General features: G+C 47.3%; 4 protein-coding genes and 1 non-coding gene across 8 annotated transcripts; 2 read left to right on the top strand and 3 right to left on the bottom strand.

The window, feature by feature from the left end:
- Nucleotides 1–450: 450 nt before the first annotated feature.
- CCR10 (C-C motif chemokine receptor 10) lies at nt 451–2,546 on the bottom strand. The gene is made up of 2 exons (XM_006199217.4): nt 2,508–2,546; nt 451–1,679 (listed from the first exon to the last, which is right to left on the bottom strand). The coding sequence occupies exons 1-2, from the start codon at nt 2,529–2,531 to the stop codon at nt 612–614; spliced, it is 1,092 nt and encodes a 363-aa protein (XP_006199279.2). The 5' UTR covers nt 2,532–2,546; the 3' UTR covers nt 451–611.
- On the top strand, nt 1,722–17,187 carry CNTNAP1 (contactin associated protein 1). Of its 2 annotated transcripts, none has more exons than XM_072939297.1 (24): nt 1,722–1,782; nt 4,296–4,397; nt 4,492–4,685; nt 5,113–5,260; nt 5,349–5,552; nt 6,181–6,365; nt 6,894–7,037; nt 7,673–7,934; nt 8,440–8,589; nt 8,844–9,015; nt 9,480–9,586; nt 9,726–9,845; nt 10,212–10,415; nt 10,612–10,768; nt 10,857–10,984; nt 11,290–11,475; nt 11,980–12,201; nt 12,452–12,691; nt 13,577–13,930; nt 14,091–14,218; nt 14,664–14,757; nt 14,934–15,179; nt 15,279–15,326; nt 15,793–17,186. In XM_072939297.1, exons 3-24 carry the CDS (start codon nt 4,551–4,553, stop codon nt 16,077–16,079), a joined length of 3,921 nt encoding a protein of 1,306 aa, XP_072795398.1. In that variant the 5' UTR covers nt 1,722–1,782; nt 4,296–4,397; nt 4,492–4,550; the 3' UTR covers nt 16,080–17,186. The 2 variants fall into 2 exon arrangements, with proteins under 2 accessions (XP_072795398.1, XP_006199278.2); XM_006199216.4 differs by lacking the exon at nt 1,722–1,782 and adding an exon at nt 3,112–3,449 and having other exon boundaries at nt 15,793–17,187.
- A 250-nt stretch (nt 17,188–17,437) lies between these two features.
- On the bottom strand, nt 17,438–45,791 carry EZH1 (enhancer of zeste 1 polycomb repressive complex 2 subunit). Of its 3 annotated transcripts, none has more exons than XM_031685519.2 (21): nt 45,723–45,791; nt 37,900–37,990; nt 37,206–37,333; nt 36,953–37,081; nt 35,472–35,591; nt 34,014–34,134; nt 32,250–32,426; nt 31,014–31,116; nt 30,392–30,555; nt 29,918–30,009; nt 27,017–27,197; nt 26,562–26,758; nt 25,039–25,130; nt 23,996–24,036; nt 23,432–23,557; nt 22,226–22,404; nt 21,623–21,718; nt 21,162–21,243; nt 20,596–20,676; nt 20,097–20,181; nt 17,438–19,813 (listed from the first exon to the last, which is right to left on the bottom strand). In XM_031685519.2, exons 3-21 carry the CDS (start codon nt 37,320–37,322, stop codon nt 19,753–19,755), a joined length of 2,244 nt encoding a protein of 747 aa, XP_031541379.1. In that variant the 5' UTR covers nt 37,323–37,333; nt 37,900–37,990; nt 45,723–45,791; the 3' UTR covers nt 17,438–19,752. The 3 variants fall into 3 exon arrangements, with proteins under 3 accessions (XP_031541379.1, XP_072795400.1, XP_072795399.1); XM_072939299.1 differs by lacking the exon at nt 45,723–45,791 and adding an exon at nt 45,234–45,338; XM_072939298.1 differs by lacking the exon at nt 45,723–45,791 and having other exon boundaries at nt 37,900–37,991.
- Nucleotides 43,172–43,280, bottom strand: LOC116283760 (U6 spliceosomal RNA). Its single transcript, XR_004193471.1, has one exon. It is a non-coding gene; the product is annotated as a U6 spliceosomal RNA (small nuclear RNA).
- Nucleotides 45,792–56,624: 10,833 nt separating the features above from the next.
- Nucleotides 56,625–58,519, top strand: RAMP2 (receptor activity modifying protein 2). Its single transcript, XM_072939296.1, has 4 exons — nt 56,625–56,857; nt 57,297–57,362; nt 57,828–57,939; nt 58,080–58,519. The coding sequence occupies exons 1-4, from the start codon at nt 56,758–56,760 to the stop codon at nt 58,333–58,335; spliced, it is 534 nt and encodes a 177-aa protein (XP_072795397.1). The 5' UTR covers nt 56,625–56,757; the 3' UTR covers nt 58,336–58,519.
- The last annotated feature ends 2,429 nt before the right edge of the window (nt 58,520–60,948 follow it).

Genomic DNA, 60,948 nt, shown 5'->3' with positions numbered 1-60,948 from the left:
TTGGCCCTTTCCCTACCCTCAACTAGGCAATAGGCACATACAGTCCCCAACAGCCTTAGCCTGAACATTCCACAATCTGGGAACTCGGTACTCGCTAAGGCAGCCATTACTGGATAGCGCTCTGGTTGTTAGAAAGCTCTTCCTTGAACTATTTCAGGAGGAACCCTCGCCCCTCCTGGTCTGGCAGGTTTCCCACCTCACCTCTGTTGGCAGATACCGGGTGAAGGTGGAGGGGGTGTCAGTGCCTAGAGCTTTAGCAAGCTCAGCAACCCCCCGGCCACCCAAGCCCCGCCCCGCCCCGCCCCGCCCCGCCCCGCCCCAGGCTCTCAGCGCCTTCCACTCAAAGCCAAGCACCGCGGAGTGGGAAAGGGAGGGGGCCTGGGGGGACCCACTAGCTCTGCCCTGCTACAAATCACTTCCAAGCCGGTGACTCAAAAATAGTAACAGTTGTTGGGTTGCATCTCATTTCCTTGTTGTCAATTTAATGTTCAGAAGTACAGAAGCAATACCTTTAGGTCTCTACCTCTTTCTCAATGTCCCCCACCCACTCCCCTTTCCCACTACCCACCCTGGAGTCATTTCCTCAGCCCGCCTCTTCTTGATTCGAAGCCCTAGTGGTCCCAGAAGGAGACGCTGTTGGTCTCAGTGGGAGCAGAGCAGGAAGAAAGGCGGGGCCGGCGGGGGCACCGGCTGTGGGAGTGAGGCCCTGGACTGCAGCCCCCACCCCGGAGCAGCCTCCGCAGATCCTGGCGGAAGCGCAGGCCCAGAAAGGCGTAGAGCACGGGGTTGAGGCCGCAGCGGGCGAGGGCCAAGCCCCCGGTCACCAGGAGTGCTAGATCCTTGCGCTTGCTGGCGGGACAGCTCCTCTCGCGGGCCGCCAGTAGGTCGGCAGTATCCAACAGCAGGGCGAGACTGTAGGGCAGCTGCAGCACCACGAAGGCCGCCACCAAGGCCACCACGACGCGCAACGCGCGCCGGCGCTCTGGCCCCCTGGTGGCCAGCAGCGTGCGGCCCAGGAGCGCGTAGCAGGCGGCCATAACGCCCAGCGGCAGCGCGAAGCCCAGCACCACCTGCGCCACGGCGCTCGCCCCCTTCACTGTCTGCGTGAGACCCTCGGGGAAGACGAGACGGCAGCGCCGCTGGCCTTCCCGCTGCCCATCCTGGCTGAAAAGGAGAGCAGGCAGCGCCAGGAGCAGCGACAACAGCCACACGATGACTGAAACCAAGTGTGCACGGCCTGGCGCCGAGGGCCTGGGTCCAGCTGGGAGGGCTCGCGCGATGGCTAAGTAGCGGTCGGCGCTGATACAGGCCAGGAAGAGGAAGCCGGCATGGAAGGAGGCCGAGTAGAGGCCCGAGATGGCGCGGCAGGTGACACTACCCAGACTCCAGCCCTGCAGAGCCCCGGCTGCGGCGAAGGGCAGGGTCAGGGCCAGCAGAAGATCGGCCAGAGCCAACTGGAGCAGGTGGGCCGAGGTGGGCGAGCGGGCAGCGCGTCGGGCCGCCAGATGGGTGGCCAGGACCAGGCCATTGCCAGCGAGACCCAGCGCAGCCACCGTCAGGGAGACACTGGGTTGGAAGGCTCGACTGAAGGCCTGGACATCAGCCTTGTAGCAGAGCTCTGGCAACGGCTCAGCCGAGTATGCCTCCTCATCATCCCCCGAGTAGGGGCCCCAGGAGACCTGGGGAGGCCAAAATGAGAGGAGAGACCTTATGAGACACACCTCCCCTACGCACTTGCCCTCCCACACATGCTTACCAAGCTGGGAGCTCCTGTGTGACCAGGTACAATGGTACAGTCCCTGGGAAGACATAAACTCTTCTCCAGACTTCCTAGCACACCCTCAACAGGCCTTGCCTTCCCTTGCACTCCTCCTGCCCCTGCATCCAGCTTCCTGGGTGACCTTGAGCAAGTCACTTGCTCCTTCTGGATCTCAGCTGCCTAATGCGTAATGTCGAGATTAGAAATCCTGATCAGCCCACCTGGCAGAGTTGTTTGAAATAAGGAAGATAATGAATGTGAAGCATCTGGGCTCTCGATAGGCTAACCGCTTATGTTATTAATGAATCTTAGAGCTTCAGTTCCTTTGCAGCGCCCTCTCCTGGAAGAACACACACATGCAGGCTTTACCTCAGATTTGGTCCCTGGACTCCATGCTTGGTCTGGACTATGTCTCCTTTCCATTCTCCCCTCCTCACCCCAATCTCTAAACCTCCAATACAGGTGCACTGAACTACGCATGACAAGGGGGTCGCAAGGGTTGGGGCTCAGGTTTTCTGGGTTTGGTTGGGACTTCTAGGTCCAGCTTACCCTCCCCTTAGCCCCAGTCCCATCCAACCCCAGCCTCACATCACCAGCCCTATCTATCTGGAGGGTCCCTGTTCCCAGAGGGCTCCAGGCATCCTAGATAGGTCATAGCATGGCAGAGGCCTGGTACCAGGTGGAGAATCCCATCCCGACACCATACCCTCCCTCTCTGTCACCCTTTCCCCAGGGCCCCCACTCCCACCTGCTCTGCGGGCTCGGTCCCCATCTCTGGCTACTCGGGTTTCTGAGGTAAAGTCACTGGGGAGAGAAGTTAAACTAGTAGGACAGGAAGGAAGGGGCGGGGAGAAGGGCCAAGAGGGTGGTGGGGATTAGGGTCTATGGGCTCTCTTTACCTGACTTTCCCATTCTACCCCCTAAAAATAATTTTTTTCCTCTTTACCCTGCCAGTAGAAAAAGAATGGATTTTGGATTATTATCAGTTGCTAGCTACCTGTGTGATCTTGAGAAGGTTTTTTAACCTCCCTGAGCCTCAGGTTTTTCATCTGCAAAGTAGAGTAAGGCAACAAAGCAGAATTGACAGGATTATGAGGGTGCCTATCATGGGTGCCTGGAGCATGATTTGTCCTTAGAAAATGTTAGGTTCTTTTACTTACTTGTCCCCCCACCTCCAGGCACCCTCCCCTTCGATCTCCCTTTTCCAGGATATTTCAGGACCTCCCTTCCCCCATCCCTGCGGCCACAGCCCCTGGCAGCCTCGGGTTATTCAGGGTATTTCCCGGTGGCTGGAGGCTCTCTACCCCCGCCCTTTCGCAGCGGGGCTGAGGCGCGCGCTTGCGCGGGGTCCGGGAAAGCGGCGCGTGCCGGGAGAGAGAGGCAGGGGAAGGGGGGAGGTGAGAGGAGAGAGGGTGGAAAGGAGAGGAGAGAACAGCAGAGAATCAGAAACGACACACACAGAGAGAAGGGTTGGGAGAAAGAGGAAAGAGGGAGGGGTGGGTAAGGAGGAAAGACAGCGATCCGCAGCGAACCCCAGGAGGAAAGCTGGGAGCCCAAGCTGGAATTGGAGCCCTAGCCCAAGCCGGGCACTGGGAGGCGGCCGCCGGGACCAGTCAGCCCTGCGTGATGCGTCTCCGGCTCTTCTGCATCTTGCTCGCCGTGGTCTCAGGAGCCCAGAGCTGGGGCTACTGTGAGTGCAGGGCTCACAGGCAGACAGGGTTGGTCCCGGGAGTCCGAGGCCTGCAGGGCGGGTCCCGCACCGCATTGCGGCTGGGTGGTCGCAGGTCCCTTTCTGGCCGGCGCGCGCTCGCTCGCTCGCTTTCATCCTTTCCTCCCTCTCCCCCGCGCTCCGCATTGCAGCTCCGGGCTAGGACTGGGCTCGGAGCTGAGGATAGGGTAGGCCCAGGCGAGGATTTGGGACTGGGATCCTAGCGGGAGCTAGTGTCTAGATCTAAGGGTTGAGAATAAGAATGGTACTGGTGACCGGCGCTAGGGTTAAGGCTTTGCCAGGGGCTGGGGCTGGGCTTGGAGCTAGACCAGGAACTAGGGGCTGGGGCTGGGGCTGAGCTGGATTAGGGGGCTGGGATCTACATATGATTTGGTGAGCCTGTATGATACTAAGGATGGACGTGGAACTGGCGATCGTGCTAGGACAGGCTGAGGCTGGTGCAGGTTTGGGGATGCTGATGAATGGGACTGAGGCTAAAGCTGGGGCTGTATTGGTATTTTCGGGTGACTCGGGTTCTGAAAGACTCTGAGGTCTGGGATTGTGTTTTGGGAGGTATTGAACCTGAGCTGGTACTAGGGCAGGAATAAGGCTAGGCAAGGTCCGGCCTAGGGGTTCCCCCAGAGGGAGAAGGCAGCTTCCCCTAAGTGTGCGGCTGTTGCTGCAGCCCAGGTTGAATAGATGGTTAAGTTAGGGCTGGGTCTGCCGCTGGAGGATACAGAAGAAAGAGATCCAGTTGCTCACTGTGCTGGGCCTTTGGAAAGACTGGGAGGGGCCTCTCTGATCAACATGTCGGTTCCCCCAACCCAGACGGCTGCGACGAGGAGCTGGTCGGGCCCCTGTACGCACGCTCCCTGGGCGCCTCCTCCTACTATGGGCTCTTCACTGCGCCGCGCTTCGCCCGGCTGCACGGTGAGCATGGCGGCGCCCCATGGTGGGGTGGAGGACTCTGGAATGTTGAAAGTAAAGCGGGAGTCAGTGATGAAAGCCCTTACCCCTTCTATAGGCATAAGCGGATGGTCTCCTAGGATTGGAGACCCGAACCCCTGGCTCCAGATCGACCTAATGAAGAAGCACCGGATCCGGGCTGTGGCCACACAGGGCTCCTTTAACTCATGGGACTGGGTCACACGTTACATGCTGCTCTACGGTGACCGAGTGGACAGCTGGACACCCTTCTACCAGCGAGGGCACAACGCGGTACTTTAGGCTCTCTGAGCACACACCTCAAGCTCTGTGACCTGGGCTGGGCTGGGCACCAGCATGAAGGAAGGGGAGGGGGGGTGGTGAGGGCACAGATGAGGAGCAGTGATTTCCACTCCAGGGTGTCTGTCCAGAGGGACTGTCAGCTCACCATGGGTGCAAGATGCTCCCAGTGAGGAGTTTAACATACTTCAGGGTAAAATCTGGGAGAGCTTCTTAAAGGTTGAGTTTTGAAGAAATCATAGAATGGTGGAGAGGACCCTTTAGGCTAAAGAAACTGTGTAAAGCCATGAAGGGAGGGGAGATAAGGAGTGTTTGCCTTCCGGATGTTGAGATTGGCTGGATGCGACGACTGTGGGCTGGAAGGCTGTGGAGAAACAATCAGAGGATGGGGACCTGGTCACTCCTCTCCCTTTGCCCCCAGACCTTCTTCGGTAACGTGAACGAGTCAGCGGTGGTTCGCCACGACCTGCACTACCACTTCACGGCGCGCTACATCCGCATCGTGCCCTTGGCTTGGAACCCGCGCGGCAAGATCGGCCTGAGGCTTGGTCTCTATGGCTGCCCTTACAGTAAGGGTGCGAGGTTGTGGGTTGGTGGGGGAACCCGGGAGACAAGCAGTCTCCCCAGTCCCCGACCCACCTGCTGTCCTTCCCACAGAGTCCGATGTGCTCTATTTCGACGGCGATGATGCCATCTCTTATCGCTTCCCGCGAGGGGTCAGCCGGAGTCTGTGGGACGTGTTCGCCTTCAGCTTCAAGACAGAAGAGAAAGACGGGCTCCTGTTGCACGCCGAAGGCGCCCAGGGCGACTACGTGACACTCGAGTTGCAGGGGGCGCACTTGCTGCTGCATATGAGCCTGGGTGAGCTCAGCGTCGCGGGCGCGACCCCCGAGGCTCTCCTGCCACCGCCCTTCGCTGCACCCCCTCCGCGAAGCCGCGCCCACACCCTATCCTCCCCTTCACTGTTTGGACCACCTTGCCCTTTTCGTGTAAAATTTGGTGCTAACAAAACACACGACAAAAGTCAGGAGAAGTGGATTCTAGCCTCAGCTCTACCACCTACCAGCGGTGTGACCTTGGACAAGCATTTCCCAGCCTGTTTCCTTATTGTAACACACACACACACACACACACACACACACACACACACACACACACACAGAGTTATTATTTTGTATCTCATTCCCTTTTCATAAGATCCACATGATGAGGTAGAAGCAGCTATTTTACCGCAAGTTTTACTGAAAGGAAAACAGAGGCTCAGAGAGGTTAAATGACTTAGTCTAAGTCCATACTCACCAATGGCCATCGCTCCAACCCAGGCTGAAGGCAGTCCAGTCTCTATATGCCCACCCTCCCTGGCTGCCCTGGATCCTGGACAGTCCCTCCTCTGCGCTACCAGCTGCTGTTCCATCTGGGGGCTGGCTGAGGGGTCGGGCTCGCTGAGGTTCTCCAGTTTCCAAGTCTGACCCCACCTCCCCACCCTCAGGCAGCAGCCCCATCCAGCCAAGGCCTGGTCACACGACCGTGAGTGCTGGTGGTGTCCTCAATGATCAGCACTGGCATTATGTGCGTGTGGACCGATTTGGCAGAGAAGCAAATCTCACCCTGGATGGCTATGTACAGCGCTTTGTGCTCAATGGAGACTTCGAGAGACTGAACCTGGACACGGAGGTGAGCAGAGCCGTTTGGTTAAGTGGGGTGCTGGGTGAGTTGGTGGGAGACGGCACTTCTCTCTACTAGAGGTAAGACCTTGCTTTCCAGTTCCCGAATATCCTAGCAGCTCCTGGCAAACCCGCTGCTCACAGAGAGGCCTGAGTTTTTGTTGCTGTTGTTCCTGTTAGCATGTAGATTCCCAGCTCCTCCCCAGAACTCCTGAGATGAGGTCTGGGAATCTGGCTTTGTGGGATCAGGAAAGATGCAAAAATTGTCCCCTTCTGTCTCTGACCAGCAGATAAAGAATCCGAGATAGGTTAATTGACATACCCAAGGGCATGTAGCCAATTTGTGGTGGAGTCAGGGCTAGAACCCAAGCCACAGGAGGCCCAGTGAGCTTCCAGATTCAATACTGATACTGGGGCAATGTTTGTCCCAAGTCTTTTATAAAGCTCAGCCTGGAGTGTGGGAAGGTCTATGACAGGGGAGCGCAAGAAAGGCGGCCCTGCCGCACCCAAGGAACCTCACTCCTCACCTTGCCTACAGATGTTCATCGGGGGTCTGGTGGGCGCCGCGCAGAAGAACCTTGCCTATCGGCATAATTTCCGTGGCTGCATAGAAAACATAATCTTCAACCGAGTCAACATCGCGGACCTGGCTGTGCGGCGCCATTCACGAATCACCTTCGAGGCCAGTGGGCAGGCGGATTTGGGGGGCTGTGGCATCAAAGCTGCTTGGAGCAAACAGAGGGAGTGGGAAGAGATCTTGAGACAGATAAAAGCCGAGGACTCCTCTTTCCCCAACCAGATGCTCAACTGGAGGTCATTATGGACTTACAGGAGGTGCAAAGTCCACCCCAAAACCCCCCATTTAAAAGCTGTGGTCCAGTCTATCCACCTCCTCAATTACAACTGAGGAAAATAAGGTGCAGTGACCCGGAGTGACTTGCCCAGGGGTCAGGCAGCTGCGCAGGGGCTAAGGAGGGACTTGAACCTAGAGCTGTTTAGGTGTGTGTGCTACCCCTCCCCCGCCCCAATTTAGGAGCATAATCATGCACTGCAGCTGGGAAGCCGGCGGGAAATTGCCTCTCGACGCTGGAAGGAAGGAAGGGAAGGAGCGGTTGCCCTGGAGACGGTGTAGATCAGCGACAGCCAGCGAGAAGGGAGTCCCGAGGGCCAACTTGGTTGGACACACCCTTCACAGATGGACATGTTTCTGGGGGCGGGGTGGGGGGAATGGTCAGGGTTCCTGCACCCAGGGAGCCTCACTCACAGAAGCAGGGTGGGGCGGATCAGGTGCTGATGGGTCCTCACTTTCCTCCCTAGGGTAAGGTGGCATTCCGTTGCCTGGACCCGGTTCCTCACCCCATCAATTTCGGAGGTCCTCACAACTTCGTGCAAGTGCCTGGCTTCCCGCGCCGCGGCCGCCTTGCAGTCTCTTTTCGCTTCCGCACCTGGGATCTCACTGGGCTGCTACTTTTCTCCCGCCTGGGGGACGGGCTGGGCCACGTGGAGCTGATGCTCAGTGAAGGGCAGGTCAACGTGTCCATAGTGCAGACTGGCCGGAAGAAGCTTCAGTTCGCTGCTGGTGAGGGGTGGAGGGTAGGCGGAGGCACAAGGAGGCCAGAGAAAGGCAGAGGAGAACCAGGGAGGTTGTAAGCCTGGACTGAGGCCTCAGCCTACTGGAGACGGGTGAGGGAGTGAAGCGAGCAGGGCAGGAGATCTTAGGGCCCTGGGAAAAGATGGGAGTGGATGGAGGCAGCTGGGAGTGTGGCGGTGAGGAGGCAGATCTTCGGGGCTAAGGGCACTAGGAGAAGCAGAAAGGCTGAGAGTACTGGTATACTTCAGTTCCAGGAGGTCTCTGGAGGTGTTTATTATTCATTTATGATTTTATGGACTCTGTCGACTTCTGAGGTTCCCGATAGTGAAGAGAGACATTCAGACATGTCACCACTCAGTGTGATAGGTGTAAAAATGGGGTCACATAGGCTGCTGTTGGGACACGGAGTGGGGCTTCTGCTTCCCCACTCAAGACACTCTTCTCCTAGAGTGTAGTGCTTCCCCCACCCACACCATCCTCCTGTCCCATGCAGGGTACCGCCTGAATGATGGCTTTTGGCATGAGGTGAATTTTGTGGCACAAGAAAACCATGCAGTCATTAGCATTGATGATGTAGAGGGGGCAGAGGTCAGGGTCTCATACCCACTGCTGATCCGTACAGGAACCTCATACTTCTTTGGAGGTAAGTGGGGGCCAACCTGGCTAGACCCCTGTCTCTGGGTGGGAAGGCCCCATCTAAGTCCACCCGGACAGGGCTACATGGAGAGTTTTGTAGTGGCAAATCCCTCTTTTCCCTCTGGGGCCTTGGGGACTAGAAGGTCACTGTCACTATCTACTGGCCCCCTTCCTTCATGTGTGGCTCTCCCTTGGCATCTCCCTGGGGGAGGATCTCTGGAGTCTCCCTTGGGGAGGGCCTCACAGGGGTGGTTGCTCCAGGTTGTCCCAAGCCAGCCAGTCGATCGGGCTGCCACTCCAACCAGACGGCGTTCCATGGCTGCATGGAGCTGCTCAAGGTGGATGGTCAACTGGTCAACCTGACTCTGGTGGAGGGCCGGCGGCTTGGATACTATGCTGAGGTCCTCTTTGACACATGTGGCATCACTGATAGGTATCCAAAAGCCCTTCTCCCTAAAAAAGGTGACCCTTCCAAAGCCCTCTTCCATGGTCTCCCAATGGGAGTAGCCTTTCTCAATGATCTCCCATCTCCTGGTCCCAGCTCCTAAGCCTCCCACCTAGGGATGATTTCTCCTTTACTTCTCACCTCTTATTTCTTCCCTTAAAGTGACACATGCTCAAAATGAAAATGAAGCACCTGGTTTTGGTCCTAGAGGGTTTTTTTGGGGGGTGGAATAAGGCATTATTTATTCTTTTGTAGAAGGGGAAACAATTGTACTTGAGCCCTGAGATCTGCCTAATGCCCCAGCGTTTAGACTTATAGCTGGCTAGTTGGGTGGGTTATGTTTCACCAGGCTCTGGTGCTTTCAGAAGCTGGAAGTGAAGCTTGTAGGGATCAGTCACTACTCCCAAGCTCTCAGTAAGACTCCTTCCCTTGGTGTTGACCCCCTTTCCTAGGTGCAGCCCTAACATGTGTGAACATGATGGACGCTGCTACCAGTCTTGGGATGACTTCATCTGCTATTGTGAACTGACAGGCTACAAGGGGGAGACCTGCCACCAACGTAAGCCACCTGGGGTGTAGGGCAGGGACAGGGGAGGTCAGGAGGTTTCTGGGGATCATGAGGCTTCTAGAGATGGTAGGGCTGGCCCTCCTAGCCCTCTGACCCCATAATTATCCTTTTCCCACTCACTACCTGCCAGCTTTGTATAAGGAATCCTGTGAGGCCTATCGGCTCAGTGGCAAAATTTCTGGAAACTTCACCATTGATCCTGATGGCAGTGGCCCCCTGAAGCCATTTGTAGTGTACTGTGATATCCGAGGTAAGTGACTCTAGTGGGTGGTGAGGGGACAGCTGACAAGGCAATGCAGGGGTGTGGGGGTGGGGAAGGATGGGAGGGTGGACAGGGGCAAGTACGATTAAACAGTGGTGGGGGTAAAGGAGGGCCAAAGGGAAAGGGGACACTCAGGAATTTGTAATCTAGCCTTGCAGATAGATTTCAGCTTCCTGATCCATTCCAGCTGTCTCATCTACAGCCTACAATGTTAGGGGCCCAGAACTGGGCTGGAATGGAGCTGCTGGCCATGTTTATTGGCTCTGAGTTGCAGCAGTGGGGCCGGAAGCAGGCAGGGAGATGGGTTGAGAATGCCCCTTTCTGGCCACAGCTCTGCCCTGCTCACTCCCCCAGAGAACCGGGCATGGACAGTGGTGCGGCATGACAGGCTGTGGACAACTCGGGTGACAGGTTCCAGCATGGAGCGGCCATACCTCGGGGCCGTCCAGTATTGGAATGCATCCTGGGAGGAAGTCAGTGCCCTGGCCAATGCTTCCCAGCACTGTGAACAGTGGATTGAGTTTTCCTGCTACAATTCCCGGCTGCTAAACACTGCAGGTTAGGGCTGGGGGAATGGAGAGCAAGGTGGGGGGAGCAGAGGAGAGACCAGTTGGGCCTGGGAAAAGACCAGAGGGTTCTGGGGAGCGCTGGGCTAGAGGATTCAAGTAAGGATCTGGACTGGTTGGAAGGGTAAGAGGACCCCAGAGGCTAATGGATGGACAGGGTCTGGAAACTGCCTGCGCCTCTTCCCCAGGAGGCTACCCCTACAGCTTTTGGATTGGCCGAAACGAGGAGCAACACTTCTACTGGGGAGGCTCGCAGCCCGGGATTCAGCGCTGTGCCTGTGGTCTGGACAGGAGCTGTGTGGACCCCGCTCTGCACTGTAACTGTGATGCTGACCAGCCCCAGTGGTAAGTGGTGGGGCCAAGGGACAGGGCTTTCAGGATGCCAGGGGCAGCTGAGTGGCAGGGGCTGAGCCACCACATCCTGCCCCCACAGGAGAACCGACAAGGGACTGCTGACCTTTGTGGACCATTTGCCTGTCACTCAAGTGGTGGTGGGGGACACAAACCGTTCCAGTTCTGAGGCCCAGTTCTTCCTGAGGCCTCTGCGCTGCTATGGCGATCGTGAGTGGCAGGTCCCTTGTCTGCCCTCCCAGGGTTGGCTCTCCAGTTTCTAAAATCTAGGCCACCTGACCCACTGGAGGTTCCTGGACACAGTGCCAGACACCCCAGCTCCTGCTGTGACATACCCACATCTATGTTGTTCCTCTGCTCCTTACTGTCTTTTGTCACACTCCTTAGTCTCCCCTTGGCTACCCACAGCTGTACCCATTTGTCCTATCTCTGCCCACCCGCCCCCCAACCTGAGGCTCCTTACTCCTCCCCCCTCCCACCTCACTGACAAGGTCTTCCTCCATCTGGTTTTGTAGGAAATTCCTGGAACACCATCTCCTTCCACACTGGGGCTGCGCTACGCTTTCCCCCAATCCAGGCCAACCACAGCCTTGATGTTTCCTTCTACTTCAGGACCTCGGCTCCCTCAGGAGTCTTCCTAGAGAATATAGGGGGCTCTTACTACCAGTGGCGCCGCCCTTATGTTCGAGTGGAACTCAACAGTGAGCAGGCAAACCCTGGGGGAACATGGGGGAGATGAAGATCCCTGGGGAGAGGTGGGGTGGGTGGAGGCAGGGGTAAGTAACAAGGGCAGATGTGTCTTTGAGAGGCAGCAAATGGCTTTAGGTGGCCCTGGCTTCTAGTCCCAGCTCTGTCTTGACAGCTGGCTTTGTGACCCTGGGCAACCACTTGGCCTTTCTGGGCCTTAGGCCCCTGACTTGTGAGTAAGGAAGCTGGACTTTTGAGGGGGGTGGTTTCCTGCCTGACGAGCTCTGCTTCTAACCTGAGAAGTGGGGCTGGGAAGCTGGCTCCCAACCCCACTTCTGGGAACTGAGGAGAGACCAGATGACATTTTAAGCAGTTTATGGGTTTTGTCCCAGGGTGTAGACAAATTGGAGGGACATTCAAGAAGCTCAAAGGAGTGAAGAAGAAGAGGGATTGTATTGGGTGAACCTGTGAGGGATCTCGAAGGTCTGAGTTCTCTCCCCTTCCCCCACATTGTTCAGCATCCCGGGATGTGGTCTTCGCCTTCGATGTAGGCAATGGGGATGAGAACTTGACAGTGCACTCAGATGACTTCGAGTTCAATGACGATGAGTGGCACCTCGTCCGGGCAGAGATCAACGTGAAGCAGGCCCGGCTCCGTGTGGATCACCGACCCTGGGTGCTGCGACCTATGCCCCTGCAGACCTACCTCTGGTTGGAGTATGACCAGCCCCTCTATGTTGGTGAGCAGCAACACAGAGGCAGGTCTGAAGCATACTTACCCCACCTTCAAAGCCACTCTCCATGTTTCCAGGAACCCCGTGTCTTAGGTTCCAATCCCCTCGGACTCAGAGTGAGCCAAAGGCCCACTTTTCCTCTCTAGTCTCTGGTCTCCAGTCCATTCTTCTAGCCCCCTCAGCTCCCTTCCCAGCCCCAAAACTTATCCTGATCTCTGGCTCTGCACCCATTTCTTGACCTGCCCACCTTCCCCAGGATCTGCGGAGCTTAAGAGGCGGCCCTTTGTGGGTTGCTTGAGGGCTATGCGTCTGAATGGAGTGACTCTGAACCTGGAGGGCCGTGCCAATGCCTCTGAGGGTACCTCACCCAACTGCACGGGCCACTGCGCCCACCCCCGGTTCCCCTGTTTCCATGGAGGCCGCTGTGTGGAGCGCTACAGCTACTATACCTGTGACTGTGACCTCACGGCTTTTGATGGGCCATACTGCAACCACGGTTAGTGCTGCTGGTTATAGGAGGACAAGGAGCCATAGGGTGTAATGGGGTGTAGGGAGGGCAGGGAAGGAAGGAGGGCATAGAGTCAGCATCAGGGAAAGGTAGAGTTGCCCCTGGGTTCTTAATCTTTGAGCTGGGGCCACCAGGCAGTTAAGATGCTGGGTGACTCCAAAGGAATAAGGTGGAGCAAGGAAGGGATGGTACAGCTAGCTGGTACTAAAAGAACTCAAAAGTAATAAACAAATAACTTCCCTATCTTCCCACTAGTACCAAGGGAACACAGGTTACCCCCCTTGCAAGCATATCTGCCTCAGGCTGTATGATGCCTTCCCAAGCCATTTCCTATTTGACAATCGCTGCACTCCTAAAACATGTCTACAACCTGGTTCTTGGTTAAGGCGAGTCTTGACATTCACCTTAGCGAGATTCAGCACACAGACCCAGACTGCATCCTCTCTGAGGCTGGTCTAGGAGGATGTGTGAGCAGGTAGGTTACTGGTGGGAGAAGTCTGATGAGGTAGGGAGATACAGGGACTTAGGTACCAACAGAAGACCTTTGGTCTTGCTTTGGCAGTGTGAGCAGTGCCAGGTGTACCAGATGATTCTCAATTTACTGTGTTTCCTTAGGCAAGTCACTACCCGTTTCTGAGCCTCAGTTTCCTCACCTGCAAAAATGCAGGGGTTGGATTAGATGATCTTTTATACTTCTCATGGTTTGTAAGATTCCCTTCTGTGACATAGAGGCTCCAGGGGACCTTAAAGTGAATAGATATTGGCTGTGGTGGTGGCAGAACCTGGGGACAAGGGCCAGAGGGTGTGTGTGGATGACACAGACAGTGTCTGAATTTGGGAAGGGGGCCTTGACCTCACTACCTCTGCCTTCAGATATTGGTGGTTTCTTTGAGCCCGGCACCTGGATGCGCTATAACCTACAGTCGGCGCTGCGCTCCGCAGCCCGGGAGTTCTCCCACATGCTGAGCCGGCCGGTGCCCGGCTATGAGCCCGGCTACATCCCCGGCTACGACACGCCGGGCTACGTGCCTGGCTACCATGGCCCTGGGTACCGTCTGCCTGACTACCCGCGGCCTGGCCGACCGGTGCCGGGCTACCGTGGGCCTGTCTACAACGTCACTGGAGAGGAGGTTTCCTTCAGCTTCAGCACCCACTCCGCCCCCGCCGTCCTGCTCTACGTCAGCTCCTTTGTGCGTGACTACATGGCTGTGCTCATTAAGGAAGACGGTAAGCTCCCCACAGGCTCTCGCCCTCAACTCCAGCTACCTCTGGGCACCCTCCATTCTCAAAACAACTGATCCACCAACACAAGGACCCAAGCGCTCTTAGGAGACGGGAACTGTCAGAGCTGAGAGGAGATCCCCTCTTTCTCCTCTCCACCCCACAGGGACCCTGCAGCTGCGCTATCAGCTGGGCACCAGTCCCTACGTGTACCAGCTGACCACCCGCCCGGTCACTGACGGCCAGCCCCACAGCGTCAACATCACCCGGGTCTACCGCCACCTCTTCATCCAGGTGCGTGCAGAGATGGGCGGGTGGGTTCAGATCACAAGCTCACCAGCTAGGTTGTGGCAGCAGTAAATGTCAGATGTTTAGCATTTGTAGAGCACATTCCAATTTACAGAGGCTTTTCACGTGTATTACCTCATGGGCCCTCACAACTGCTCTGTGAGGTAGCGCAGGTAGGCAGCTCTTTTATATTCGCTTGACCACTCAGTGAATGGACTCAGAAAGTAAGTAGTTTCTCCAAAGTCAAACCACCATAAGCTGCAGAAACAGGGCTCAAAACCCGGTTGTTGGGTTTTTAATACCAAATCCTACATCTGGGCCCAGGGGCTGCCCACCTAGGACTGAGCGAGGTAGGACTCACCACCAGTTTGGAGGGGAGAGTTCCAGCATGGTCTGGGCTATGTCTGCCTCTGGTTCGCCCTCCCTCACCTCCTTTCCCATCCCGCTTCAGGTGGACTACTTCCCCTTGACAGAACAGAAGTTCTCACTGTTGGTGGACAGCCAGCTGGACTCACCCAAGGCCTTGTATCTGGGGCGCGTTATGGGTAAGCTGTGGGTGAGAATGCATTTTGGAGAAAGAGCTGTAGGTGAAGTCACTAGAGCCTAGAGGAGAGTGAAGGACGGGGAGTGTCAATGAGGGCGGTGATGAGAGGACTGGTAAGAGGGGGCAGGGCTGTTGGTGGTCCAAGCCTCTTTCTCTCTGGGCCTGCCTCTCCCTCAGAGACGGGAGTAATTGACCCAGAGATCCAGCGCTACAACACACCAGGTTTCTCGGGCTGCCTGTCTGGTGTTCGATTCAACAACGTGGCTCCTCTCAAAACCCACTTCCGAACGCCTCGACCCATGACTGCAGAGCTAGCTGAGGCCCTTCGCGTTCAGGGAGAACTGTCTGAGTCTAATTGTGGAGCCATGCCACGTCTTGTCTCAGAGGTGCCACCTGAGCTGGACCCCTGGTATCTGCCCCCAGGTACATCCCCAGGACACAGAAGAGGGAGGGAAGAGAGAGAAGGGAAATAAGTCTTATCCTGGAGGGGCCCCCTCCTAACTGGTGCGCTCTCCTTTGCAGACTTCCCATACTACCATGATGATGGATGGGTTGCCATACTTCTGGGCTGTGAGTAGCATTCACTACCCTGACCTCCTCATTCTGCCCTCTGACTGTCAGCATTCCCTCCCAGCCCCGTATCCTCAGGGCTGAGGGAAGGTGAAGGTACTAGGTGTATGGTGGTGCCAAGAAGGATGCAACAGGCTTTGCTGAAGGTAGTTTATAATTAGGTTGGAGAATTTTAAATGTTTGAAGATGCTGTAGACTTTTAATTGAAATATTACAATGGGGCTACAGCTAAGGGATGAGGAAATGGGGTACAGTAACATCCAGAGAGATGAGAAATTGGGGTAAGTACCAGGGATGGGGAAAGAGAATATTAGAAATAGAAGGCGGCAAGAGATAAGCCAGGAATTCAGACCTACCAGGTACTTAGGAATAACTTGATGTGGCCATACAGCTGATGCTGTATGTTTTCTGTACGTAGGCGAAACCCCAAAGATCTGCCCTGAATTGCTCCTTTTTTCCCTTTCAGTTTTGGTGGCCTTCCTGCTGCTGGGGCTGGTGGGGATGTTGGTGCTCTTCTATCTGCAGAATCATCGCTACAAGGGTTCCTACCACACCAATGAGCCCAAGGCCACTCACGATTACCACCCTAGCAGCAAACCTCCCCTACCTACTTCAGGCCTGGCCCCGGCCCCGGCCCCGACACCAGCTTCCACCCAAGTTCCAGCCCCAGCCCCAGCCCCAGCCCCAGCCCCAGCCCCTGGGCCCCGGGACCAAAATCTACCCCAGATCCTAGAGGAGTCCAGATCTGAATGAATCAGAAGGGCTTCAGGGACCAAGTCCATCTCCTCCGAATTCCCCAGTTCCTGCCTCTACCCTACCCTGTCAGGGACATTTGGCTCCTCTTAGCTGGCTCTGCTCATCCAGAGGATGCCCCCTCCTGCCTAGTTTGGTGGGCAGAGCTACAGATGGGACCAAAGGGAGTGGTTGAGCCTCACTGCCTAAACCAATGCCCTGCCCATCCCCATTTCCTCAGGCTCCTGATTGTTTGCTTGCCCCAAAGGAGAGGCCTCATGGGGTTGAGACAGGCCCTTCCTGCCATCCCTGTCCCAGCTGCTGCCAGGGATTAACAACAGAGTGCAGGGGAGATTAACTGCCTCCCTTCAAATATTCAATCTCAGCAGGGACAGATGTGTGGGATTGCAGGGATACACAGGGTATGGGGGGAGGAGGCTGCTAAATCATATCCCCCAGCCTCCCCCCTGCCCTACAGAACGTCTTCCATCTGCTTCCACTCAGTTGGGGGTTAGGGAGGGCTTCATTGCTTCCCTCACCCCCCTTTTTTGTTTTTCACAGAGACCGAAAGGCCTCAGTTTAGCACCTTAGTACCTCCGCTGCTTTACACGCTTTAGCCAAAGCCATAAAAAACCTGCGATGTAGAGAGAATAATGCAGACACACTGACTAGCCAGCGCTCTACCCTTCCCCTCTCTTCCAAGATATGCAATAGCCTTGGTGCCTATCCAAAGGCTTGGCCCCCTCTCCAATGCATGAGGAGCCCTCTTTCCTCCGCTCAGAGATGCTGCTTCATTTGCCCAGGAGGTCATATTCTTTATATATATTTTTTGTTGCAAAGTCTCTCTCCAGAGAAACTCTATATATTACTCTAATTTTTTAATTATCAGTTTATATATAAAAGAAAAAAACAATCGACTGTCCTGTCCTGTGCTGTGCCCACGGTCTGTAGCGTGCTTCTCCCATGTTGGAAGTCTCATGAGGTCTGCTGGTCACTCACCCAGGCTGATCCAGCCTCCACTCTGAAGCTGTGCTCTCAGACTTGGAGCTGTTCTAATAAAGCAGAGTGGCAGAGCCCCAGTCTGTGTGTGATAGTTGGCGCCGTGGTTATGGGAAAAGCGGGATGATTTTAAGGGAACTAATCTGATGGCTCAGGAATCTCTATGGGGAGCATTCAGAACCCTTCCATCACCTACTAGGAGCCTGACTGGTTCTTGCCAACCCTGTACTCACAGATCTCCCCCAACCCCAGATCTCAGTGGACAAGTGGGGATCAGAATGCTAAAGCTTCAGCCCAAGCTGCCCCTGTACCACCATCCCTGAATCTTCCCAGGGATCCACCCCTGGACCCCAAAGAATGCAGTGCACAACTTGCCAAAATGGATTCTACCACTTTATTCAGATAAGAGGTCACAAGCCACAGGACTTTAAAGTGCGTGAAATTCACTGGCAATAAAGCCGCACATATACCAGCCTCCCCCGGTTCCTACCACCTTGCTCCATCCATCATTACATGTCTGGGGGGGAGGAGTTGAGACCCGTCATTTAAAGGTGGGGGATAGCAGGGAAAAGGATGGGAATGCTGGCGGAACAGGAGTATTAGTGGTCTGACACTGGGGGGAAGGGGATCAACCACAGTGATTCTGCACACTGGGGGGGGGCTCCTTTGAGTCTAGCCTCTCAAAGGCTGCATGTAATTTTTTCCCCCACCTATTCCTTATAGCCAGCCTCTGGCATTTCATACAGCCCTAACTCTCCTTCATTTGTCTATAGTTTTTCCCTATAATTTATGAGTAATTCAGAGCCCACAGTTCAGCTAGAAGGTGTCCCCAGTACACAATGCATACAAACCACAGCAGATGCAGATTTCAGAATCATGGTGGGGGCTGGCCCAATCAGGTGGGAAGAGGCTTCTCGTCAGGAACTGGCTGGGCGTGTGCTCAGTGCTGAGTGCATGTGTGCCCACAAGTGTGGTGAGTGAGAGAGAGTGTGTGTGTGTGTGTGTGTGTGTGCGCGTGCATGTCCCACAAAAATCCCTACGTGACAGCTTGGCCAGAGGGAAGCCTACTCCTTGCTTTACGGGACAGCCAGTGGGGCTGTAGGAAGGGAGTGGTCAGCATAGACCGGGGAAGAGAGGCTCTGATTTCCCCGAGAGTAGGGAGAAGCCTGCTCCCTATTCTGACACTCCCTAGGCCAGTCTGCACCTGCCCACGTCTTTATATCCAGCGCAATGCTCCATATTCCCTGCCAGCTTAGCACCAGCCACAGGCACAGGGGAAGCTCTTAGAGCTGGCGTCATTCTCATTAGGTTCTCCTGTTTCGAGGCAGCCTCCCCTGCCTCCCCCAGGACATGAGACAGAACTAGAGAAGAATCTTCCACCCTCTCTCCCTTCTCCCTCAGGAACATGATTTAGGCAGGGACCCCAGAGATCTTAGCTCAAACGCCACCCCAATCTACAGACCTTCTAAAGGAAATAAAGTGCTTTGCTCTGTGTGTATCCCAGAGAGAATGGCACCACAAACTGGCACAGGTGGTCGGCCTGCCTCAAGGACCCTCTGCCAGTCAGTGCTGCACGCACGATGCCATCTTAAACACGTGCAATCTGGGAGCCCCTCGCCCACCTCCAAACACATACTGTCCACTCACCCTTTCCAACAGCAGGTGCTACAGACAGGAAAGTAATCAACCAACAGCATTCCCCCTCTCTAGTCCAGGCCTGCGCCCCTCTACCCAGAAGAGAAGCCACAGTGGCCCTGTGAGCCTAGCCTCAAGGGGAATGAAAGGCCTGAAAACAACTGCGTGTGCAGGGGACCAGAGCATCACAGCCAGGCCACAAAAGCCCCTCAACTCCTTCAGCAGCAGCATGATGTGTGCCTGCAGTCACTAAGCCAGAACTTCGGAAAGAGCTGACAGGGTACCGGCAGCTGCTCCTGGGAATCTGAAAATGTATCCATCCATCTCCAGGGTATACAGCTGGGCCCCAAGCTTAGCAGGTTATCTATTGTTGTCAGGCTGGTTCTCACTCTCTGTCCGTGGAAGAATGACTTAGTTTTCCTTCTCCCAGTGTTGCATATCTATACTTAGAACCCACACTCTTTCAGTGTGAAGCCTGTCAGGAGGAAAGAGGTAGTAAGGTGACCCATCTCCCGGCTGAACTCAGCCTGTGTTGCCTGCCAGGCTCGCCTTTAACCCCGACCACGCTAAGCTCCAGGTACCAAACTTCACTGAGCCTGTTCTCTCCAGGTATTAGGACCACAGAGACGCTGGCAACCCAACTACAGAAGGACCCTTAATTTGGAAAGCTAGAATCACAGGCTAATGCAATTCACCAGCCTGAATTGCCCGCTTGTGCAAGTTGATTCCTGAGGCCCACAGCCTGGGTAGCTGATAAGAAAATCAAGCATAAGTCATCTGCCCCCAGCCTGTGTTCTCTTCCTCCGAGGCCTGAGATGCAGTCTCCTGCTTGTGCAACTCTCTCTCCTGGGAGCCCAAGCCCTAGCTGCCTTTGTCTCCCCTCTCATGGAGATAGTTTTGTCCCCACTGGACACAGCTGAGGCCTCAGTACAGAGGGAGCGGGTGGGTGGGTTTCTCGGTGTAGGAGACACATAGTGCAGAAAACTTGAGCAGCGGTGGTGTGTGCATGAAAGCAGAGACAGTGCCGCTACCATAAGCGCTGGTGTGGGGCCCGGGAGGGCTAAAGGACATCAGTCTCCCTCTCGATCCCCACGTACTTGAGGGCATCAGCTTGGCTGTACCTGTCCCAGAGCAGGAGGAGGAACCAGGTTACTATCAAGGCTTTGTGATTAAAAAGATGGAGTCCCCTCCCGTTTCACTTCCCCCTCCCACTCCCTAACAGCGGTTTATGATGCCCCTACTTCCGAGGCAAGGCACCAGAGAGCAGAACAAAGAAAAAGCCCTGACCACCGTGAGATCATCTCTGTCACCCACATCACTCCCCTTAAGCCCCCAAATCAATTCCAACAGCCACCCCTACTACCTCTAGGGCCACCTCCCTAGGACCACTCCTGGCTGCCTCACCTGTAATCAAAGAAGAGCTCTTCGCCAGCCTGAATTGCCCTCTTGGCAAAGATCCCAATCCGATGATCTCCATTCACCATGACCACTGCAAATAGGATAAACCCAAGGCTAGATTCCTAGTCATCTCCAAGTCATCAATCAGTAAAGTCTGGGCTGATTTTCTCCAAATTCCCAGTGAAAACAAATGAAGTGGAATTAGAAAGTAGTCACTGAAGGTAGCTGTCTCTATGCTTTTAGATCTGTTATTCTGGCCAGTAACATGGGGAAAGAATTATCTTTAAAAGACTCATGTTTGTGGGGAAATATTTATAAGTATTCAGTGGAAAAAGCAGATTATAAAACTGAACGAGAGAGAGTCAAAATGATACCGGGTATTAATCATGATTATCTTTGGACAAAAAAAAAAATCAGCTATGAAAACAAACTGAATCATGGATAGAAATCACAGTAAGTGGAGCAACCATCCTTCACCCCACCTCCCAGGTTGCTGGGAACTCACCTTTGGCATAACAGTTGGGGTTCACTGAATGGTTTGCAAACCGAATTTTGTTTCCTTTCCGGGTAGCATCCACTACAAAATCTGTATAAAGTAAACCAAGGAAGGCCGTGAACTCACCAAGCAACTCTGTAGCTTCTTGACGTGAATTTAAAATCAATTAAACAGTAACAGAACAAATAAAATCCAGGAGGAATTCTGAAGCCCAGCAAACCAACAGGAGCTGAGGGAGCCAGCAGCCTAGGCACACAGCCTCCTGCGGAAGCACTCCCGTTGGGTCCCCCACCCCCAGTCTTGCTGGAATCACAGATCTCCTTTCCCCATCTGCTAGGCAGGGATACTTCTGAGGTATAAGTGCTCAGTGCTCTGACTGCAAACACAACCTGGAAATGAAGGTTCTCCCAAAGCAAGAAAACTGTGGCTAATGGTGTCTGTGAGTTCAGCCTCACCACTGTGCTCAGCTTCTGCTGGAAGACTCAGAGCTGATCTGAGCCTGCACTGTGGCCACGGGAATCTGGTAAGAAGACCTGCTCGAGACCACCCTGGGATGAGAGGAGGCGACTCCGTACCATTGTTGAGATTGAAGAGGAAGCTGGACATGTATTTGTCATAGACCTTCCCTCGTCGATCAGCCTCATCCTGAGAGATGAGCTGCAGAGACAGACAAGGAACACATAAGGGATCGGCTGTCTGCTCAGGGCATGCTCCCCTGCCCCTTACTGAGTATCACGATGAGAACTGTAAGTGGGAGACCCTGGGTTATTTCATCCCAATCCCCACCCAGGCTGACCAGCATTAAGGCTGACCAGAGTCCCCACCTGCCCCCCTTGCATTAAGAGTTGCCAAAAAGTTGAAGAAGAGTGGTTTGTTTCAGGACTGCAAACAGTTCTGTGGGATCCCCCGAGAGGCCACATGAGAACCCAGCTGAGTTATTTAGAGATTAATTCACAGAAGTCTGGCCCACAGAAAATCAGGGTTTCTAAAGAGTATCTCCCCAGATAAGAGTGTGGGCCAAACCGATAGCACTCACCTCACCACAGTATTCAGAAATGAATTCGTTCTTCTGCACAGACTCCTTAATGAAGGTGCCCCATCCGGCCACATCTGAGGGGGCTAACAGCAGGTGCTGGGGAAGAGGGAGTCAAACCTCAGACTACAGGGTGTGTGTGAGCCGGGGGGATGTGTGCTGGATGTGCACGTGTGCTGTGGGGAGCAGGGTGGAAAGAACTAGCAACTGTTAAGAGGATCTGAAAACAGAAAAAGGCCTAAGCCATTGTGTTCTGGTGGGAGGAAAAACAAAAAAGGGAGGTGGTGGAAGATGTGACACCTCTTCCTCTAGACCTCGGGGCCTCCTGGACCTGAGTGCGTGGAACTGATGCTGTGTGTTGAGTGAAAACAGACAACGTCAACGACATGTCCATCCTCTCTGCTCCTCTCTGGCCAGTTCATGGGGTCACTCTTCTAATCCCTCACTGGGATCAAAACATGATTAACTCGGGAGACGTGTGTCTGTTAGGATCTACTACCACTTTGATGTACAAACCCCCTAAGAAACCAGTAGAAAGAGGCCGGTTGGACACTTCAGTCTTTCCCACTCCACTATCTGGCCCAGAGTCCTGGGAAAAGCCCTCACCTTCTTGAGGCCACGCTGGATGCTGCAGTTCTTACAGGAAACCACCTTGCAGTCCCAGTGCTCTGAGGCCCCACAGGTGAGACACAGGTCAGGGTCACACTCTCGCACCGCCAGGTAGCATGGACACTGCTTGGTGTTGCACTGCGTCTTACAGCGACAGCCAGGAAAGCGATTCTGACCTGTGTGAGAGGACAGGGGTTAGGAAGAGGAGCAGGCTAAAGCTAGGGCTCAGGTTTGACTCAAGGGACAGTGGGGAAGTCAATGCTATGGGTTCAAGGATATTTGGCAAAATAGGAGAAAAGCTCCCTTCTCAAAAATCGCATACTCAAGTGCTTTTCAGAGAAAATGGAGTGTCTCCCAATGTTCATACCCGTGAGTCAAAAAAGCAGGTTTGACTCTGGAGATGTGTTTCCTAGAGATTCCCTAACAATGCTCTCCCCCTGCTTTGGTAGAATTTGGAAGGGAAGTGGATGGTGCCCCAGAGGAAAAGAAATCAATGCTTTTCACTGGTAAATCCTCCCTATCAAAACAAGAATCATTTTGAGAACAGAAGGCATCCGTTCTATGCCACCCTCCTCCACCCACTGTCCTCCCCAGCACAACACCCACCCCTCCTCTGTGGTTAAGATTGATATCTGCTATGGGTTAGGAGGTATTTCTAGCACAACTGCCTGGGTAACAAGTTCTGCAAGCTCTGGGGCTGCCATCAAACTGCTCAGTCTTGAGCGGGGGTGGGGGAAGGGGGACAGGAAGTGAGGGAGAAGCACTCTGAGCCTCTGTTCCATCTTCTGCTGACATCCAGCCTGACCTGATATTAAAACTCCAGATATCAAACAAACAAAAAACCTCCAGATATGAGACTAAAATAGACATGCACAGAACTGCAACCTGTACACGTTGTAAAACAACATCCTGAAAAGGGAGGCTGTGTTTGTGCCTTAAGGGAAAAGATTCCCATGTTTCTTAATGCTGCCCTGGAAGGTGAAGGTGGGAAAGCATCTGATTTCTGTATAATTGATGCTTTTAGAATCATTTACCTAAGGATTTTCAAAAAACATATTTTCTAGGTCTTAAGTATCTTATTTCCTGTGTAGAATACTTAAAACACAGCAAAGGCAACATCAGAAGGCCCATAAGCAGCAAAGGGCATGGGACGGGGTGGGGGAAGGGAAATCTGGGGTGCTGAGGCAAACAGAGGACTCTTACAGTCTGGGTTGCACTGGCAGAACTTCTCACAGAAATTCTGAGTCATGATGCAGGGGCAGGTGCTGTCACAGGGGCGGTCCGGGTGGTCGCAGGGTTGGTAGTTGTACACTTGGGTGGAAGAGTTATCTAGGAGAGTAAAGAATAGACCAGGACGCTGCTGCGCCCATGCTCCCGAGCTGCCCTCCCTCGCACTCAGAGGAGGCTTGTTCTGACCATAACCTTGGACACACATTTAGCATCTGAAGGGAGATGCAATCACAGGTGATGGTAGTTAATAAGCTACAAAGGGGTGATTTGCTTTGGAAATGGCCAGATTATTTTAAACACTAAATGAAGAGTAGAACCCAGCAGGTGGCACATGACGAAAGTCAGAGACCACAAGGCCTGTAACTCTACCTCTTAAGAGGTCTTCCTGGGTGCAGTGAGAAGCTGAGCTGTTCCCAGCTCTGCAGGGGAACCTGCACGTGCGGAAGCTGTGCAGGGTCAACAAGCGCCGCCACAGCGGGAGCAGCAGGAGGGGTGGCCACAGGAGCCGCCTGAGCCGAGCGCCCTGGTGGACCTTACCTTTCTTCAGCTGGATTTTCCTGCAGTGTGCAGCCCACAACCTGAAAGAGAGACAGCATGGCTCTGGGTTGTGGCCCTGGGGAACTCTGTAGATTTGGGTAAATGACAACATGACCTGCTCTAAGGGACTGTGGTCTGATGTCTGGGGATCCTCTCCCCAAAGCCCTTCACAGGAGGCCTTCACACTGGTCCAGGGAAGCTGGAGTCCACCCTACGTGCAGCTGGCCTATTCCTCAAGATTTAGACACAAACAACACCCCCTCAGTAAACAAACGTATGTATTTGGGTAGAGGAATTAGGTTTATTTATGTATTTATTTTATTTTTAATGGAGGTACTGGGGATTAAACCTAGGACCTCGTACATGCTAAGCACATACTCTACCACTGAGCTATACCCTCCCCTCCGAACATATGTAGAAGAACAAAAAACACATACAAAATGAAACCCAGCCCTCTATGTCTATTAAAGTTTCAAGATGGGGAGGTGGGAAGGCTTTTTAGGAATCTGCTCTGAGTGAAGGAATTGAAAGGGAGAAGCCACAGGGATTTCCTTCTATATCTAGAACTGGTGTCAGTTTCTGAGGGAACAAAGCCAGGCAGAGTGTCAGATTAAAAAAAAAACACCAAACCAACCTTCCAACCCTAAGCAAAGGCTACCTAGAAGACTGTCATTATGCAACTTAGAAAAACAGGTGCCAAAAAAAAAAAAAAAAAAAAAAACCAAACTCTGGTCAGAGTTGAGAAGTGGGTATAGTGGTAACTAACGACCCAACAGACGAAATGGCCTCAGGGTGGAGCCATAAGGCAGCTCACGTCCTACCGGCCAGCAGCTTACAAATGGAAAACCGGTTATTTCATGGTCCACAGCATAAAGGGACAAGGGAAGGGCAGAGACCCACAGGCTGAGAAGGCTGAGAAGGCTGGCCCCCTGTTGGGCAGTGCTAATGGATGGGAAGGGGCTGGAGAGGGAGGCAGCAGGGAAGTACAAGGTGAGGTCGGGGCACAGGTGATGGTGGAAGAAAGCTCTCTGTCCAGCCCTTGCCTGTGCTTTCTCTTCTTCTTCTGCGAGGGGTTCATGAGCTCGTCTGTTGGCAGCTTCAGGATAAGTGATTCTTTGACTGCAAACTGGAAGACCTGGAAGAGAAGTCCAACAGGACCTGTTACTTCTTCTTGAGCTGAGTGGTCAGATACGTGAGCCTGTCAGGTGCTGGGCTTGGGAGGGTTCTGGAGAGTGTGAGGGTAGACAACGGGACAGAGTGGCCCTGGAACATGGGGTCACTGGCTCTGAAGTTGATTCTTAAGTGTGTATCACGATTCAAGAAGGAGAAATACTAGCACAGGTACAGCTTTCCTGGTCAGTAGCTTCCATCTACTGCTTTGCCTACCAAGCCCTGAGTAGGGCAATTCCAACCAGCTGTGTCTGCCTCATCCTAGGAGCGGGAACACTATGTAGCTTGTGTAACAGAGTCTAAGGCAGGACATGAGGTACCACCTGGCTGAGCACTAGCTCCCTCTGTTGGCATAAAAGTGTCACAGCCTTGACTATTTCAGCAGGACAACGTTTCTGGAAAGTTGGTTCCTTTTCAACACGCTGCTTCCCTTAGAGCACTTGCTTTTTAGCTTTTTCTTTTCCATTTTGGTTAAAGGCCTTCTTGAGATTCCATGAAAACTATAAATCTTCTCAGAAAACACACACATTGTTCTACACACAGTCCTGCAGATTTTGAGGTCAAGAACCTGTGCCTCAGGGAAACAGGTATGAGCTCCAAAATGAAAGCAAAGGGCACTCAGCTCATGGTTCTATTGCTTGTTCTAAGCAGAAGCACAAAGGAGAGATCACCGAGGCTCTTCCAGAAGGTAGGGAGCTAAGTGAGCAGGGCTTAAGCTTGGTGTTCCTTCCTTTTCGGACAAATTGGCCCTAACACCCGACTCCCTGTGCCCGCACTTCAGTCTGTCTTCTCACTGCAGGCTTTTCCTGCCTTCAGAGCATCAGTAGCTGCTATCAAATTGTGATGTTAGTGACGATGTGAGTGAGAAAGGCAAGGTCTAGGTCCAGCTATTGGGGGGTAGTAGTTAGAAAATGTAGCAACAGAACATTTGGAGAATAAAGCAAATGAGGAGACCAATGTGGGGTGCGGAACTACAGCTACAGAAGCAGGAGCAGGAGTGCGAGGTAAGAAGATTCCCCAGAGAGACCTGGTGTCTCTTCTAGGAAAGGAGTCCACATTTAGAGAGAGACACAGGACACATACACACACACACACACAAGCACACACCACACAAGCTAAAAGCGGATAGAAACATTCTGAAGAGTTAGACAGTGGCTGGAGACAGAAATAGGAATTCAGCAAGGAGAGCAGGTCCCCGAGCACTGCCAGGCCCGGCACTGGCGGGAGGCCCCATGTCTGGGGAGCCCTCTTCCTGGCCCAGAAGCACAGGGTCCTGTGGGACTGAGCCTATGACAGCTTCTATCCAGACAGGCAGCTTTACAAGACGGCAGAAGGGCTGAGAGATCAGTGGGTGATGGGAGGGCCCAGGCTTGCTCCTGCTCCCTTCAGACAGTACCTGCTTGCACGTCTTAGTTCCCAGAAGCCTGGCTATTGAACAGAAGTTGTTGAAGTAGGTGCCATGAAAGACTCGAAAAAGAGATTCTTCAGCCCCAGTCCACTCCACAGGCTCCGAGGGTGCTTCCACTACACATAGTTGAGGTGGGGCCGGACTGGCCTTCTGTTTTGTGGGGGTCTGACAGCGTGAGTTAGCCTCTAAGAGAGGAAGAAACAAGAGAAACAGAAGAAGATGGAGTGAGGCTGTCATCGGCAGTTTGCTGCAAACTCAGCTCTTCATTCTACTTTAAAAGGCAGAATAGTTAGGAACAAAAATATTCCCTGTCTCTTCTGCTTATAGGCAGAACCTGCAGAAAGAATGAACAATTTAAAAAATGTAATAATGCTGTGTTAGGGAGTGATCTTGGGTTGACCAGAGTCCTGTTGGAACAGAAAGATCATTTTCTGTTCTCTTACCTGAAGAACTAGAGGCCCAATCATTGCCAGTGTCCCTGTCACTGTCCCCTTCTTTAGTCTCAGCCACAGCAGAGGCTGAAGTGTTGGAGCAGGAAGCACTGACCACGTGGTGCCTTCGCCGGCGACGACCTGAGCACTTGGAGCGGGGGTTGTGGAGCATGGCGTACTCCTTGGCTCCTTCCTGCAAGGGACGTGCTACAGTTAGGAAATACGAACAAGCCCGGAGCCACCACACTGACCCTATCATCACAAACCATCTTCAACATCTGTGCTTACTAGACAGTTTTTCTTCTTTTTTTTTCTCTGTACCATATAGGTATGACCACATAACAGCTTCTCAAAAAACATTCTAAAACTTACAAACTTATACCTCATCACAGAAGAGCTGTCTTATAAAATAACCTTTGTAAAGATACAACTGATGCATCTATGCATCAACTTTCCAGTGAGCTGTATCTTAAATTCATTTGCATGCTAGCTGTCTAGAATGTTAAGAACACATTCTCCTGTGGATACGGAAGTGAGGTTCAGAGAAGGGAAGGGACCTGTTGAGAGTATGCAGCCAAGTATTCCAGAATGAGTACAAGAATTGGGGCTCCTTGTCCCCAGTCCTCACTGTTCTTTCCATTCTACTACACTGTCTCTGTTATAATAATAAAATGTATAATCTCTAAATCTATATAATATTACTATTTAATTTTGGAACTTCCCTTCAAATCAGTATATTAAACTTGGAAGAATACTGTTTCATTACTTTATAGCTATGCCTTTTTCCTTTTTTTTAATTTTATTTTTTTATTGAAGTATAGTTGATTTATAATGTTAGCCTTTTTTAAAAAATAAAGACCAAATAATTATCATTCAGCTTGACCATCTATCTTCTCACCAGACTTGGTTCCCAAAGATTTCTGTTTCTGAAAACTAAATCTACAAGTAAAGGATAAAGGTTTACCATTATTAAGGATATTCAGAATAATGTACTGTAGTCCCTAAAAGAAATTTCAAAAGAGAAACTCTGAAATTAATTGAATCTGATATTATGTGAAAATGCCACAATGTGACATACACAGTATCACTTATAATGTATTCTTACCCAAAAGGTTTAACACAAATATAATTATGATTAACATAAATATAATTAATTCCCAGAGTTAATTCTAGCTTATGGGAAATGGAGGATAGAGGAACAAGTTAAATGACACCAGAAGAAAACAACAGATAAACCCAGAATATGGGACATCCTAAAAGACAACCAGCCTGGACTTTCCAAAAGGAAAAAAAAAGTGGTATGAGTATTTGTGATTAAAAGAGACTGAAAGGACATAATAATGAAATATGGTACATGACTGAATGATCCCGGTTTGAAAAAAAAATTATTCTTGGTGCAGTTGAAAAAAATTTAAATATGGAATGGATACACGTTATGAAATTCTTGTTAATTTTCACAGGTGTAATTATATGGTTATATAAGAGAACATCTTTATTTTTAGATTCATGCTGAAATATTTAGCAAACAAGTATCACAATGTTTGCAACTTATTTTCAAATGGTTCATCAAAAGATAAACATACACAAATACAAGGATAAAGCAAATATGGAAAAAACTGTTATTAAATCCAGGAAGAAGGCATCTTTCAACTTCTTTGTATGACTGAAAATGTTCTTAATAAAAAGTTGGGTAGGGGGTGGAAATAGTCCAGCATTATATTTGAATATCTACTGATTTTTTTACCAAAAAGCAGTAGAAGGAAAACTATGCATATGCATTTCTGTCAATGCACACACACACACACACATATTTTGGGCATTGGGAGCATCTCTAACATGTACAGGGTTCCAGGATAACTACCATGAGAAGGACAATGACCTTTTGAGTTACAGAAATGCTGGCATGTTGATGTAACATGGTGACATTTTAAAAAGCATGGAATGCATTAAAAAGCATAGACGTGGAGTTAGACGAGAGCTTGAATTTCATCACTGCCACACCACTGACATGGTAACAAACTTTAGGCAAAATATGTCACTTTTGCAACCTATAGTTACTCCACCTCAGGATGTTGTTGTAAGCATGAAAATAAGATAGTATGTTAAGGTTCAGCACAGCACTTGGCATATAGGAAGGAGTCAATACATATGACGAAAAAACCAGATAAAGTCTATTTACTCTTATGTTATTACCATATGGCACACTTCCCAGATTTTTACCCAATGGCACTCTCTACCATCTTTCCTTCTATTATCCAGTAAAGACAGTCCCAAAAGGCACTTGGTTGTATAACCTCATTGTAATAGGTTAGCAGAAATTTTATCAAGGTGTTTATTCTTTACCTAAGCTCATCCTACTGTGTAGAAAGCAAAACTGTGTCTTTGGCAAGTCAGCTTGAACCTATTCCCTGCTGGCTCTCAGTGTACTGTCTCCCCACACGAATGCAAGAGAATTTATGCTACTGCATAAGGTCTGCCCATCAGAGAAGGGTCCATCTGTTGATTACCAGACAATAAGACATCAGTACCTTCAGGTGTTTTTCCTCCTATATTTATATGCATTTAAAGAAAACAGTCCCTCTCACACTCTTTCTCTCTCTCTCTCTCTCTCACTCACACACACACACACACACACACCCTCCAATTCAAATAATACAGTTTCAGACATTTAGAGCAGGAAAGCCTTCAATGCTCTTCAAACCTCACTCCATAAGACTAACTTCACAGTCCTGCTGCTGCAGTATCTGGGAGCTCCTCAAGAGCAGAAGTCATGTCTTCTCCGTACTGTATGACCCCCCAGGGTGCTATGTGCTGGCTCATTTGGTTTGTGTTCCTAGACACAGAAAGCCCAAGGACCACTTCTTGCTCAGTTTTCAACAAAGTTTATCAATGGCAGAACAGCTTAAAACATACCAGCAAAAGGAAGCAGTCTGTGCCACATGGTTCTGGCTCAATCTTGATTTCTTTGTTCTTGCGTTTATACACATTAGGGGTGGCATGAAAAGCTGAAAAACATAAAACTGTCCTGTTTTCAAGAATTCATGCACTTGATGGGATGGGGAGGAACAATACTGAATTAGGAGCTATTGTAGGAGAATTAAGATATAAACATCTATCATCATGGTGACAAAATTTAATCATTTCTGACATCAACACAGTTCTTCCAAAGCTAGTGGGTTCTCAGGGACAGTATGCTGCTGGTTATTCTGTTCTGACCATGCGAAGCACATTGTACTATTACTGAACAAGAGGAAATAGAACTGGCCTTTTTGTAAAACCATCATCAGATCAGAAGCTGGGAACTCTACATGACAAACTAAAATAAAGAGAAGGAAATGGTGCTAGAGGATGGAAAACAGGAGGGCATTTCAGAGTAGACCCACTCACGGTGAAGGAAGCAGTCGTATTTAAAGCAGCGCCGGCAGAACAGTGTGTGGAAGGAGTGCAGAGACTGCTCCCGCTGCACAGACTTGGCGTTGGGGCCATCGATGTTGGGTGTACACTGAGGGGGAAGTGCATTGGGGTCTGACATCTCTGTTAGTTCTCGATACCTAGTTAAGAAAAGAGAGATAACAGTTCCTTCCAAGGGAACGTCTCCACTGAGAAAATGCAGATTGAGTCCTGACAGTCATCCAGACACAGTCCAAGGAGGGATGTCGTTTTTTATGAGTCCTGCTGATTTTGGAATGGTGTACAACCAAGTGGGTTCACCACTGTACTTATGCTGGGCATGCGTCTGAAAGTAAGGGGAGGGAAAGATTTGATAAATATGGTGCTGGAGTAACTCTCCAGAAAAATGGCAAAATTTTTAAACTTCTCTGCCCAGACTTACTCAAAAGCCAGCAAATGATGATCCTTACTATGGGCATAGGCATTCAGAGGTAATCAGAAGTGTGGGCAAATCACAATGCACTTACCATAAGCAAGATTATTTATTAACCCCAAACAACCTTGTATGGAAGTCCTGCCCAAGTGCTCTACATGGCCTGAGGGGGACAGCTTTCCCTACCTCTCCTTCATGTCATCTGGGACACCGTTCTCAGGGAACATTGAGGCAATCGCGCTGAAGATCATGTCATTTGGGAACTGCTTCTTGGAACTCTTTTTGCTGCCTGAATTGGAAATGACAAAAAGCTCCTGAGAGCCATAATCAGAGTGTGCAAACAAAGCTATTTGATCATTTTTCCTTTTGGTACAGAATTTTGATTAGAGCTGCTTTGTTAACTTAACCATTGACAGTTTAGGAATACATGAAGGTCAGTGCTACCTGGACTTACGTAATAGGCTACCACTAAATAAGGAAATCAGAATCATCTACAAGTTAACAACAAAATCCACAGTCCAAGACAGAATCTGGAGGTGAAAACAGACGTTTTCATGGAGAGACGTGACTACAGAAGAACCCTATCATAATGTTGATGCTGAAGAACAAGACTGATACCGTAACTCAATTATAACAAGAGAGACACTATGTCTCTGGACATATAATTAAATAACACAGAGTAAAATTAAATATGAAATTAGTTAAATAATTAAATACTTAACAACATGGGAAAATGCTCATGATGTAAGATTAAATAAAAAGGGATATAAAATTATATATGTGTATACATATGTGGCATGATACCAATTTCACATAATGTATATATATGTGGATTTACACATGCACTTTTCTAAAAATTGAGATATAATTGATATATAACACTGTATCTATTTTAGGTGTACATATATTTATAGTCTATACATTTTTAAGTCCAGAAGAAAATATTAATGCTGGTTATTCCTAGGTAGCAGGATAACAGGGTAATTTTATTTTCTTCTTTACAACTACATGTTTTCCAAACACACTGTTTCTATAATTAGAAATGAAGAATGATTATTCTGTAAGTTCTCTGACTTTCCTCTTCAGCTAGGTCACAACTATCTTAAACCATTAGTCAATGATCATGTTTTAAGAGGACAATGAGAAGTACTAGCAGCCTTTAATAAATAAACCTCGGGGGAGGGCATAGCTCAAAGTGATAGAGCGTATGTTTAGTATGCACAAGATCCTGGGTTCAATCCCCAGTACGGTCTCTAATAAATAAATAAATAAATAAATAAATAAATAAATAAATAAATAAATAAATAAATAAATAAGCCTAATTACCTCCCTCCCCTGCCCCCACAAAAAAAGACCCCTCTGTTTTTGCTTTCTTCCCTCTCCGTCACTTTCAAGGTGGGATAAGGACGTCATGCTACTCACCTTCAATAGCATGTCGTTTTCTTTTTCTTGTTACTGGCAGATCTTCTTTGCTGTCATCTTGCTTTCCATCTGAGGTGTCATTGTGCCCTTCCTCCTCCTCATCCGAGTATTGATTCAAAGCATCTACCAACTCCAGGAAAACGGCATCACTAATTAGGACAGATCCAGGGATCATCTCTGAAATATAAGAATTAGATGGATGAGCAATGGTCATTTCAAACTATTAATCCCTCTAGGAAGGTTTTCCCATATTCACTCCTGAGGCTCAGATAGATAACGTATGTACATTTTTATATGGACAACCAGGGAATTACAATAATCTGACTGGATCTTACAACTGTTAACAGTTCAGCTGGCTAGAATAGGAAATCCAGGTATGGGCTTCAGTCTTATAGGAGTCCTCACTTCCTCAGTTATAGATCAGTTCGTAGTTACGATCCAAAATCTTGCAAAATGTGCGAACAATTAAAATGGGACAGAGAAAGAATGATAAAATGAAAATGTACGTGGTTTTTGTGGCTGATGATTTATTTGAATCAAAAGACACTTCTAAAATCATACTATATGAGGTTATACTACAACTTAGGATACAGCCTCTGAACACTAGGGGGCGCTGTGTATAAATAATGCATTTCAACAGCATCACTACAACACTCAACTGCCTAAAGAGCAGGTGAGGCTACTGGTTTGCAAATTCACAGATAATCTCTTCCTATCTTCCCACTTTTTACACCCTGACAACCTTTTCTAAAGATACAACTAAATACAAATGACTTGCTTTTAAAATCATGTACAAGCCCCTGTGTCAGTGTCCTTTGAAGTAAAAGGCTTTTGCTTTAGTCTCCCAGGCCCTCCCTGAGTCACAAAAAGGCTGGCTCAAGAGTTAATGATTAGGAAATGTGAAGACGTGGAAACAAAAAATAGCTGTTGGGCACAATTGGTAACAATTTAGACCATAAATCTGCCACATTAGCAGAACCACCAAACTCCCAGTTCCCTGAAAGATATAGATAAAGGCCTGAGACACATTCCTGAGCTGTTTTTACAAGAAGCAGACCCCAACCAGATGAAAACTGCTGACTGCAAGCACGTAGACCCTAGACTGGTTGAAGCCAGAAGTCTGATAATGCTTGAAACTTCACCTTGATGCCAATCAATCCAAGAACTGGACACAAGCTGATCATGTACCCTATGGCCCCCTCCCTCACACTGCCTTTAAAATCCCTTCCCTGAAAGCCAATGGAAGTTTGGCTCCTTTGAGCATGAGCTGCCTGTTCTCCTTGCTTGGTGCCCTACAATTAACACTGTACTTTCCTTCACCACAACCCAGTATTAGTAGATTGGCTTTATTGCGTGTTGACCTGGTAATACTTTTAGGAAAGTCAGAATATAATAACCAACTTCTGAGAGATCCAGGGGGGTATCTGGATCTAAGAGACGTTATGTTATTGTCAGTCTCAGAGAAAAGGAAAGAAAACAAAATGGCCTTGGGTGGATTTATGAAAAACGCCTAAGATCAAACTTACTTGTTTGCTGAACTTTCTCTCCAGCCACTGATTACTACATAATCCTTTATGTCCCAACTCCTTTTAAAATTTAACTGGCATGTTTTTAATATAAACGTTTTACTCCCAGCCACGTGATGACACTGAAATATTCCTCAGTGTGTACATCATGAGGCAGCAGATAAAAGTAGATGATGGTTCACCAAAGAAGAGGCACCATTCGAACAAAATTTTCTCTTAAGAGGCCCAGTGCCACTACCTTCTTCGCCATGGACTTTGCCATCGTAGTTATTGATCAGCTCTTCAATGAAAGTCTCATCTTCTTCTTTCACCTCATCTCCCATGTAGGGGATATTGCACAGAACTGTCTCATCTTCTACCTGAAATCAAACCAGATGTGATTCATGTCATGAATCAACTGTCCATCTCCTCTTTCCTTTTTAACAGAACCTTTGCTGAGCCTTTTTTGCTGCTTGAATCTCCTGAAAAAGCCTTTGGTTACAGCGTTAACTGCATTTTAAAGACTGGCCATTTTGTTTTGCCAACAAAACTTCAAATGGAAGGGAACAAATGCTACTCTTAGGGGGAAAAAAAAGTTGGTTTTACCACTTGAGAACATTAACTACCAAATGTTAAGCTGGATACTAACAATGATATTTCCACCAACACCTAGAATCTGAAAGCACATTTATTTTTCATAGTGATTTCACATATTACCTCATTTTATCCTCTAAACATCATTGTGAAATAGGTACAAATATCACATAAGCAACAGTCTAAAAAGTCTTCAATTCTAATTCTTCTCATAAGTAGAGAGACAGACGAAAAAGGCTACAATATAACTGGAATATTTAGAACAGAAACCGGCAACCATAAAATATTTGTATATTTTATTACACAGACTAAGACTAACCTTCCATAATAATAATAAAAAATTATGATTGTAATTCATGCCACTCACACTCAGTGGGAACCTAAAGTCAATTGCAGTATGAGCTATGTATATTTTCTAGCAATAAACAATACCAAAGGATTTTGTTGTTGTTGTTAAGCAGAGAACAGTCACTCTCAGATTTCCAACTATCAAGTAAAATTATTCTGAAGTTTTATTCGAAGAGACGATTTCCTTCTGTAAACTTATATCCTATTCCAGGCAGTAGAACTGTTATCTGTCACCAGGCATGATAAGCAATGGCAGTATTTAGAGAGGACTGATTATCAGAACCACAAATAATCCTAGCAGGAGTCAGCATAAAGGCCCAGATGAAAGGATTGTAGATCCATCTGTGCCTCTGTTATCTCTCTTGCTTTCATAGCATCTTGCCTTTAGGGGATTAAGAAAGGATTGCTCCATCAGCAGGGAGTTGTCAACCTGCTTAAGCCTGAAGTGTCTGATTTAGACTGCATTTAACTGCACATGATGTTATAAAATTGGGCCAAGGTAGTAAGGAAAAATTGGAGTCTTGCCCAGTTTCCTTCATTCAAAAAAGAACGAACATCAATTCAGAAGTACACTTCAGAGAGCACAAAACCTAACAAGTTAGAACAACCTGCAATTTGTGTTTTTCAGAGTAAATAAATTACAAAAACACTGTGCGCTGCATGTTGAAGCTTTGCTAAGTATATTCTGATAATCTTTACCCTAAGAGGAGTGCCAGCTTATCAACAAAAAAAATCACATAGTTTAAGCAATCACCATGGTGCTTTGAATACCTACCATGAAGTTCTGCTGGAGAGGAGACCAGGAATACATGATGGGAACCAATGCAACTGTGTTCAGAGACCTCATTAACATATGCTGGCTCGCAAATCCCGGGAAAATGCTCTCTATGGTGCACTGAAATATAAGCAATGACATGAAGAGGGAAAGGCAAGCCCACAACCCAGAAGAGAATTGGAGTTTCCTTCCAAAATGATCCCAGTAGCCTTCTAATTCTCACAAATTAATTAACTGAGGGTTTTGTAACAATCAGCTCCTAAAAGCAACCACTTGACTGTAAACCTGTGGAAAGCAGGAACTGTCTCCTATTCACCTTTGTATCCTCTAGAGTCCAGCACAGTGCCCCCACACCCAACTGATGTTTAGTTCAATCTAAAACTGTTGGTCTCCTTGGGCTGTACACAACAGCAAAGGGCCTCTGAAAGTCCTAGGAAAAGAGGAGGAAGACAAGGAAGTTTTCCTGAAGACCTAAACTTTGAGACAGAGGACATGAACTTAGCTGCATAGGTGATGGGGACATTACAGAGGGAAGTAAAGTAGTATAGAAATTACAGTCACATTCCGCTTTAGGAAAGGAAACTGCTCTCAATACACTATCTGCTTTTTATATTTTTAAAATATTATCTCTATGAGAAACTAGAATGATTTTTAAGTTTACAATAAGGGATATCCTATTGATCAATATACTCCTGTCCATCTTCCATGACATTACTTTTCCAATTTCAAAGTAGTTGAGGTGCCAAATGACACATAAAAAGGTTGCTCTGAAGCTTGTACACGGAGCCCAGGAGACAGTAAATGACTTATTTGTCTATGAAAACTCATGATTATACTCATTAACTGAGGAGAATAATAGGTGAAAAGGTTATTCTTTCATTTTTAAATTTACAGATTTACCATCCTAGTTATTCAAAGTCAACTGTAATAGCTCTAACCATTATCCTTATTTTCTAATAAGTCACAAATACAGGAAAAAATCCTTAAGTCCAAGAAAGAGAGGAAGGTTGAGCTTAGATACTGGAAGTACCTTGTCAAAAAAAAATCAAAAGTTTAATAAATAACATACATGAAAAACAAACATTTTTAAAAAATTACCTTATACCTAACAAAATAACTTATTTGGTGAAGATTTTGGCTGGATTTATCTTGGCACTGTTTATTTATATAAAATTTTTATACTGCATTTACTCTATTCTGATGAAATTTCATCCTTCTGGAATCATATAAGAGATGAAACCAATATGTAGCTACAATATTATGCCTTTTTGAAATGCTTCTATCCACTTCTGAGCTGAGTGAGCATTGTCTGCTATGAATATGTAAAATAATATGCTTTTGTGCAGTAACTGAAACAGACTCTAAATTCTCATCTTTGACGTGAGTGACAGTGAATCCTAGTAAAGGTTGACTCTACAAAGCTGCCATGTCCTCACTTGCAGCATATGTATATAACACTTTACTTTTGAAGATGGAAGTACCTTTTTGAGAAAAGGGTGCCCACTCACAGGCTTCATCAACTGAACAGGTTGGACACGAAGCTTCTTCCATTCTTCATTGAGGATCTGGGTTTTTTCTTGAACTTTTGCAAAATTTGCTACATATAGAGCCTAGCAGAGGCAAGGAAAAAATTGTTAGGATTTCAAGAGAAGAGTTTAAGAAAAAAAACCCAACGCTTCAATATGGTATCAATACATTAACATACATAAACTTTCACTTGGGAAGTATGTTTACCTTTGCACCCATATTCGCCTGGAGCCGTTTAAGTTGTCGAAGTCGCATGTACTCAGATTTAACTTTTCTCTTCCAGTAAGTGATACATTTGGAAGTTGGGGGATTTGATATATCCATTTTGCTGTAATCTAAAAGGGACAGAGATGACAAATAGCATTTTACTGCCTGGAAATGAAGCATTCCTCAAACTCAGATAAATACGGTCAATTATACTTTCATTCCCATTACATCTACTCATAAAAACATAACCTTAAAGAACCCAAATCTGTGAGTTCAACAGAACATTTCAATTAAGAAAAGATTTCATAAAAGCAGTTTCTCTGTCCTTCTGTGGTACCTTGTTTTTAATTCAGCTTTCAAGACTTTCTTTCACAGATATTTAGGAACTTGGATTACTTGGAACTTTGGAAGCCTACTTACTACCTTAGTTTAGAGAAATGTTTAGCAAGAATCAAGTTACCATCAAAGAGCTTCATGGAAAGATCCACCCACACTATAAAACTATACCTACCAAATTGCCTAAGTTCACCACACGCCTAGCAATAAAGGTCAGATATAGTAACAGCATAATCTCATCTCCAAGTCAACAGCAAGACATACGGAAATATAGAACATTGCAAATCTTTTTTTTTTTCATGGTTGAATTAAGGTTCACAGTTTTAAAGAAGTACTTACTGTACCACACTCTACCTACCTTATAGAATGCAAGGCAAAGTGTAGGGTTTTATAAGTGTCTTCTCTTCTTCAGAGGAATGGCAAGACACAAAGGCAAAACAAATATTCAGCTTTTCAAAAGAAAACAGACAGTGCTTTTAAGTCAGTGGAGCATATTTAGACCCTGATACCCTCAGTAGTATTTCCCCCAAGAACTATGAAGACTTTGAGGTCTCTACTACCACTATATCTGCATGTAAGTCAGGTACTAATAATACTTGATGCCATTTGAGAAAGGCACTTTTATTTTACTAAATTCTATCCTTCCAGTCACACATACAAAAATATTCTCATAATTATCAAATGCACTTTTCTGCTTGTCTGAACCAACTTCTAGACTCAACCAGCAGGCCCATCAGTTATTTTAGAGAAAGAACAAATATTAAGTATGGGTAAAAATTCAAAAAAATCTGTAAGGTTATGTTTTTCCTCTGTATCAACTACTCAGGTTTCCTGGAGAACTAATTCAATTCATTTCACCTAACATTCTAAATTTCTAAAAACATTACAAGGAGCCACGAAGAGTCAAAATTTGAAACAGAAACTAAAGTTTAGAAACATTTTTAAATTGCCTGTTATACCCATAAGAAATGAAAGCACAGATAAGAAAACAGCAAAATTTAACCCACTGTCACTCGTATGCCACAATCAGGTAATGATTATAGTATCTCATGCAACTGGACTTTAAGAGGACTGTATCTGTTTCATTTGAAGAACCAAATGTATTGGTGTAATGCTATGTCAAAGGCATTTAAAGGTAGAGGATAAATAAAGGAAAGATAGAATAGCTATCTTTGCTATTAACTCAATCAAGTGATTCAAGCTCTTAAAAACAGAATTCTCTATGCGTTAAATATTACGTCTCTAGGGGAAGGGAATCAAACACCACCACCATAATCTAAAAATCTGAATTCCAGAGTCCTAAGGTGCTGGTTATAAAAAAAAATTAAGCAGACTTGAATTTCTTTCCAATAAATTACAGCATCTCTCTTCCTCCTACATCTTTTAAGTACTTCTCATTCCTCTCTAGAATGGAGGACAAAAGAGGGAGGGACTCTTTGTTGTTTTTTTTTTTTTTTTAATGAAAAAACGAAGAATATATTCTCCACTCACATGCAATATTAAGTAGTTGCTCATATAATTGCTGCCTTGAACAAGCTTAATAATAATCTGCTCTAGGAAATGAAAAAATGGTTCAAATCTAGGACAAAACTGCCTCCCTCAGAAACCTCATGTTATCCAATCAAAACTCAGATGACCCAAATGTTTTGGGTTACAATTCAACGACACATCATAACCTCCTAAAAAACTGGTTTTGAACTGCAATCCCTCTCCCATTCCTTTAGGAAGCTTTCCTTTTTGAAATAGTAAGCTTAGGTCAGGTTGCTCTGTCCATTTAAAACCAGAGATCAAGTAATGGAAAAGAAAAGAATCCATAGTTGCTAGGATATGTGTGCAGATTTCTTAGAGGAGATGGTCACAAAAAAACATCAATAATTTTATTTAAAAAGGAGTTATAACTGAAATGTGATCTCCTACAGGCTGTCAAAAGAGATGACAATAAACACACTGCAATAATCTAATAATTAATGGCATTGTTTCTAATTTTACTCAAGTGCTTTATTTGGCCAAAATAGTACACACATACACACGAAAATGTCATTGAGTTTTAAGCAATCATAATGTAAAATGAGCCACACTTCCTCTTTCTACAATTAAAGTGACATTTGAATCTCATGTGACCATGAGGCAATATTTATTTTGCTAGGCTTTTAAAATGGGTCTTCAGTGTCTCTGAAAGTTTATTTGGCAGTTGGCCAGTCCCCACAAAGTGTATCAGGAAAATGAGACATACTGTTTGGAACAGATTAATATGATTAAAATAAACACCTGAAACACAGCCATGAGATGGGTTCTCATAGCATCTGGACACTAACCAACTACCACTTCAAACATTAAAAAAAAAAAAAGGCAAATAATCAAACAAAAAACTCAGCATTCACTAGAACTGATTTGGAGAAATGGGTTCATTCATCTTGGACAAAGGAAGTGGCACACAAAAAATACTTTAAATTTTACTAGATCTATTCTCTAGTTACTTACACATGCAAAACAGCATTTATATTCCAGTTAAGCACTAAGCTAAGAGCTTTTCATTATGCTCACCTATACATTGGGAATAAACTCCAAAACATATGCTATTATGGTCAAGAAGTTTAAAAATAAGTCTTTATATGAAATAATTCCTGCAACTCAATAATAAGATAAAATACCCAATAAAAAGTGGGCAAAAAATTTGAATAGATACTTAAAAAAGATATAGGAATGACAAATAAGCACACAAAAAGATGCTCAACATCATTAGTCATCAGGGAAATGCAAACTAAAACCACAATGATATAACTATTACACAACCACTAGAATAGCTACTATTAGAAAGATTTATAACATCAATTGTTGGTAAGGATGTGGAGCAACTGGAATCCTCATATATTGCTGGTAGGAATGTAAAATGGTACAGCCACTTTAGAAAACAGTTTGCCAATTAAAAAAAAAAGTTGAATATATAGTTACCATATAACCTGGCATACAATATCTAATTGTTTATCCAAGAGCAATGAAAATATATGTCCCCATAAAGAGCAGTATACAAATGTTTATAGCATCTTTATTCATAATCACCAGAAAGTGGAAACAACATAAAATATCTATGAATTGGTGAATGTAGACAAAGTGTAATATATACATACAATGAAATACTACTCAGCAATAAAAAGGAATGAAAAACAACAAAAGAGGAATGAACAGTTCCCATATATGCACAACATACTGCAAAAGCACTATGCTAAATGAAAGAAATCAGACACAAAACAACTTCATACTTTATGATTCCACTTATATGAAATTCTACTAAAATGATTCTAGAAAGGGATTAAATGTAAAGAAGCATAAAGGAACTTTTTTGAGATGACGAAAATGTTACCTTGGTTGTGGTGATAGTACTTTTATGAAAACTCATTGAACTATACATAAATGGTGAATTTACTGTACATAAATTTTTGCCTCAGTAAAGCTGTAAGGTCTTTCTTGATGATAGATGAATCCAGTATTCTCTAGACTCTTTTTTCTTTTAAATGCATTTGTTGTTGGACTTTTTTTTTTTTTTTTTGGTGGGGGTAGGTAATTAGATTTACTTACTTATTTTTGGAGGAGGTACTGGGGATTGAACCCAGGATCCTGTGCATGCTAAGCATGTACTCTACCTCTTGAGCTATACCGTTCCCCTAGAGACTCTTAAAAAGTCTGTAAGCAATTTCACCTTTAAAAAAAAACTATTGAATGATTTCAGAATGAGTAATACAGTGATCATTATTAGTTGATTAACTGTAAAAAACGTTTTATGTATACTAATGTAAGATGTTAATAATAGGGGAAACTGGATGTGGAGTTTATGGGAATTCCCTGTACTACTTTTTCAATTTTTTGATAAATCTAAAACTGTTCAAAAATAAAGTTTATTTTTTTTAAAGACTGATAATTGGAAATAAGAACTACCTTATTTACATGTCATAACTCTACAGTAAAAGAAAGCTATAAAAACTTAGAAATCTTTCCCCAGAAAATTAGATCTCAATTTGCTTCAAAGGCTGAAACTAGAATGTAGTCTGTCACTACTTGAAAATTGGGAAAACATTATTGAACTGTTCGGGGATAAAATATTTAAGGAATAATACTCTTAAACTTAGAGAGATTGAGATCAGAATATAAAAATCTCAAACTAGGAAGTTCTTTCACCCACATAAAGGTGCCCCTTTGCAGAAACAGCTTGTCTTAGGGCCAAGTTCAATGTCTTTACTACTTTATCTTTTATAGCAAAAAATTTTATTAACCAGCAGGCTGAGTAAGGCTTTGGAGGCAGATGGCACTGCAGATTTTTTAATTTTCCACCTTATTCTTTCCTTTTCAGTTCATGGTAGAGCTGAAACATGAACAGTAGGGGTGAACATCCTCTGCAAAAACTGTCTAGTAACACACAATTCTGGTGATCGCCAATTTCATCAACATTTCCATTAAAATCAACTTCGTGGCTAGATAAGTATAGCCTTATAGATCCTTCAACTAGTATCTATTAAGCACATCTTTAACTTATGCACTCTCACTTCTCCGAGGTATTTGTTATTAGGTTGAGCTTCTGGGCCCTATATACATAGAAACAATCTTACTAACAAGAAGCTGTGACCTTGAATTCTTATTTAAAATAAAATTACAGCATTAATATTTTCTAGTGTTGCTTTATTCAGAGAATCGGGTCACGTGCACAGGAGACAACGATGATTAAAATCAAAGCAGGGTTAGCTTTCATGAGACCCAAAGGAAAACACTGGCTCTTAGGATTTACAACGCTGATACAGAAGAATTAAAGGAATCTCCTAATGGGCTAGAGCTCTACCTTGGATGGTTCTGCATTACACTAGCACAAAGTTTAATATTTATTGACTGCTCATTATCATTCAATAAAATAAGATTTTCAGTTATTCCATTTTGAATCAAAATATTAGGGCAAGTGTGTCACAGGCCACAACACATCACAGGCATGAAATTATTCCCATTAAGAAATTATTGACATTAAGATTTGGAGTGCTGAAGTCCTGGCTGATAGGCTAATGGACTAAAGAGGTCATGAAGAAGCCCAATATACAGTTTGGACAAATTAAAAACAAACAAAACCAGGCACTTTCTGGTATAGAGGTATTTCCTAAACAGGTTTTTCCCTTTCAAACCCTCCCCCTCAATCCTAATCTAACTGGTATAATTCTCTTCATCTTTCTCTACATATTTTTTCTTAAAATTTTATTCATTGTTTTACTTTTTTAGATTCCACATACAAGAGAATACATACAATATTAGTCCTCTTCTGTCTGACTTATTTCACATAACATAATATCCTCCAGGTCCACCAATGTTGCAAATGACAAAATTTCATCTTTTTAATGGCCCAATAATATTCCTGTGTGTGTGTGTGTGTGTGTGTGTGTGTGTGTGTGTGTGTGTGTGTGTGTATCACGTCTTTTTTGTCTATTCATCTGCTGATGGACATTTAGATTGTTTCTACATCTTGGCTATTGTAAATAATGCTGCTTTGAAAACACTGGAGTGCATTTCTCTCTGAACTAATGTTTTCATTTTCTTCAGATAAATACTCAGGAGTGGAATTGCTGGATTGTATGGCAGGTTTTTTTGTTTGTTTGTTTTTTAACATGGAATGCTTCATGAATTTGCATGTCATCCCTGTGCAGAGGCCATGCTAATCTTCTTTATCATTCCAATTTTAGTATATGTGCTGTCCAAGGAAGAAAGCACCGTATGGCAGTCTTACTTTTCAATTTTTTGAGGAATCTCTGCACTGTTTTCCATAAAGGCTGTACCAACTTACATTGTGATCAGCAGTGCATGAGGGTTCCGTTTTCTCCACATCCTCACCAACACTTTTATATTTCTCGTCTTTCTAACAATAGCCATTCTGACAGATGTGAGGTAATAACTCATTGCAGTTTTGATCTGCATTTCCCTGATAATTAGTGATGATGAGTATCTTTTCATGTACCTGTTGGTCTTCTGTATGTCTTCTTTGGAAAAATGCCTGTTCAGGTCCTCTGCCCTGTTTTACCCCTTTTCTCTGTAACTTAACTATCCTAAGTAGACATGTAATGTGTTTTTAGTGTTGCTGCCTCAAACCTTTGTTTGGGAAGCAGCTAGTCAACAAAGTAGAAACTTTTAAAACCTAACATAAGACAGGAAAAAGATATACTTAGTGAAATAAATTGTTATATGTTTCACATAAGGCACAAATCAAGGGAAGAATTGTTACTCAGAGAACTAAGGAAGCCGGATTTCAGATTCCAAGAATTAAAGGGACAAAAACTATATTTCAAACAGATTTTTAAAGCCATGCTAATTCAAAGGCAAGTATAAGATAAACAAGTCCAAGTACATTTTCCCCCCTTTTCCCTTCTCACAAATGTCTTCTAGGGAACAAAATTTCATTTTTAATCCTAGGCTCCTTATTCTAGCGCTCTTTCAAAGAGAATTAAAATAATATCATAATGAAAAAGTCATTTCCATCTCAGGGAGTTTTTTTTTTAATGGTATTTCACTAAAATATTTATTCTAAAATAGTTGCTTTACATTTGTATATAAAGATACATTTAACTAAAAAGTTATAAGCAGAATTTATTTCAAAAAGTCTAACCCCAGGAAGTTTTAAAGGTCTGTCTTAGCACCAAGGTCCATGATTGGCCTACAAGTTAGTGGCAGAACTAGGATCCAGATCTCCCAACTCCCAGTCCTAGAGATCTTCCTACTATTTATTTATTCCACAAATATGTGTTGAGCACCTACTGTGTGCCTGGCAGGTTTAGGTGCTTAGGGTACATCAGTGAATAAAACATCTCTGCCCTGGGAGAATTAATTCACGCTGTCTGTGATACACTCAGCACATACCTGACAATAATAATATAACACTTTTACTGATGATCCTTTCCTCTATTATTAATGCATTAAAAAAAAGTACTTTATCTCCCAATACTCCCAATACGCACTTTTCTCCTATGCAATTAAGTAACCTCTTTTATCAATGCCACTCCATCCCAGCCCTGGGGATTCCAAGGCTTAAAATAAACTCTCACGGAAACCTCTGGTAGAGTTAGCACTTCTCAGGCCGGAAACTTTATTCAATGCCTGTTTTCTAAACTTTAAAGTACTGAGTGGGAGGTTCTTATCGTTAAAGGCATCATGGCAGCAAATGCGGAAGAAGAGACCCACACTTTCAACGCCGTCCTCGAACGCACCCAGTTGTCCGCCTACCTCGGCTCTCAGCCCTCCTCCCCACCCTTCTAGCCTTAGACTCGATACCTAGACTACTCCACTTACAATCCCATATTTCACCTATCAAAAGCCCATTCTCAATATTTCATCATCCTTACACATCCCATCCGCTCCCCGCCCCCAAAACCATTTCTCAGCAGTCACTTTTTACCGAAATAAGTTTGTCCCACATTTCGTAACAGGCATGTCCCACATACGCCACCTTGCCTTTGCTTCAAGGCGCGTTCCCTTATATCATTTGATCCCCAAGAGAATTCTGGGGTGGGTAGGGATTGGCGCGAGACCAAATTTGGAGAGAACTCGCCTCTCAGGGACCGAGGGGAGGCCAGCTGGGTGCCTTGCGCGCAAATCCGAAGGAGACACGCGGCACCGGCTCGACCCCAAGAATGCGCGCCCCTTTACGTTTTGCGCTTTAGCAGCCTCACTCGCCTGATCCTAGTCCTGGCCCTGTTTTTATTGCCACCGCTTCTTCAACACCCCGCAAAGTCTTCGCAAGCTGAGCCCGCGTGTATGGCCTTCCCCGTGCACTGCCCAGATCCCTGGGAGTCCACCTCGTTGAGGGCCCCCACAGGTACCACCGCCCACTCGTGCCCTCCCAGCACTGGGGCTCCCGCCCACCCCGCCCTCCAACGGGATTCCCCGTCCCCGGACCCGCCCCCGCCGCTCCTCCTCCCCGACACACCGCCCTCCCCGCCGCAGACGCGGTCCGCACCGGGGGCTCTCTCGCCCCATCGCCCCCTTTCCCTCAGCCCTCGGAATGGGGAGTGGGCGCCCCGTGACCCCTGGCCAGGCAGGTAGTGTGCCCCTCCGCTTCCTCCCAAGTCTCTGACCCCTTCGCCTCTCCTTCCCTCAGGCCCCGGGCGGCGAGGTGAGGAGGCCCGGCCCCACCGCCCTACCCTGGCTTGTTTACTCACTCACCCTCCATCCCGAGCCGCAGGGACCCGCCGCTAAGACGCCTGCGCGCCGCCGCCCCGCCCCCGTGCCGCCGCCCCGCCCCGCGCCTCCTCCAGGCGCGTGCGCACTGCACCTCCCGCCCCCACGCTGGCCTGGCCGCCTGGGCTTCCTTCTTCGCATGCCTGCCGGTTGGCTCCAGTACCCCTAACTCGAGAGTCCGACGGGGTGCAATCCGACCCCGACAGTTTCCAAGGTGGCGCTGTCAGGAGACAGGAAGGGCTCTTGGAAACCTTTCAGAGACACTTACATTTTCTTGAGGACCTTATCCAGCGATTGCACCATACCCACCCGCGGATGACAAGCCACTTCAGCATTTGAAACCAACCTGGAACCCCCTCATACAGATCCTTCACACTCACCAATACCCCCAAACACCCGTCTATGGGCTCTAAATTATTTTCTTGCTTTATTTACACCCACCTTCCCTAATTCTGTCAGTAATTTTCCCAGATTCAAATTAGTTGCCTTGAATCAAAGTACCTCCTCACAAGATACCTGTAAGTTACAAAAGGAAAAAGACTAACTTTACAGGAGAGAGATCTAGCAGACATCACCTTAGTCAAGTTATCAAAGTTAACATCACTAGTACTAAGAGATATTCTTAATAGGTACCTCTCAGTATAATGAAATGAGAAAGGCACAAAATCACTTCTGTAGCATTCTTGAAAAAATACATAAGCTGAATTAAGTTATGAGGAAACATCAGACAAATCCAAAATAAGGGGTAAACTACACAATAAATGACATTCAAAAATGTCAAGGTTATAAAAGACAAAGTGTGAGGAACTGTCCCAGATTGGAGGAGACTGAGGAGACATGACAACTAAATGTAATGTGTGATCCTGGATTGGATCCTGGTCCAGGAAAAGGTCACCAGTGGGGTAATTGATGAAATTAGAATAAGGTCGGCAGATTAATTAATAGTATTTTGTCAACTTAATTCCTGGTTTGGGTACTTGCACTCCCTCAAACATTTGAGAAAGTTGGCTGAAGGGTATATAGGAACTCTACCATTTGCAACTCTTTTGTAAATCTGAAATTATTTCAAAATATAAAGTTAAAAATTAAAATTTAAAACCCAAAATAATATTACCTTAAATTTGTCTCCACATACATAATTTAAAAGCCTATAATGCTCTTTTTTTTTAAAAAAGTAATCTTCAGAACAACTCTATGAAGTAGGTAGGGAGAATTTCAGTTTTACACACAAGGCTATTCTGGCATAAAGGAGTAAAAAGACTTGCCTTACGTAGATGAAAATTTTCCCTGTCAGTTCTTAAACTCAGTCTCTGAGTGCAGATTTAGTGTTCTTTTCTTTATATCAGAAACTTTGACTTAACTGTTTTTCTTTTGCCTTTATCAGTTCACTAACAAATCCTTCAAATTGGCAGTTTGCAATGATGTTCCTTTCAATTCCAAATGCCTGCTAGATCAGTGGTTCTCAAACTTGGCTCACATTAAAATCACCTGTGGAGGTTTAATAACTACTGATTTCTTCCTCCAACCTTCAGGGAGTCTGATTACTTGGTCTGGAGTATGGCCTGGGCTTCAAGAGTTCTAAGAGCATCCCAGGGAATTCCACTATGTAACCAAGTTTGAGAGCCATTATACATATAAATAATTTTGAAATGAAAAATTCTGGTTTAAAAAGTGGCAGGGAAGGGGTGGACAGTAGGTTAAAAAAAAAAAGAATGTAGGTTATCTAAGGAGGGATGTTCAGAAGATTTGGGAACCATCAACTTATTGTTGGTGACTAACACCATGGGAGTGGACCACATTGGAAGTATGCCAAGTGACAAGAGGAGAGATACAGTTTTGCGATAACAAAGAAAGTATGGTTACAAAAATATTTTGAGGTGGAAAGGAAGGAAGGTGAGGGGATTTATATCAAAGATGTAGATCAGAGTGTGCAGCCCAGCGCAAGCTCCTCCTCCTCATTAAGCCTGCCACCCGCACCCCACCTCCCATCCCCCCATCTCCCTCTCTTCTGGTGCTTCACTACCACTTCATACTCGCTATCATGCTGTCTGCCTCTTTCACATCCACCACAATATTTGACATAGGACGAAACCCAGGATTTAGTAATCCTTGTTCACTAGAGGATTATAAAAACAACTTTCTACATCACAAGTAAGTGTGGGGTTCTTGGGGAAAATTTGTCTGCCAGTTGGTTCCTCCTCATGGTAATGGGAGAGTTTTTCCTGAGACCAAGCTCTCTCTTAGCTGCCCATGGTCCATGAGTCGCTATCAGCCAATCTTTGGCCAGCTCTTCTTCTTTTTCTTTTCCAACTCTTCAGGTCTTTGTCCTATAAATTCGTAGAAAAACTGTTGGCAAGTGGTCAGCTACTGGACCTTTGAAAAACAGTACCATCACCCCTGTCCCACTCCTCCCAGCCCCACCCCCAGGCAGTTAATGGGAGAAAGGAATAACTGTGTCACTCCTGGCTTTCAGTTGCTCATCTTGCTCTTAAATTGGAGGCCTCTGGGGCTGAAAGAAACTAGACAAAGTGTGCCGAGTAGCCTAATAGGGCCGGTTCTTTTTCTGAAAGTTCCCTATTGCAGAAAAATAAAATTATGTGTTTAATTTCTGAAACCTGATGCCTGATTTGCCTTGGCAGCCATTCTCCTGGGCTTGGCTGAGAGTCTAGCAACACTAGTATACCGATTAATACTAGCTCAACTTGCTCCCTGGAGAAGAAGAGCATTATTTACTTGACCATTTTTTAAAATCCTTTTTAATTTGCGTGTATTTTAGCATGATCTTATTGGCTTTAACATGCTGTCTCTCTCACCACTGGCCCCAAAGCAGCCTCAGGGAAGACTGCTCAGCTCCGTGCACTCACATCTCCGTCACAAAGCGAGAGATTTTGTTCCACTCAGTGATTAGAAAGGACATGTCACGTGTTCTGTTCCTCCTGGGGGCAGGCAGGTTCTCAGTGTACTTTTGTTCCCTGCTGGTCTTCAGGCCACTAGTAAAAAGGGGAAGGAGGTGATGTTTCCCATAATTCAACCAGAGTTTTCTGCAATATTTCTTCCTTCCTCCCAAATTTTCTCCCTTCTTCCTACCAGCCCCCTTTGGATGGTGACCCCTCGGCTCATTCTGCCCCTCCCTTGTAAAGCCCACAGGAATATCAAATAGCATTTCTCCGAGGGGACATAGAAGACTGAGGAAAAAGTTGGGCCCCAGACAGTCCCTGACGGAGAAGTGTAAACACAGCTGTGGAGATGGGAGCAAACCATCCTCCCTCCTCCCCCATTTCCCACCCAGAAGCAGGGTAAGGCCACCCTGCTGTGGAGAAACAAACAAGAAAACAAAGCAAAAGCACAACCTAAAACCCTGCACGAAGGTCACCAGAAACTGGGGCTGCTGCCCAGGCCTTAGTGTGGCCAGCAGAAGTGCCAGACCCCTCCCTGAACACTTAAGAGGCAGAGGCAGCTCCAAAGCAAGTTGAGGTCTGGACATTACTGAGCCTGGAAACATGGCTTGATTTTTGCAACCACTCCAGTCCTGGACATTTTGTCCTCTCATCTCAAAAACCCAGCTTTCCGCCTCAGGTACTTAGCTCCTGACCCCTAGTTGCTTAGGGATCATAATAATGCATTCAATTCAACAAGTAAGAACAGGTCGACAATAAACCCTTGTCCATGGCTGTTGGAAGTTTAAACTCTGAGACTCCAAGCCAAAATATTAAAAAGGGCCTCCTTAGGCTTTGTTAATTACAAAATAAATAATTCCATCAGGAAGAGACTCTCTCTGAGGGATTACGTGAGTGGGATTCAGGCCTTGCTTTGCACATACTCTGAAAACTCCAACCCCACAGCTAGGGTGGTGCTGCCTGTTCTCCGTTCTCTTGGCACAGTTAATGCAGGGACTTGATCCCACGGGACACGCCTTTGGCACAGCCCTGTCTGGGAAGTAGTCCTGTTCGGGTGGACAGCTAATGAGCTGTGCTTCCTTCCTGGTCATCATGGTCCTCAGCTGTAAAACTGCAGAGCTAGAAAAACGATAATAGCCTTCAAATACAGACCACTCAATCTGTGTCTGGCATTGTGCTAAGTGCTTTACAATGGGTCATCTTCGTTCCATATGAGGTCGGCAATACTCTTTTACTCATTTTCCAGCTGAGGAAACCAGGGCTTAAAGAGCCTGGAACGTGCCCAAGGTCACCCAGTTATGGCCAGAATTTTGTCCCAGTCATTCTGACCCCAAACCTGTGTTCTAAACCACTCCACTCTAACTCCTCTTTCCTCTGAGGTCTTCTACCACTGACATCACGAGTCTGGATTTTCTCCATGGTTTTCTTCTCTCACCAGTGGCACCAGAAAAAGAAATGTGTTTGGGACTCTTCTCTGCAAATTCAGAGGAAAATAGTTGCTGAAAGACAAGGGGCTCCTAACTTCCTCTATATATGGAGATGCAATCAAAGCTGGACACTGTTGTGGGGGAGGGTACAGTTCAGTGGTAGAGTGTGCGCTTAGCATGCATGAGGTCCTGGATTCAATCCCTAGTACCTCCAATAAATAAATAACCCTGATTACCTCCCCCCACCAAAAAAAAAGCTGGACACTAGACAGACCCCCATATCAGCAGGGTACAGCCTGTGTGGAAGACAAACAAATCCTAGCCAGACAGGAAAGGGGAGTTGCCCTTGGTTCTGTTACTTCCCTTTCTTCCTTCTTTGGCTTATCAGCAGGATCCCATGCTGCTGATACCATGGCCTTTTGAGTCCCAGTGCAGCTAGGATGGGATACAAGGCTATGGAGACTGTTTTGGAGAAAGTATAACACATACATCTACAGATTACATCCATGACACTGTATGGAAAGAAACAAAAATGTCACATTTATTTATATAATTAACAAAATGCCTCTAGCATTCACATAATCACTAGATATTGGGCTGGATGGGAACCTACATCATCTCATGCAATCCTTGCAAGATGCCTGGGGGTGGGTATTATTATCCCCATTTTACAGAGAAGAACATTGAGGCTCGGAGAGATGGACAACATTGGCTGTACCCACATGACTGGTAAGTAGGATTGCTGGAATTCAAACCCAAGCTAGGATTATCTGACTCCAAAGTCTGTAGTCTTTTCAATAAAGAGTGTTGTGTAATGAAAAAAACAAAATTATGAAACTGGAAGGATCGCAGAATATCTTGGAAATAGAGTTTTATAACTATATGCGGTCAGGACACATTATGAGAGCAACTACCATTTATTACATGCTTACTAGTGCCAGGCATTGGGCCAAATGCTTTAACATGTATCATCTCTACTGCTCAGTGAGATACACGTTAGTAACCCCATTTTTGCAGTTAAGAAAACAAACTCAAAGGAGTTAAGTAAACTGTGCAAGATCACATACAGCTAAATAAGTAATTGTGCTGGGATTCAAATTCAAATCTGCTTGACCCCAAAGTGTGTGCTGTTAACCACCTAGACAATAGAATATTAATAATAATAATAATAGTAGTAGTAGTAGTAGTAGTAATAATAATTATATATTTTGACTATGGGCCAAGTACTCCTCTAACTTGTAACTTATAGATACTATTATTATTCCTGCATTTTAAAGATGAGGAAAATATTACCTATTATAGTACTGATGAAGGAAAAATGGATGTGGGGCATGAGGAGGGCCATGTCCCAGGCTTTGGTTAAGCCCTTGGGACGTGCCCCGCCAAGTGTGGGTCCTTGGCTTCATGCAGGAAAGAATTCAAGAGCGATCTACAGTTGAGTAAAGGTAGATTTAATTAGAGAGACACTACGAAAGGCAAGAGAATGGCCACAAGGTGTGGGGGTTGGGTGCTCAGATTAGAGTAAAAGTAGGTACACACTCCACAGACAGAGCACAGGCCCTCTCTGAAGGAGGGGAAGAGAGAGAGAGGGTGGCCGCTGCGAGGGACAGTGTTGCCAGTTTTTATGGGCTTGGTGGCTTCATATGCTAATAAGTGGAAGGACCAGTCTAACTAGCCTGGGGAGGGGGCTGGGATTCCCAGGAAGTTGACCATTTCCCACTCTTTGACCTTTTGTGGCTAGCCTTGGGACTGTCATGGCGCCTGTGGGCATGTTATTTATCATGCTAATATATTACAATGGGACAATGGGCATATAATGAAGCTCAAGATCTGCTAGAAGTCAAATCTCCCATCATCTTGAGCCTCAAGGCCTACTGGGGGTTGAATCTTCCACCATTTTGGTGTTAAATTGCTGTTATTCCTTGAGTGGCTGTGCCCTGCCCCCGTCCTGTCTCAGTATCACTCAAGCTGACATTACACACACTGCATATGTTAAACACACATGCGCATATCATGTGTTTAACATGTACAACATATCTAAAGCAAGTAGTGTCCTCTTTGCTTTAGATATGTTGGATCTTTGTCATGATCTAAGAAATGATTTATTTTGTAATGTCATGGATTTTTTTTTTTTCATTGTGTATCTACTGCCTTAAGGTCTTGGGAGAAAGGATGTGAAAAGATACTGTCTGCTGGTGAAGTAAGCATAGACAGGACAGGGGTCATACTGAGTGGGGAAGGCCCCCTGTGCCATGAGGAGCCCTATGTGATTGCTCTCCTGGCCAGTCTTCCTCATCCCTTACTATTTCATTCTGCCTAGCAGGTTGAATAATAAGTTGACTGCCTTCAGGTATGGATTAACCTTTCTCAGCCTTAGTTTCCTCTTTTGTAAAGCAAGTTATTATGGTACCTAACTTAATAGAGTTGTACATTGTAAAGAAAACAATTTGTATGAAGCTCTGAGCACCCTGCTTGGCTTCCTCAAGGCGCCCCCATGTTACACAACACCTAGACTTCTGGGATGCTGGGACAGGGTGGAAGGTTCCTGGGGATAGTTTCAGAGGACAGCTTTGAGGAATGGAGGAAGGGTGAAAGCAATCCTGGCATCTGGCATTGGGTCCTGACAGCAATGAGTCAGCCCCAGGTGCCGAGGGACCAACAGTGTTCTCAGCACTGCTGGGCGTGTGCTGTGGTCTCTTGGCCATGATCCTCTTCAGTCACACTGTCTGAACATCGTTCTTATAAAACTGGCCTGGGTTCTTTTCAGAAAAAACAGCCTCCTCTATGTGATGTCATGGTCCAGCCTGGTTCAGGGAAGGAAGCAGGAAGGCAGCTTCTGTGCACACAGTTGGGTAAAGCAGGATCTTATTTCTGGAGGGGTCAATCTGGTCCTAGAAGAAACTATCTATTCTTCTCCCCTCCCCTCCAGACCCAGTAAAGCATCAATATTCTGACTTGGAGTGAGAAACAGGTGATAAATCTAATGGTTAAGACATAAAGCTTAGCATCATGCAGTCCTGGGTTCAAATCCTGACTTTGCCAGTTACTTCCTCTGGGATCTTGGACAGATCATTCCTCTTGCCCTTTTCCACTCATGGACAAGATAATTCTGATGTTACAGTGGTAAAGTTTTAAGAAATGCTTGCAAATCACTCAGCATATGTGTCAGATAATACACTATGCAGTATATTGTAATTGTTCAATAAATGGTAGCTACTGTTAAGTCCCCAGAAATTGATGAGGAATATGGCCTGACCATTTGCTCTGCTTTTTACTTACAACTTGTAGATATTATAAGAGAGCCAATGTTTTCTCTCCAATAACCATTCTTCCCTTTAAGAGGTGGTCTTGCTCCTCATGCCATCATTCTGGAGATGAGGGCCTGGGAGGAATGGAGTAGTGGTGTCCCTACCCCCTTGTCTTCCCTCCCTTAGCCAGCTGGCTCCCTGCCTGTAGCTCTCTGGTTCTCCCTGCTGCCTCCCTGCCCTCTGAAGAAGCCTATTTCCTCTCTCCAGCTTGGAAGGATCAGCCCCTCCCAGCCAGAACTTCTGGCTTCCCTGACCCTGACTCCCCCACACCTTTTCCTGAGCTCTGCTCTTTATTTTGCAGACAGCTGGGGAAGAAGCCAGCATGTTGTGAATGTCTCTACACAATTCCTGGATGTTCTGTGTGTAATTTCATTGTGTAGGAAGCCCCTAGTGCTGTTTACTCCCCCTATGTTCTTCTGGATTTGTGTATGTAGGGGGAAGGCTGGGGATTAGAAGTGGCACTCCTTTTTAGGATCAAGTCATCTCTCCCTTTTCTCCAGGCAGAATGGCCCTTGGCCTGTAATAAGAAGGGAAATTTAAATGGGGGTAGTATCCCTGCCCAAGAGAAGTTAATCTAGGTTGGAGCCAGAAATCTCAGGTCAATGTCCAGCTGGAACAGAACCAAATCCTTCTCTTCCCAAGCACTGGGGTGGGAGTAGGGTAGGGACAGAGGAATAAGGGAGTGTGTAGGGAACTTAAAGCCTAGATTCCACCGGTTATAAGAAAAAAAGACTAAAGACAATTCTATACTGCAGTTAAAAGGAAAGAGGCACATCCTTATATGGTATCATGGAAAGATAACCCAAGATATATTAATTTTAAACAGTCACTGAATAATGATATTAATTCCCATTTATGCTTTTTCTTAAGTCCAAAATACATAGGGAGGTGAGTTAGAAAGGAATGGAAGTATAAAGTTTTCTGTGTTTAAGTATTTTGCAACCAGTCTATACTTACATATTACTAGCAATTAAAAAGTATATCTTTATAGCAAAAAATATATTTTAAAGCAGAAATGGGCTTAGAAAGGAAAGGGAAGTGTCCCCAGGGGTGGAAAACATAACTTCCCATGAAGAACCAGCCTCTGTCCCTAATGAAGCCCTTCTCTGTCCCCTTGCTGCAGATCATGGGACTATTTCCTATGGTAACTTGGAAAAGGTGAGATCTCTAGTCCTTGTTCAGCCCCAAAGGACCCCCATAGCAGAACCTTAGTTGGCAGGATGCCCCCAGGGGTCAATGAAAACAGCCAAACATCCAACTGGCTAGAAAAAAAGTGGGAAGAGGAAAATCAGAAAGAAAGGAAATTTCCAGATTCTCCAGCAGGAGGTTTGGATTCCTCAATTCAGGAAAGGCTACAGTAAGCTCTCCTTTGGAGGTCTCCACATTACAACACAAGTTTATATTTTCCCTTTTGAGACTAGGGTCATTTTATACATGAAAATGTTGAGCTCCAAAGATGTGAAATGGCCTTCCCAAGGTTACACAGCAAGACAGAGGCAAAACTTGCTTTCAGAATCCTAACCAGTGTTTGTTTTTATCTTTTACATCATACGGTCTTATTTTAAACCCCAAGTTTTTATCAACTTTAATCTTGATCCCAGCCCCAGTCCTAAACCACAGTGGACTCAGGTGCTTCTGGCCAGTGGAAATGGCTTATTTTGCTTTCTGCCCCTCCTTGCTTCCACCTCTCATCTTTTCACCTAGACATCTCCCTCTGACCATGTTTCCTTCTTGAAAAGGGCAATCACAGGTGAGAGGGAAGGAATGGAGTTTGTCCCTGACCTGAAGTGGTTCCAGGGCTACCTGGCTCTTTTCTGCACATTGCAAAAGATGACCTTCACCAGGAGGGCTCATGCCAGGTATATTACTGCCCTTTTCCTTCTGGATCCCTTGCTAAAGCAACCTCTTGACCCTAGCTCTGGAAGAACAACAGGTTACATCAGTGGCCGTGATTTAAGAGCTTAAGACCCTGAGCTGAAGATCTGAAGAGAGATCATGAAAGATAATTTGTGGTGGGAAGGGATCAGTAAAACTGGGACAACAGCAGCAGCTGAGTCCAAGGGTCAGTGTCTGGGAGTAATTTAGGAAAGTTCGGCGCTGACAGCTGTGTCTGGAGTTGAACGTCATGGCCCAATCAGCTCCTGGGATCCTCGGCTGCTTCAGGCTAATGAAGCTCTGGCTCAGGACACAGAGACAGCTGTGGTGTGGCAGAAGTCAGGGCCCCTGGGGCCCCAGGCTGAGCTTTGCTGCTTCTCAGCAGTATGACCTTAGGCAAGTCCTTAGGAAAGGAGGAAAGGAAACTAGCATCTGCTGAGTGGGTGCAGCGCCCATTCACACTGTCACCCTCACTACAGTTTAGTGAGGAGGGTAATGTCCCTCTTTTACATGGCAGGAATCTGAGAATTTGTGAAGGTAACTGAAATCTTTCCAGGCTATCTAGCTGGAGAGTGGGAAAAAAGAATTAGGACTCAGAGCTTCTGAACTCAAATTCTGGGCTCTTTTCCTGAGCTTTAGCTTCTTCCTCTGTAAATAACTAACCCCCTCATGACTAAAGTCACACATTGCCGGTTCTAAGCCCCTCCCTTCTCACAACCTTGATCCTGAAAAGTTGTGGCCACCTTCTTAGGAATGAAGTAATCTTACTTTTTGCCCCTGCCTTCAGTCTGGTTTGTGGGTCTAGGCCCCAAAGGGTGCCTGGAAGGGAGGGTATTTGGACCTTTGGTTTCCCCTCTACCCCTATCCCCAGGCCTTCTGATGACTCTGGAGGGCCAACTCCCTCTTCATCTCCTCCTCGATTTTGGCAGGCGGGCTGACATCAGTGGGTGTTCACAGGAAAAGAGAACTCTGAGCGCAGCTCCAGGCACCCCCCTTCCCCCACGGCCCACGACAGCCCCAACCCCCAGCCTTAGCTACTGCGGCGTTGAGAGGCCCTCTGAGCTCCCAGCCCCCTCTCTCATTTTACTGTGCTCCCCACCACACGCCCCCATCTCCTCGCGGAGAAAGGGAAGAAGGGACTAGAGACCGGGTAGCAGATTCTGGGAGACCCTAGGCGAGTCTTAGGCGCCACGCGGCTGAGCCCAGGAAATGGATCCCAGTTCTGGGGTTACGAGGGGAGCTGTCCAGCCCCGCAGGGTGAGCTAGAAGAAAGGGTGGGCCAACGCCGACCAGGCGGAGGGAGCGGCGGGCGCCAGGGCCGGGTGGGGCAGCGACTCCCCTTCCAGCCTGCCGGCCCCGGGCGTCGCCCCCGCCCCCCACGTGGCCGCAGCCGTCCCAGCCCCTGCGAGGAAGCGGCGCGGCTTCCTGCGGCTAGGGACGGGGATATAGGCGCCCCCGCCCCGGCCCCGGCCCGGCTCAGCGCCGCCGCCGCTCCTCGCCTGCTCGCCGCGCGATGGCCTCGCTCCGGGCGGAGCGCGCCCCCGGAGGCCCGCGGCTCCCCGCGACCCGCGCCGGGCGACCCGCAGCGCTCCGCCTCCTCCTGCTGCTGGGCGGTGAGCGCAGCGCCCCGGGGCCCGGGCGGGAGGAGCGGGAGGCCCTGGAGGGGAGGGGGGCTGGACGGCCGAGGCCTGAACGGGCCCCATGGTGCGGGTGCGGACAGCGCTGTCTTTCAGACGGTCCCGGGCCCCACCTCGGTGAGGGCGCAGCGCGAGCTGCTTCCCGCTTGGGAAAGCTGGGTTGCCGGGGCCCCGCGGAGAGGTCTCGGGAGGTCTGGGGCTGGCGAGGAGGAAGGGGGTTTGGATGTGAGTGGGAAGAAATTGGTACCAGCCCCTCTCTTGAGACACCCCCTGGGGGCCTGGATTACTCCCCTTTCTCTTCTGAGAGTAGCCGTGAATTCCAAAGGTCTCAGCCCCCAACCCGCACACCCCCTCTTCCTGGCTCCACTGCCCAGATCCACTTCATCCCACCTCCCTCTCCCTTTTCTGCCCACAGCCGTCCTGAAACCCCAGGAGTCCCTAGCTCAGCCTTTTCCCACCCAAGACGACTTAAAGTCAGAAGGTAAGTGTCCAGCGGAGGTGGGAGGCTGACCCAGGGCAAGGAGGAGGGAGTTAAGTGAGGAGGGTCCCTTTCCCACAAGCCAGGCCCAAACCCAGTTGGCGCCCCTAAACTCCCCTCTGTTCTCTCTTGGAGTTCCTTGTGGTCTTTCTACCTTTCATCCCACAAAGCCCCTACCTGGCTCTGAGCTGGCCCACCTCACAGGTGGGTTAGAACATCCCAGAAAAAGTGTATGTGGAAGTCCTTGTCAGGCTGAGAAGTGCTGTGCATATGGAAAGCACTAAACATTTCCTGGGCTAGGACTCTCTCCTCATCCAGGAGTGTCTTGCTTAGAAAACTTTCTGAGGCTTTCCTGGCATTTCCCACATTTGAAGACAGGGACAGTGGTTCCTCAGTGGAAGTACCTGGACCAGAGGGCTTGGAGGGAGGGGCAGGGGAGTGGTCAATGTGGAGCATCTCTGCCCACAGGAAAAACGGTGGAGGAGAACTATGAGACAAAAGCCCACCTTTGCTGGCTCTGTTATAAGGATCAGATGGATTCTATCGAAAAGGACTGGTGTGACTGGGCCCTGATTAGCAGGTAGGGGCAGTGCTGGAGGGCGGCTTGGGCCGGGGTGGGGTGGGGTGGGATGTGTGCTCCTTGTGGGCCTGGAGTGAGTATGGGACACTCCTTTCTCTGGGCCCAACCCCTCCCTCACTCTAGTCCTCTCCTGCCCCCAGGCCTTATAGCGCCCTTCAAGAGTGCTTGGAACAGGAAGCAGAGGAGTTCGGCCTGGGCTTCCCCAATCCCTGGGCAGAACGGATCATCTTTGAGACTCACCAGATCCACTTTGCCAACTGCTCCCTGGTGCAGCCTACCTTCTCAGACCCCCCAGAGGATGTGCTCCTGGCCATGATCATAACCCCCATCTGCCTCATCCCCTTCCTCGTCACCCTTGTGGTGTGGAGGAGTAAAGACAGTGAAGCCCAGGCCTAGGGTGGTGTGAGCTCTTCTGCAGCCATCTCATACCTTTCCTCTGCCTCCACCAGCTCTCTCCTCCCCTCCCTACTTCCTTCTCTCATCCCTACCGCGGATCTCTAGATTGGTGGAAATAGAAGCTGGGTGAGGTCACGGCACACATTCTGTAATCTTCAAAATAAAGTTTGTTTGTTTTTTTTAATACACTGTTTCCCTCCCCCTCCCAGTGGGGCCTGAGTCCTTCCCAGAGTCTCTGCCATTCCCACAGGCCCTCATCTCTGGGCAGCAGAGCTGGAAGAATCTGGATAGGCCCATTGTTTTACTTGCCCTCCATGACTCCCTCCCCCACCTGAAGGCCACACCCCTACACTCTTTCCTCCCAAGGTGGGGGCCTTTCCTGCCCCTATCCAAACCCAGCTCCAGGAAATGTGCAGGAAGAGACTCCCTTCCGGTCTGGACAGCAGCTGGGGAGTTGAGGGGGGAGGGACAAGGCAAGACTCTGCTGTGACTCCTGCAAGAAGCTGGAGGGGGACACCCAGGAGCCCTGCATTTTCCCTTTCTTCAAGCCTCAGTTTATTTGCAGGGCCTGGGACTAGGAACCCTGATCTGACCAACAGGAGTCCATCCCCAAGGACCACAGGATTAAGGGCAAAAGTAGTGGTGCTTCCACTACTAGACTCACCACAGGACTCCCCCTCCAGGTCCTGGGCCCTCATCCTACATTGTCCTGGACCCTGGGTGGGTGTGGCCTACACTCTGGCCGCACACTGCCCCCTGGTGTCCACTAAAGCCAACAATCAGAAGATGGACATCACCTGAAGAAGCTCAAAACTGAGGCTATTGGACCTTGTGGTCAGAGACCAGTGATCCCCATAGCAACCACTAGTTCTTCACTGGACCCTTCTATTAGCTTCCTGAGCCATACTCATACTCCCTTAAGACACTTTCTTTCTAGGGACATACCTAGTGGCACACCGTTTCTGTACACGGACACACTGTGTATATGTCCCTGGACAGTAAGGCCCAATTCTCAACAGGGAAGCTTCACCTCCAGTTCTCCCTGGGACAAACCTGCTAGGCCATCAAGAAAAATCTAGAAAATAACTTTGTTCTTCATAAAGACACCTGTGGCACCTGGCACCTCTTTAGGAACATCCTTCTTTCCTGTTTGAAATATCTACCTCCCTGAGTACATGCATATCCATTTCCTGGGACATTACTGTCTGTTCCACAGATATTTATCTATATGCTTCCTTGAACATATCTACTCATTCTCTGAGACATACTTCTTTCCTCAGGACACATCTGTCTCTCTGGAGACAAAACTCTTCCCTAGGACATTTTGAGTTTTCAGCAGAGAGAAATCTTTGCTCTATTTCTATGAATGCATCCATTGTGTGGAAGGATATATCTATCCTCTTCTTGGCCCATATTTGCCTTCATATATTTCACTAATATACATCAAAGGCATGCTGATGTAAGACACTGTGTATAGCATATTGTATTGGGAAGATAAGTGAGATAGGGCTTGGTTTCTGCCCTCAGTGGCTTTCATCTGGCAGGGGAGCTGACATGTGCACAAATAAACAAAAACCATGGAGTGTGTGATGAGAGTCATGCAAGGGATACAAACCAAATGTTACCTGACTGCAAAGGAAAGAGAGGTGATGTCTAACTGAGGTGTGATCACAAGAGGTGAGACCACAGGGGTATGATTGTGAAGTTGGCACCTGACTAGGCCTTAGATGGAGTATATTCCTCTAGGAGAGAAAGTAGGAAGGGAGCTGAATTAGGAAATAATTGCAATAGTCCATGCTTGAGAAAACGAGCGAATGGACCAAAGGAGTGGTGAATGGGGAAATATAAAATAATTAAAAAGTAGGAAAGGTGTTTAAAAACAGGGGGGTGTTTATAGGATTTGGATATGAAAGTGAAGGATTGGAGAGGTTAGGGCTGACGCCAGTTTTGAACCTGGGTTATGAGGACAATGGTGGAAGTAATAGTTCCAAAAGGCCATTTTAGCTGGCCTGGAGAAAAGGAAATATAATATGAGATAACAACAGAACAAGCTGATATGTACTGCTTAGAGTTAGAAATGGGAGTGGTGGTGGTGGCAGAAAAAGGTTGGAGGTAGAAATATAGGCTTAGGAGTCCCCTGCACAGAAATGCCATGTGAAGCCATAAGAGCAATGAGCATTCTCAGGGAGAAAGTATATTGAAGAAGAATGAGGTTTTTAGGGAACACCCACATTTAAACAACGAGGGAAAAAAGACACAGGGAAAGATCAGAGAGACAGTAGTAGAATGAGGATAAAACAGTGCGAAGGAAGCAAAGGAGATGGTGCTCTTTGAATGGCTCATTCATTCGTTCAACAAATATTTGTTGGGCCTTTCTGTGGATCAGGAACTGTACGTAATGAAGGATGGACTTTAGTGGGGGAGATGTTAGAAATCAGACAGGAAATTGAGACGGTGGTAGAGTCAAGGAAACTGCATATTTTCAAGTAGGGATTACCCCAGCATGTTTGTAGACTAGGGGAGAGGAGCCAGGGGAAAGGGAAAGAGGGAAACTGATACAGAGACGTCCTGGAGGAAGTTGGAAAGGAGAGGCAAGAAGATATTCCAAATGGT

Source organism: Vicugna pacos, chromosome 16 (assembly GCF_048564905.1).
Source record: "Vicugna pacos chromosome 16, VicPac4, whole genome shotgun sequence".
Taxonomy (NCBI): domain Eukaryota; kingdom Metazoa; phylum Chordata; class Mammalia; order Artiodactyla; family Camelidae; genus Vicugna; species Vicugna pacos.
Note: the sequence above shows the minus strand (reverse complement) of the source record. Positions and strands in the feature narration are given on the sequence as shown.

What these genes read in the sequence shown, in the direction of transcription:
- CCR10 (XM_006199217.4), bottom strand. Translation starts at nt 2,531, where the DNA reads ATGGGGACCGAGCCCGCAGAGCAG. An exon ending in GGACCGAGCCCGCAGAGCAG is followed by an intron (nt 1,680 to 2,507) that starts GTGGGAGTGGGG and finishes TGGCCTCCCCAG; the next exon opens with GTCTCCTGGGGCCCCTACTC.
- CNTNAP1 (XM_006199216.4), top strand. Translation starts at nt 3,386, where the DNA reads ATGCGTCTCCGGCTCTTCTGCATCTTGCTCGCCGTGGTCTCAGGAGCC. An exon ending in AACCTCATACTTCTTTGGAG is followed by an intron (nt 8,590 to 8,843) that starts GTAAGTGGGGGC and finishes TGGTTGCTCCAG; the next exon opens with GTTGTCCCAAGCCAGCCAGT. An exon ending in TCTGCGCTGCTATGGCGATC is followed by an intron (nt 10,985 to 11,289) that starts GTGAGTGGCAGG and finishes CTGGTTTTGTAG; the next exon opens with GAAATTCCTGGAACACCATC.
- EZH1 (XM_031685519.2), bottom strand. Translation starts at nt 37,322, where the DNA reads ATGGATATATCAAATCCCCCAACTTCCAAATGTATCACTTACTGGAAG. An exon ending in ATACGACTGCTTCCTTCACC is followed by an intron (nt 30,010 to 30,391) that starts GTGAGTGGGTCT and finishes TATGTTTTTCAG; the next exon opens with CTTTTCATGCCACCCCTAAT. An exon ending in CCTCTTCAATCTCAACAATG is followed by an intron (nt 20,677 to 21,161) that starts GTACGGAGTCGC and finishes TACTTTATACAG; the next exon opens with ATTTTGTAGTGGATGCTACC.
- RAMP2 (XM_072939296.1), top strand. Translation starts at nt 56,758, where the DNA reads ATGGCCTCGCTCCGGGCGGAGCGCGCCCCCGGAGGCCCGCGGCTCCCC. An exon ending in CCTCCTCCTGCTGCTGGGCG is followed by an intron (nt 56,858 to 57,296) that starts GTGAGCGCAGCG and finishes TTCTGCCCACAG; the next exon opens with CCGTCCTGAAACCCCAGGAG. An exon ending in GACTGGGCCCTGATTAGCAG is followed by an intron (nt 57,940 to 58,079) that starts GTAGGGGCAGTG and finishes TCCTGCCCCCAG; the next exon opens with GCCTTATAGCGCCCTTCAAG.